This window comes from Callionymus lyra, chromosome 3, assembly GCF_982586985.1.
Source record: "Callionymus lyra chromosome 3, fCalLyr1.hap1.1, whole genome shotgun sequence".
NCBI lineage: Eukaryota > Metazoa > Chordata > Actinopteri > Syngnathiformes > Callionymidae > Callionymus > Callionymus lyra.
In genome coordinates, this window is record NC_141820.1 from 26,532,234 (window position 1) to 26,604,322 (window position 72,089).

Below are 72,089 nucleotides of genomic sequence, written 5' to 3' on the forward strand. Positions count from 1 at the left end.
CTGAATACGAGTAGCACTGTAGCGTTGAGCAGCCGTCTCGTGTCCGTGTGGGCTTTGGCGAACAAAGTTTTCCGTCTCCCGCCTTGGAACACTCACGGGTTGATGGTCCTCTTGTTGGCTTCTCCCAACTTCATCTACAGCAAAATTCTCATACCCCTCCATCTCGTCCTCCAAGGTCAGGATCGCAACTCCTGTTGTTTTTGAGTTCCGAATGAGATAAAAGAGGGCCCGGTTCGGCTAGAAGTCAAGTCTCACCGAAGGCTTGAAATCAAATGAACGCCGTGGCTCAAGTTCAGTTGAAAACAAGGAGCAAGAATTTGCAAAACAAATGCTGACTCTTGTGTTGATTCCTCAGGCTCTTATTATAGTCCCAGGGTCCCTCCTTCCAGAGCTGCACAGGTATTCTTAAGAGAGACGAGTCAGAAAACTCTGTGACTGGAGAGGATGCACCTGCTTGCTTAAAAAAAAAAGAAAAATCATCCACACACCAGCTACCTCTAAAGGCGTGTCAAGCGAGGACGTCACCTAGGAGATTTTCCCAGTGAGAGAGGGTCACCGTGGAAATGATGCAGCAGAGCGTTTGTTCTGAAGAGGCTGTTTGTGCCTGAAAATCCTGAAGGAGTTCTTTCTGCTTTAGAAGCAGTTTAATGGAAGCATTGGGGATAAAGACCCGTCGCCACCGGCATACGACTGAGTGCTACGTCCAGTTGAGTGCTCCATGAAGCCGGCCTCGCTATGTATGGGTTAATCCTACTTTCTACCAGGTCACTGCCACAAAGAGGATTTCACATTGAAGCCGACTTATTATGTCATGACCATGGTGTTTGATTAACAAGCCTTGAAGTGTTTTTAGAAAGTTATCATTCAAAATGATGAGGGGTATGCAGCGTTTTATAACCAGGATCAAGTTGTGTTGTAAGTGGTATACATATATAAAGAGATATCCAATTCTGGGAAAAACCTTTAAAGCCCAACTGTCATATAGTATCTATATTTGCCTGTTTCATTGCGCAATAATTGGTTCATATTCACTCAATTAATATATATTTTATATCTTGGTTTCTGTCTATCCTAATCAAATCAAGTCTAAAATAAATTAATCCAGTTTCTAAAGTAGGTCGTCTAATTCTTAATCCAAATGTATTCAAATCCACCTTCTTGACTTAATGATCCGGAAATACAAGACTGCAGTAATTGGTGGATATTTGTCAATGAGATTCATTCTCTTAGAATACATTTTGCCTTATTTAGCCATCAGATGGACGATTACCGGAGGGCTTCCCCCAACACTAAATCCCTCAGTAGGATCACCGTTTATTTTTGGCATAAAGGGGGTCACTAACAGGTGACGAGCTGTTCCTGACAGTTGCTAAGACTCAAGATGGAAAACCCACTTCAATCCTTCCCTACAAAGTACGTCCTCTCACTGTCTTCTTCAACATAACGGAAACCCCTTCAATCAAAATAAAAGACAGCGACTGTACTGATAATCAGTGTGAGACGTTTGGATGTCACATGGTTAGTCCCTAATCTTTCAATTTTACACGTGCATGTCCTCAGGTTCAACACCAGCCCTCTTGACTCAAATTACCAGGATTAAAGTCATGTGCTCACTGTGGATGCTCATTGATGGCTGAGACCAATTGGAGTCATAAGATGGAACTGAATTTTAAACAAGAGAGATTGTGTGTCCTGAGGTGGAGGAACTAAAAATGTTACTTGAATTTAAGTCTAATTAAGTATACTCTTTACTCCGTTAAAAGTTAAATAAAAGGTAATGCAGCAGAAAACATTTGTTTGTGTCATAATATGAAGGCAATTCTACCTAGCAATTAAAAAATAAATAAATAAACATCTTGGACATATCATTTTAAAGAAATTCCTAAACATCTGACATACATCAGGAGTCCCACTTCCTCCCAATTCTTATTAATATATTATATGTGTATATTATATATAATGTATACATTTTTCTCTCAATTTTACCTACATGTTTGTAGATTGGACATTTACAGAATTGAGACGTTCACACTAAGCTAGCACTGCTATCTGATCTGAGTAAGCAAGGATAGAGTTTCCGTTGAGAGGAGATTGAAAAAGGTTTGAACAATAATCGAGTCAATGCTCTACCTGCACTAAAAAAGCGGAAGTCTGTTGTTGAAAAATGAAACGCTCGTGTCAAGGGCTTCACCACATTTATTCAGAACTGTGTAGCAGCAGAGCTCACGCTTGTTCCGTAACGTCACGCCTCTCTATAATGTCACACCTTCGTTGGGACATCGGGGGTAAAGCTGAATGGGTCGTGTGTGTTTTGGGATATTATCAGGGGCATGTGACTGACATGGAAATTGAAGCACATTTCTATTCAGTCAGTGGCAGCATTACTTATTTTCTTTCTTTTGTTCCACAATAGGACAGTGTTCTTTGTCACAGATTCTCAATCTGGTTTACCAGGTTCAACTATTGACGACCGTTATGTTTCCTCAAAGTGCATATAATTTATTTATAATATTACCTTTTCATAGAAGGTTGTGTTTTTGAGTGTATTGATGTGTTTATGAGTAAAAAATAAAAACAACTCACACAATAAACAGATTATAGTACTAAGGAATGGATGATTACATTTTTGTTGGTGTTCTGGATTATTATCTGGTTCTGAGGATCGCTTAAAGTTCAACTAAAGTGAAACTCCAACTCTCCTGACTCACTCACATGTTGAAGTCTTCCTCTCCAAGATGAAGTAAGTGTCTCATCATGACTACGTTTTGAAATTATTACTAGATAAAGTTCTCTCCCGTCTGAAATCTTGGCGAACAAGAGGTTACGAGAGCGGAGTCCAATACGACACCATAATGTGTTTCAATTCCCTTGCAGGTGGAGACTTCCGAGATTGATGACGTGTGGTGACAACCCTAGATGCTTGACCAATCACAACAGAGTGGTTATGGTAAACATGATTTAATCTCCAGAAAAAAATATTTTTCAGTGGGCGGGGCTTAAGATAATTTTCTAGTATAAATATTTCAATGAAAAGAGAGTTTTGTACAAAAAGACACATACTGATGAGTACAATAGAGTCCAACATCTATTTAATACACACTTAAAAAACAAATTAGTTGTTTAAACTTTAAAGTTGTTAATACTATACCCTGTGAATTTAAACATAGAGTTGACAATACTCTAGGTATGTGTCCTCAGGGACACAGGGAAGTGTAAGCCGTGTATCTGTTCTGAAATAACATTGATTTGAATAAATCATCTTATAATATTTGACTATAAATTTGTGGTAAAATATGATAAGGAACTATGCAGGATTAAATGAATATCATAATATATTGTCGAACATTTTTGTTTCTTTCAAAGTGTATGTAAATTGGTTTGTTCTCTATAACATTTTTTGCACCGTAACCAGGTTAATGTTGGCAATATTTTCACAGACCTGCCCAAAGATAAAACAAAAATAAATAGGCACGACCTGCAAAATCCTTTTAGTGCATGAATACAATTTTTACCATAACACTGAGCCGGCAAGAGCCCCTGGCTGGTTTCTCTACATGATGATCCCATACAGACTTTGTGTTTCACTTTTTTTACAACCATTTTTTTGGAGTAAACTTGAACAATATAGTATTTTGACATGTCAAGAGCCTCAGCCACACTGAAACTGTCCAGTGACATCATAATGTCGGCTTATTCGGGTAAATACACTGTTCTGGTTCTCTTGGATCTGTCCTCAGCCTGTGTTACAGTGGTTCTCATCATACCTTTCTGGGCGCAGTTTCAGTACTTTATTATTTTTGCTGTACTTGATTCCCCTGGGTAAAATCATTCAGAGATTTCCTGATGTTTCTTACCACATATTTGAATAGAATAGAAAAAGTTTATTCATCCCCAGAGGGGAAACACACTTGCTGATGACATCCAGCTCTACTGCTCATTCAATCCAACTGAGCCCCAGAGGCTGAACAGCTTAGTCAGTTGTTTGCTAGAAATAAAACAATGGCTGAGTGAAAACACTTTGCGGTTAAATGTGGACAAAACTGAAACTCTGGTTATTGCGCCTGATGATAAGATTCCAGGGTTGAGTCAGTACTTGGGTGACTTAGGTCAGTCTGTCAAACTCAGCCTGAGAAACCTGGGTGTTGTATTGGACAAAGACATGTCTCTAGTCAAACAATGCAAAAAAAATGACCAGAAACTTTTTCCTTTAACTGAGAAAAATCTCTCAATTTAGGAAAATGTTGTCACAACACAATCTGGAGCTTGTAATCCATGCATTTGTGTCTTCTTGTTAAGACTATTGTAACAGTTCATTTTAATGTCTTAACAAGAAGGAGCTGTCTCGCCTGCAATTAATACAAAACTCTGCAGTGAGAATTCTGACCCGCTCTAGTAGAAGAACTCACATTTGCCCCTTTCCTTAAAACTCTTCATTGGCTGCCAGTTTCTTTCAGTATCAATTTTAAAATTCTGTTTCTTACTTTCAGATCTATTCATGGTCAGGCTCCTCCTTACATCACTAATATGATCCAGCCTTATACCCCAGCTCGGGCTCTGAGGTCTGTGGATCAGAATCTACTGATGGTTTCACGCACACTCTTCTGGACCAGGAGAGAAATCCTTCCAGGCTGTTGCTCCTCAGCTTCGGAATGACCTTCCTCTCCATCTGTGTTTGATGATCTACTGACTCCTTCAAGAAACATCTGAAGACATTTTTATTTGTGCAGGCTTTCCCCTGGGACTCCTGAGTTTGTCTTATGTGTCTTCGCCTTTCAAAGTATATTTGTTAACTGTGTATTGTTTTTGACTGTTAAAGCACTTTGTGACCCTGGTCTTGAAAGGCACTTTACAAATAACCTTAACTAACTTACTTACATGCTAATATGACTTGTTCATATTGTTGTTGTTTTTTTTCTTCAAAATAAAACATCTTTAAGACAATTATAATAGCTACAAAATAAATTCAATATATTTTTTATTTAATAATCTCTTTTTCTACGGCCCCGTGGACCGGTACTGGTTGAGGGTCAACCTTACTAGACTTTTCGTTATTTTTTATTAGAAACAATTTCAAATATAGGGACTACAAAAAATACAACAGAACAGACTAAATAAAAATAGTTAAAAAACGAATTCTCTTTTACGAGTAAAAAAAAAAAATCGATGCACTTCTTGTCTGACGTCACACACGGAACTGTTTCTCCAGCCTCTTCCGGGAAGGTCGTGTCTCCGACGCATTGCTGCCATCCTGAGTCCAAAAGGTAAATCACACCTAACAAATCCTTGTTAATAGACTGTAAGAACAATAATAAATATCCGTTTTGTATCGAAGTACTGTTTTTTATATGCGTTCTAGTCTGTATTCCATATACATTCAAAGACGCTGCAACAGAACTGTTAGCATTAGCAATAGAGCTATTGGCAATAAGAAGTATTTCCTGCATATAACCTTTTGACCTTTGCATGGTGTTGCTATTCTGTTCAAGAAAACATCTGACTACTTTCAAAGTTTCCCACGTGAACATCTCTCAACTGGTTAATTTTGTTCGTGGAATGTTTCTGATTACGTAGAAAGGGAGTTGAAAGTAAAAATCCCAGTGACGAAGACATGGCATTATTCCTGCTAACACTGCAACATGCTTGAACAAGCCACTTCATTCTTACAAAGATGGTGTGATACTGAACGCATCAATGTTTTTTTAAGACGAAACTCTCATCACTTTCAATGAGTGAATATTTATTAGCCTATTCTGTTTTTAGATGCATTGTCTCTTACAACAGGTGTGTCAAACTAAAGGCCTAACTCGGCGCCACCAAGTCGTTTTAAGCCTGCTGGTAGGTTTGCTCAAAATTAGAATTAAGATAAACTAAAGAAGAGAGATTATGGACGTCAAAAATCATACTGAGGCTTTGAATGACTGTGAAAGACAGGTGGTAAATATAAAAATGTGTACGCCCGACGAAGTTTGCTTAAAGAAGTTGGGCCCTTGTGTGATTCAGTTTGACTTGTCTACCTTGATATCAATCAATATGATAATGATAATGCCATTATTCTAAAAGTTGTGTAGTTTTTGGTCATTGAAAAGGCTTAAGAGGAAATTTTTTGTCAGTTTTGTCTTTAGACTAGAAGTACCAAGGCTATACAATATAACTCCTTCATTCAACCTAAAAGTGGTGGTTAAGTTAAGTAAGGGATCGCCAATTTTTTTTGCAACTGCGAGGGCACCATGTGACCCAAAGATCTACCATCATTAATATACCTTAATATTTATTATTATAGCTGATAATTGATATTCCCCCAATAATTACCAATGGGACAACAAGAAAGAAAACACAAGAGTGAACTGTTTGTGACCCCTAAACTAAGTATGACTAGTACAAGACAAGATTGCATTTTCCTGAACTTGAACCATAAATTTGAGCACATTTTTTTAAATTATAACAACAAACGGACATTGGACTTGTTTAAAAGAGACAAAAGAAATACTAAAAAATGGAAAATCAAGCAATAGAACACACACCTACTTTAAGTTTTAATCGTTGTAATAATAATAATTAATAATAGAATTAAAAATGATCAACTAGCATTTATAATGTGTGAAGATTCTGGAATAAGAATTAACAAGAAGAAATCTGTCTATTTTGCCTTGAGCGACTTATCTTGTGATCTTTCAGTCTGGAATTCCCAAGCGGAATTACCAGAGTGACCTCATTTTAAGCATTGGCTAATGTCTGATGACTTACTGTGTTGCCCATTAATATTTCCAACGTATAACTGTGATCCTTAACCATTCCATTACTCAAGCTTCATTTTTATACTCTCACATCTTATAGCTCTTAAATATAAGAAGACAAGGATAGGGAGATTTTACTCACTGAGATAAGCGCTTTAAAGATTAACATTTCTAGACAGCAAATAATGAACACGAGACTGGGATCATTAAAAGTAAGTACATAAGTAAGTAAATGTTATTTAGACAAACACAGTACTTCCAGAAAATCAGAGAAAAGCCTGCACAAATAAAAAGGTCTTAAGATGTTTCTTGAAGGAGTCAAAAGGTGTTTATTTGCTGACCATACGGAGCAGTTGAAAGATGCTCTGATGCTGCTGATATTACCTAGTACTGCTACTGCGCCAACAGGTTTCTCACTGATCCTTAAAGGGCAACTAATGTGTTGATTTATTATACTCATCTGTATGTGTCTGTTTGTACAAAACTCTCAATTTAAATATTTACAGTAGAAAGTGTGCTTATGCCCTGCCCACTGAAAACATCTTGTTCGACGAGATTTCAGACGGGGGAGAACTTTATAAAGTATTAACTTCAAAACTTCCTCATGATGAGAGACTTACTGCATCTTGGAGAGGAAGACTTCAACATTTGAAAAATGTGAGTGATTCTCAAAAGACAATTATATTATGAATTCTAAAAATAAGAATGAATTGGCATTAAAATGTCTTAAATCCAATTTTCTTAAAAATGTGAACACATGACAAGTAAGGTGTTATGTTTGTTTAAAATATAATAAAATGATAAACTATTTGGTAACATTTATTTATTTTTAAATCGTTTGCAGAAGCTACATTTAAATAAAGATTGCCACACAGTCACATTAGCAAACTAACAAGTAAAATGTAAATCCACTGGGAATTTTTCAATTTTGGTTGATTGTCACTTTGGTTCTACAGTCAACTTCAAATGGTATTACAAAGCTTTACAAAATCTTTAATTTAACCCCTATCTTGAAAATTGGAAAAGCGAGAGTATAAAGCTTTTATACCACAATATATAGTGGATAGTTAAGTTTACTAGTTGAGGACAAGATTCGAACTTTGTTTCTTTTCACAGTGCAGTCCAGGGTTAATAGCTGACTTATAATGGTCGTCAGTGTAAGTGCTCTTCTTTGTCAGTGTTGGTTTACACCTAAGACGGGTATTTTTATAAACCAAAATATACAGAAGAAAAATAAAATCGCTTTAACCACTTAATGTTTAAATCCTTTCAGCTACTTTTAGCAGTTGTTTCCAGAAGTAATGTTTTCTTGAGTTCCTTCAGTACATCCAATGGCCATACAGCCTACAGCCATTAACTGAATATATATTTACCATCTAAGATTAACAAAAGTTGTCGACGCAATTTAACGGAAAAAGGGAACATTGTATAAAATCATTAACTATGTTCAATCTACTTAAAATAGGTCAATAAATAAAAATAAGTTAACACACAAAAAAAACGTATGTTACATGATATACTTTATTTAAGTGACACAATAATTTAACAAGTAGAATAAAATATATATTAAATGTAATAAACTTGTATAAATGGTGATATGTCTTGTTTGCAAATGCATCCTAAACCCATACATAAAAGAAGAGTGTTCATCTTCCACTCGTGGATCTAACACCAGCCCCTAATGTGAATAGCTGAGGGCGGTAATGATTTGTGAATTGAAGAAAGTGGAATTTCCAGATCTGTCATTCGTGCATCTCTGATCGCTTATAAACGTCCACAGCAGTGGGTTGTGTCACATCCACGCTCTGAGGCTCAAGACAGCAGCTGTTTAGACTCCTCTGGCTCCACATCTGTGTTCATTTACCGACAGAATATTCAACGTTTATGGTGATAATCGTGTTCGGCTGGACCTCGACGACAGAACCGAGAGAAAGAGACATTCCCGAAGAAGGACGACTTGGACCTCTGGTATGTTGTTCATCATGAAAACACGAAGATATTGATCCAAAAATGTTATTTTTTTTAAATTGTAGAACTAAATCGATGCTAACGCTGTGATAGTTAATGAAGTGTTGCATTCACGGACCGGGAGTTTAACATCATGTTTCATTATGTTTAACCTTAAAAACCATCGCAAAATAATATTTATTGAAAAAAGTTCGTTTTACCTTTTTTTAAAAAAACACTCGTTCTATGTAATCGTACATTTACCCGGCGTCCTTTACGATTTATACAAACCAAAAGTAACTAACATCTAAATGGGACCTTTTAATTTATCCAATGGAAACTTGCAAATGCTTCACTACGAGTTATTGTCATATATAAAATCTTCTAAAGCCGTTCGAAACAAAAACACTTTATTTCCCATGAAATTGCGCAATTTAGCATCGTGGAAATGTAGTGATGTCATTGAACGCAACACTCTGCCGTTTCCGGTCTTTATTTTTTTTAACTGAACTTTATTGAAAACCGATGGTGAAAACAAACTTTCACAGAGAATGAAGCCATTGATGTGAAAACGGAATGGTCACGAAGTTAAAAAAAAAAGGCGGATATGTGCATTAGTATTTAATCATTTATTAGTCTATTAATAAACGTGGTGTACTTGTAGTGGATCATTTATTTTCGTCTCTTAACCTCACTATCAAAAACACCGAGGGTTAGTTGCCCAAAAATATGTGCGTGTGCATGTGACTGGCGACCTGTCCAGGGTGTCCCTCACGTCATACCTAATGTAATTCTTATAAGCTGGTAACAAGTCAAGAGATAGATAGAATAGATAGAATAGATAGAAACTGCAAAACCTAATTTCATCCGCGAGTGAGTGGATTTTTCATAATTCAACTCTTATTCATTTCCTTCTTAAACATATTTGTTTATTTATTGTTTTTTTTTCATCTCATTGCAGGTGCTCGAGTCATGATTCCGGCGGTTCTGAAGCTGTACTTCTTTGGGACGGCGCTGTCTGTCTTTTCTTTCTTCTATTTACTGGTGGACTCAATAGGCGGACACATGTATGTTGAGGACAACGCCTACATGGATATACACAGAGGACTGTCTTCACCAAATCACCAGTGCAAGACATGTGAAGAGAAACACCAAAGATGAAGATCAATTCCACCGCTGAATTATCTCTGTCATGTTGATGGTGTTTTTTTCGGCCATTCAACGGCAGCTGACTGTTAAAGCACTTTTTTATATTGTTTGTTTATAATGTGACATTAAATTATTAAAATCTTTGTATACTGTTTGAATGTTTACAGTTTTGATTATAAGGTTTGTAAGGATATGTTGTTGAGTTGTAGTACACTCACTGCATAATTCAATCACGATAAATATTGAAACCAGAACTTTCAAAAAAAATGCAGGATTGTTTGACACACATCCCACAAAAATAGTATAGGAAAACCCTAGTGTTTGTCCACGCAGCTGTCATTCAATTCCTTTAAAATAAATTCTGCTAGAATCATGCATGTAATAGAACATACTTAATTATATAGAAGAGTTTTAATCTCTATGGAATATATTCATAAACTAAATGAAAAACACTGATACACTCCTACTCTCTGGACCCTGAATTAAATTTACCTTTTTATGAATTTCTTTGAAAAATGTCATTGAATTTTTTGGGTACTGTACACGTATCCCCTAACATTTAAACTATTTCTAATCACTCCATCATTTACATGTATAATGATTCTTTAATGATTATTTTAATTGATTATTGTAGTTTATATCAAGGCGTGGTTTTGGGGCATTTACTTTAAACATAATATTAGATATTATTTATTTATTTATTTATTATTTGATCAATTTAATACGGTAAAATTTTCGTTTTTGGTTGACGTTGTTTTATTCTGAAGGACAAACACTAAAAGGAAACATGATTTGGTGGATTTTTCTAAATTAATGATGAGATTTTGAGGCGAACATTTTGCGTTACAAATATTCTATTTGTTAACATTTTGATATATAAATGTATATATATTGGATGTTTGATCGGCTGTATTTCGACTTTCTCTGTGGGTCAGTGTTGTCTCAAGGTGTGTTTGCAGCTGAAACTGGAGTCCTGGGCGGTGGGGGGTGAGATGCGGGTCCAAACACCTGCTCGGAGGACGCGCCTCCTCACGCAGCACTTTTTTCACTTCCCACAGCAGAAGAAAAGAAACTTCCACCCTGGTCACTTCTGACTCCACATCAACTCTCTGTATTCTCTCACCTTCGGATATGATCTGGAGGCTCGTGGTCTTCACTCCGCTCGTGCTTCTCCTGAGAGGTGCTGAAGCTGGAGGGAGGACCGTGACCTTCCGCCGGACTCTCCAGCATGAGGGTCGAAGCAGAAGAGAGGTCAGCAACTCCAGGGTTTACAGTGGACCCCCGTTCAAGTCCTGCAAGGTCCCACTCACGCCTGAGGAACACAGAGTCCTGGACGACAGCACACACGAGGTGAGGCTCAGCGCAGTGTTGTCTCAATAAAACATTCATTTACAATCTTTTTAAATATTGTTTTCCACTTGTAGACTGGCTTTAACGGGGATGATGGATCTTATGTGATTCTCACATGGGTAGGCGATGAGACTGGAGTAAGTATATGAATGGAACAAACAAGTTAGTAATATTGGTTATAATAATAATATTTATTTGGCATGTTTTTAAGCAACAAAACTGATGCATTTTTAGCATGCAACCAGCCCAACATTAAGTAGTTTTTGTAGAATGACAATAAGAGCTATGAAAACAGTCCACCAAAGGTCAGGCGTCAAATCATATCAAACATTTTTATGGACAGAAGCACTTTATAATGTGACATTGTACGTTTTTATTATATTTTACATTATTTTATGAATAAAACAACTTACATCACAACATAAACATTACTATTCAAGAACTCTTTCTATCCATCTGCTGTCTGGATCAGTAATATTTCTTAATTAAATGTTATATTATTATTATTATTATTTATTTGTCATTCGTGTTATCGTCTCTTATTTTATTTTATGTATTGTATTTTTTTTGGATTTCATTTATATTATTTCATTATTTCATTCTGTAATGCCACAACAACAAAAATATCCTGTTCTGTTTCCAACACTGCCAATAAAAGTATCTGATTCTAAATGCCTGACTAAAATTAATAGTTAACAATTATAACAAACCCACCTTGTACTAATCAGTCACTCCAATATTATTATTCTTTTTATTTCTTTTGAGTGCATACTATCAGAACACTACAGCTTTTACATTAGGTATTGTCAGATACTCTTAAATTCTGAGAGTTTTTTGCAAAATGTGTATTTTTATTCTCTCTTAATGAAGAATGTCAATAAGTTCTGAGGACCAATACTTAAATGATGCTTCTTCTTTCCTAGCAAAGGCCATAGCAAAGAAGAGTACGTTGTCTATTACGGAGTTTGATAGATTGTACGGATATAGGTTCTTGTCTTATGATAGTATTGAAACACGCTGAAGAAAAATAAAACAACTAAAACCCATGGTTCAGGCGTCAAGACATTATAAATCATCACCATTTCGAGCACTGATTGCTTTGCCACTGGACCTGATTCTAAGTAACTGAAAGCAGGCTCACTAATGACTTTTAAATACTCTCTTGCTGCTGACCAACGATATATCCGATATGAAATAAAAATGGAACGTTTGTTGCTCATAACAAGGGATTTTCAACTTTAACGCCTGTTTCTTCAGAAGCATGTCTCCTTGATTCCATTTGATTCACGGTGTATTACATCACAGGTGGTCCTGGTCCTCTCGACAATAAGCGCTCCTATTGAGTCTTTCCTGGCAGGAGGATCCTCAAGACTCTACCGAAGGTAACAAGTCTTTTATATTGAGAGCAGAACCACCTCCTAAACAAGCTTCTTTCTCTCCAGCACTGATTACGCAAAGTCCTTCCATGACATCTCTCAACGCATCAACCACACGTTCATCAAGGAGGAGTTTGGTGTCAGCGTTGGACCAGGGAGTTCAGTGAGTTGCTCCTTTTTTTCATGTAAATTGTCAGAGTACAATACAAATGTGTACCTCAACAGAACGTACAGACTATTGTCAACTATTGTTGACCATTGTGAATATGCTTCTTTGTTTACCCGTCAAGTTGTCGACAGATGGCCTGTTTAGATTGTAGTTCAGAAAATCCCTAAAAGGCCAATAACCTACTTAACAATATCTTACTTCTTCACCCGTTTCACAGTTTGAAAATTGTACACCTAACCCTGGCTCGGTTTCCAAGAAATCTAGTGTGTTCTCATGTAGAAGGAAAACAATAGAGTACAATAGCAGAGCGACATCTTCCGAGTGAGTTGGCCTTGATTTCAAGAAGTCTGGACGTATTTCAAAACATGCATACCATCATCATCATCGTCATCATCATCACAAGGCTCATTATTTTTAACCATTTTCGTCTCTCAAGGCCACACCAGTGTAACATTACATTTAGATAAGACTTTCTACGAATTTCTTGTGTATATATAATACAATTTGAGCAAATACTTCAAACACTAAAATGCAATTTTAAGGCTTTATAGAAGAAGTTATGATGGTTTATAGTCATGTATGGCAACTTATAATAAGATGTATTAAGTATTATAAGTGGTGGACGTCAGGGCCTTCAGTCAAGTGTGACCGCTGCCTTTACATAATAAACAAATTACGTTACATTCTGAAATAATCAAGTTAATACAACGTATGTACAAGATTGTGTTCCAATTTTATTTCCGCTCTTATAGTCCACCGACTATATTACTATTCAAACCTTCTTATAAGTGGAACTATATGGTAAGAAACATCATAAAATCTACTATAAATCCTTATACATGCAATATAATTACTTATGAATGTCTCATTAAAAGTGGTAACCAAATATCTTTAAGCTTTTAGAAATCTAGAGTCACCTCTTAGACTGCTATCAGAGACTCTTGAAATGCGGTTTCAGCATTATTATACACAAGTGTTACAGGGTTGAAGGTGAATCATTAAAGGTCAACTTATGTGAAAACTCCAACTCTACTGACTCTCTCACATGTTTCAAATGTTCAAGTCTTGAAGTTATTACTTTATAAAGTTCTCCCCCGTCTGATATCTCAGCGAACAAGAGGTTACGAGAGCAGAGTCAATTATTATTATTATTATGTAATAATGGCTACTCTCCTCGTGCCAGCTGCAATAACACCCCGCTTTGTTTATACAACGAGTCCCTTGGAGGTGGAGAATCTGGGATTGATGAAATTTGGTGACAAACCTTGATGCTTGACCAATCACAGCAGAGTGGGTGTGGTTATGGTAAATGTGATTTCATCTCCAGAAAAGTGTTTTCAGTGGGCGGGGCTTAAGCACATTTTGTAATGGGCTGGAGGTGGAGACTTCCTGGATTGATGACACAGGGTGACAAACCTTGATGCTTGACCATTCACAGCAGAGTGGGTGTGGTTATTGTAAACAAGATTTCATCTCCAGAAAAAGTGTTGGGCGGGGCTTAAGATAATTTTCTAGTATAAATATTTCAATGAAAAGAGTTTTGTACAAACAGACACATACTGACGAGTACAATAGAGTCCAACATCTATTTAAGACACACTTAAATCAACTCATTAGTTTAAGTGAATCATTATTTGCCTCCACAGGTGATATTGACAGCGGACACCCCGGTGGTCGACCACCCCGGCGGGATTATTTTCACCTCCACGGACGCCGGCGCGACCTTCAAGTACATCCAGCTGCCGTTCCACCTGGAGGAGCCCATAACGTATCACTTCCTCAACCCAAATTATTTGGTCGCTCTCAGCATTGATGTGAGTCACACACTTGTTAACATTCTAAAAAACAACTCTGGCTGTGTCACTCTCTGGCTGACCGATCAAATATCACATGTTTGACTTAATGAACCCTCGCACCGGTGTGACTTAACACACCACACCTTAAGACAAAAGCAAATATCTCATGTTTTCTGACTGGCAGGGCAGTTTGTGGCTCTCTCTGGACTTTGGTGCCAAGTGGACAAAAGTCCATGATGGAGTGCATTCTTTCTCGTGGTGAGAATAAACATCACACGTGTGTCAGCAGGAAGGGTTGGAATTAAATCGAAAAAAAAAACCCCACTTTCATTATTTTTGTCTTTTCATCCAGGGGCGGTGGCATCAACTTGTTCTTCAGTTGCAGTCAAGTGGACACAGGTAAGATGTTTTTAAATGCTTAGATGAAAAACAAACACGTTGATACTCTGGACCGTGAGGCATTTGTAACTAGGCTGCACAAAAATAACAAACATTGTTTGTGTAATATTATTTGTAATAACTTCTAAAACATAAGGCTGCAATCTAGAAGAAAAAGAACAACATAAAGAATACAAAAAAAAGGACATTTTTCATAAAAACAAAATGAATAAAATAACACTGATTAATTCAATAAATATACAACATAAATAAATGATTAAAATAAGTTAATAAATAAATAAAAACAAGTTGGAATAAAGAGAATTACTGGCATTCACTCAAAGTTTAAATTCTGTTTTTCTGATACTGTGCAAATTGTTTATACATTGTGCAAATTAGTACAAATGAGTAAAAAACCTTTGGAGAGAGACTTTGTGTGGCTTTTTATCTTGTATGGTATATCAGGGACATCAAAATATTTAGAAATTGAAATGTCAGGTTTTTTCAAGCATGTATCTCTTTTTTTAAATAACTGAATTAAAAAAAAAGAAGTATATTCCTATAATTTAAAAAAAATACACGTTTTGAATACATATTTCTTAGTCTTTTAAATTCAACATAAAAATGTATTTTTAATAGTGCCATCATTTTTATATTGAATTTACAAAGCAACAAGTGAAAATTATTTTTAGGAATGATTTAGAAAATATTTTTTAGATATCAAGCTCTATGTAACAAAAAACATTTATTTTCTATTTATTTAAATTCAGTTATAAAAACAAACCTTTAAATATCAAATTATTTAATTAAATTATTTAATAAAAATAAATAAAAATGATTAGTATGGGTAGATTGAACATCCATTATGATATTATGAATTCGATTTTATTTTAATGAATGAAATAATGAATATTTTATTCATTAAAATAACATGTGGAGAATAAGTCTAATGTTTAAGAAGCTGTTCCATCAGGACTTTTGTTGTTGTTAATAGTTGAGGCGGATGAAAGAGGAGATCTGCAGCTGAAGAGAACCAACAATCTGGGAAAAACCTTCACCACAATCCACGAGGACATCTACAGTTTTGGATACATCGGAACCTTTCTCTTCTTCTCCGTCATGGAGGATCCGGTGAGAGCTTGCAGATATAAAAAGAAACTTATGGGACGAAAGCCCATTTTTTAAAATGTATATTTTCTAATTGCAACTATGTGGACACATTCAGAGATCTCCTCGTGTCATGTACTTCTCATCAGACCAGGGAGAAACATTCAGTAAAGCTCTTCTGCCCTCAGCCTCCACTGAACAGGTAACATTATGTATTTTTTTACGAGTGTATGGAAGGTATGGTTTACACAACATCTAAAATGTTTATTAAAAATGTGTGTAAATGTCACATTTACATTCACACATCAACAGATTCTAGTTCCTCCAGAAAAAGCTCAACATTACTCTTAAGTTTGACTCAAACTATTTGAGCCACAAAGAAACGTGTTGGATGTTGGAACACGATCAGTGGTGATTCACCTTATTTGACCTCTTTCGAGTTCACCTGGCACACCCACGTGACCTTTTGACACACACTCTCTCACGGCGATTATACTCGGTGTATGCGGGGCATTAAAGGTTTCATCAATTCTTCATGTTTTTTACACGTCTGTGTTTTTTTGGCCAGTTTTACTCCATCCTGGACGGAGACGAGGATATGCTCTTCATGCACGTGGACCTTCCTGGAGGTAAAAGCCTCCTTAATCTTGGGCACGTTTGACACACGCACACACTTAAATACCTCACTCAGCCTCTTTTGTTGTGATGGAAATTGTTAACAGTTAAGTCTGAACTGGTTTCACGAGTTTTCTAAGTTGCTGACGAGACAGTCCGTCATTCAGGCCATTGTTTCTGTTCTCACACGGCTTTTCTTTTTCCTGTTCCTGTATTATCATCTTCTAAATATATATTTAAAACACTGATTGACGATAAGTGCAGCATTGACATAAATACGGGACATTTGAGGGCTTCATGTCTTTATCTGTTTGCACAGCAAAGACCAACACACATATCTAACAATCAGGGCGTAACCCAATAACACACACTCAACCAAATGTAAACCACCACGTGCCCAAAAGCTGGTGTGACTATTTTGAAAAAGTTGTGGGTCAGCATAAATTAGAGGCGTGCTGGTCTCTGATACAAGATGTTCTAGATTACAGATTGGCCATTAAATTTCCCCTAGGGGCCACAATATACACTGTGGCTGTTGTGAGGGGCCGTCAAGCCAAAATCAAGTCAACATTTTAATAATCATAATAATAATCATAATTAATAATAACATGATCAGAAAGCTTTTATTGCCAGTGTCTTAAACACAACATAGGAATTTGTTGTGGTGGCTTTACAGGTGATAGGAATTAAATAATACGGGATAAAGCGTTTGTCAATGAATGGATGAATGAATGAATGAATTAAATAAATAAAAAGAGAATAATAAAATAGAGTACAATAAATGAATATAAAAAAAGATGCATAGAAATAACAACAAAGAAATAATACAAAAATAAAAATCAATTAAAATTAAAATGCATAAAAATAAAAATAAAGAAATAAAAAATAAATCAATGAAAAATAGGAGGCATCAAAAATAAAAACAAAGAAATATTAAAGAAAAGAAAAATGAAAATGAAGAGGCATAAAAATAAAAACAAAGAAATAATAATAATAATATATGACGTGATGAAATAAATATACATAAATATGAAAATATTTATATATCAATATAAATATGATAAAAAAAACACCAAAGCATTAAAAAACAGAATAAACCTAATCATGTCAAAAAGATATTCATTAAACAAAATTAACATAAGTAGGAAAAAAAAAAAAAAAGAAACATGGCATACTAAATATATTTATAAATCTTTTATAAAAAAACGAATATATAACCACTTGCTTTTCTACATATAATCTCAACATTCACTCCAGTGATTGAAATTGAATTATCGATGAGGTCATGAAAATATTCACCAAAAGGACAAAGAAAAAAAAGTACCCTGACCCTCACTTTGCCAATGTCGAATCATGTATCAGGTATTATTGTTGATGATAGTTTAATACTTTTCCCTGCTTTCTCTCCAGACACCTACTTCGGGACCATGTTCACCTCCGATGACAGGGGGATCCTGTTCTCTAAATCACTCGAGCGCCATCTATTCGACGGTCAGAGGAAAAGTGATTTTACCAATGTAACTTCTCTCAGGGGCGTGTACCTCACAAACAAGTTGGACAAAGGTAGTCTCGCTCGATCAGAGCTTTGAAACACTTGAAGAATGTTTACATTGTCTTCTTCAGATGGTCGTATCCGGACGGTCATCTCCTATAACAGAGGAGGAACTTGGAACCGACTCAACAAACCGGACAACGTTGAGTGCGGAGTGGAAGTGAAACACGTAAGAGTCTAGAAAAGTAATGTTTAATGTTTCTACTGTAGCCGGTGACACACGTTTGTTTCTTCAGTGCCAACTTCACATCCATGGCGAGCACAGTCGCAACAATCACATCGTGCCCATGCTCCCCCTGACGGAACCAACTGCGGTCGGCCTGGTCGTCGCCCACGGTGGGTCATGACGTGTTCGAGCCTGAGGTCATGGATTTGAGCATTTTTGGTCTCTTTCTTTTTTTTCTACCTGACAGGCAGCGTTGGCGACTCTCTGTCATCCTCGCAGCATCCAGATGTGTTTGTGTCGTCAGACGGGGGGTACACATGGAGGGCCACTCTCAGAGGTCCGCATCATTACAGCATCCTGGACTCTGGGGGTCTCATTGTGGCTGTGGAAGCTCAGAGGGAAGGACAAGTCAAGACCATCAAGTACGAAACCCAATCAAATCAAAGCAGGGAAACACTTATATGACCGACTCAAATATTTAGACATATTTCTCTGGTGCAAATCCCAATCAAATTCATTACTTTTATGTTGATCTGGTTGTTTTTTTTTACTGCGGACATGACTTTTTCCTTATCGATGTGTAAAGTCATAGGTGCACCTTATTTAAGAAATAATGCTTACATGTATTAAAAACCCTTTTTTTTGTCATAAAACTTCTCAATTTGTATAATAAATGTTTGCTCTTTAATTGAAGATTTTAATAGAAAACATTCACGACATAAGAGGGAGACAGAGTGATAAGTTTCACTGTGGAATGACTGACCTTATGTTGACTAGCTAAGCTAGCAAGTGAAGCATTCAGTTCAACATTTCGGTTGTGTCTTTGTAATGGCCAGAAAATATTGTCCCCCAAAAAAATCTCGGCATTGTAAATTTAAATATTGTCATGTTATGTTGATGGGTTTTTTCAACCAATATTTTACTTTTAAATTCCAATATTATTTTCGGTATCAATATGATTTTTTTTAAGGAATATTTTCTTTCCAATAGAAATTTAAGATGGCACTTTTAAAACCTGTAAGAACATGTAAACTTAACAGAAATGTTGGTTATAATTACTTATCATTACGAAATAATAATTTAAAAAAACAACTTTAAAACATATCTATCCTTATATGAAAACCTATAATGAAAGATTAACTGCATAATATTATTGATAAAATGTATTAAAATAAAATTCAAAATAAATGTAAAAATGTTAAGTGCTAGTTGTTAATCATTAACTTTTATGAACTTGCATGAAAATGAACATTTCCTTGTTATAATTAGTGTATATTTATATTTCCTATGACACTGAAAGATGTATTAGGTCCACCCAAACACTACTTAAGTTTTGATTAAAGACACTTTGGAACTAAAGATGCTCCACACACAAAAGGCACCAGTCTTTTTTATGACACATGTATGTGTGGCCAGGTTCTCCACAGACGAAGGGCAGTGCTGGAAGTCATATAACTTCACGGAGCAGCCGTTCTTCTTCGCGGGTCTATCGTCTGAACCGGGCACGAAAGCGCTGAACGTTAGTGTTTGGGGCTTCAGGCCAGAGGACGACGGTCAGCCCATGTGGGTCGCTGTCACCGTGGACTTCCAAAGTCTCATTACAAGAGAGTGTGAGTATGGAGCTTTCATTCATTTCCTTATTTTCAAAAGCGTTTTAGGTCCAAAGTATGGAGGAATCTCATATTTTCATAATCAGCTGAAATGAAAGCTTTATTTTGTGTTGTGTTTTAGGCAGTGACCAGGATTACGAGGAGTGGCTGGCTCATTCCACACAAGGAAAGGGCTCAGAGGAGCATGGCTGTGTTCTCGGGGTGAAGGAGACCTACAGGAGGCTGAGGAAGCAGTCGGTGTGCAGGAATGGTCGAGGCTACGCGGTGGTGAAGAGGAGAAGCTCTTGTCTCTGCACCAGACAAGACTTTCTGTGGTTCGACTCACCCCACGTTTAAGATCAAACTCATTTCTAAGTTTCCTTTCGACCCACAGCGACTACGGCTACTACCCCCATGTGAACACGTCCGAGTGTGTGCGGCAGAGCACCGGGAACAAAACCCTCGAGGCCTGCCTAGAAGGAGAAGAAGATGAGCTGCTGACGACAGGGTAACCGACACAACTCTGTTCCAGAACCAGCATTTGAACCGGTTCCACTGTGTTCAAGGTACCGTAAGGTTCCCAGCGACCAGTGCGAGGGAGGATTCTCTCCTCAGCTCGCTGTTCAGACCGTGATACATCCATGTGGAGTCCAACCTAGTCCAGATCCCACTTCTGGGTCAGAAGCTTCTGTTACACACTTTGACACACCGGTGAGCAGATTGTTTTTTTTTACATCCATTGTTCATTTTACAGATGTTTGGATTTGTTTTTTTTAATTTCTTTATGGACAATTACTTGAAAGAACACACGGGGTCCATTATGTACTCAGACTGTTGTGAGGGGCCGTCAAGCCAAAATGTAGGAACAAGGAGCCAAACTATGATTGAAAAACAAATAGTTTAAATTATAAGAAAAAAAAAAGATAGAATAAACATAGGTTTACCAATAAAATATTTTAAAACCTTTCATAGAAAGAATAAAACAGATATAAAAGAAACAGTTTTTATTTAAATATGATGGGAAAATGTACTCTTATTATATTAATGTGCAAGAAAAAAATCGAACTAATAACTAAGGAAGTTTTTAGCTGTCACTGAAACATTTCCTGGTTTAAATACATTTCCTTGGCGTGTAAAAATGATACAACGTGACTCCTTTGAAGGACTGTCAGCCCAAGCAGAATAGATAGTCATAATATTGTTGATAGATTCTAACAAAAAAACCTTGAATTACATTAGAAGAATAGAAAGAAATAAAGTACAATTCTACCATTATGCTCAAAGTAGGTTATTTACATATATATTTTAAAGTTTTGTACACATGTTAATACCAAAACGGGTATTATTAAAAAACACGGAAGATGATTGCAGGCTAACCATTAAAATACAATGCTTAATACACAACTTAAATATATATATATTTTTTAATAAGTCATTATATCACTTATTATAGTTCTGGCATCGCGAGGGTTGCATAAATACAGGGAGGGGCTGCATTTGACCCCCTGGCTTAAAACCTTGTTCGTATATCAACCATCAGTTTCACAAACTACACATTTACTCCTGATTCTTAATCACTTCAGAGCAGATCGTAACAGATTCAACAAAGTAAAACGGGGAGATACCCGAGACAGAAATGTTGCTCAATTACAGAGTCACCCCTTGAACCTCTTTGTCCAAATAAGAGCAGCTTGTCCCCGCTTTGTCTTCCGAAGGATGTTTACAACAGTGTCCTAACTAAATTAAAGGAAACTGCGACTGATCGACAAAAGCTGCTGTTAGACTTCTGACACAAATTCGGGGAAAAAATATTACATAACAAGTTCCTCAAATCACGACATGGGCTTCCTGTGATTCAAAGGAGTGATTACAATCCTAGTCCTGATCTTCTGGGCATTGAGTTGTTTTGGACCGAAACATCTTAATGATGGAAAGAAATGCTGTCATTAAGAGGAAACCAGTTAGCATTGTGTTTGAGGAACTAATATTAATGTGAGGAAGCAGGTTTTCACCTGTTGGGCCGACAGGTGCCATGGAGGTCATAGACAGACGGATGGATGGATGGATGGATGGATGGATAGATTGTTGTTTTAACTATTGCATCCTATTCCATCATGCCAGTCAGAATAAAGGTCAGAATATAAATATATATTGTATATTTCTATAGTTACAGAATTGCTAAATGAGCCATGAAGGCAGCCATTATATTTTACTTTTATACCCCTTAAGACTAAATTGACTACCTCTGTAAAGTGCAAAATGCATGTAAAGGTAGTATAATGTATTACAATGTAAAGCGTAGAGTAATGGTTTAGTGTCAATAATTCATTTGAAAATAATGAGTACTAAAGAATCCATTACATTTCTGAAGTCACTTGCTCAACACTGGTGATATAGTGAAGCACTCAGAGTTCTTTTAGAGGTCCATTGACGACACCACTCCTTCAGTATGAAAAGATAAGACCTGTTTGGAAAGCATGTTTCTCATTATTGAAAATACCTCGGAAATGTAGTCTGTATGAGATTCATTCTTAGTGTACACGTTGACCTGCTATTTAAGAATTTTATTCACAGTTCCACGCCAAAGTGATGCAACATTTTGAAAGTGTGTACGTCTTTCAGAGGGAGCGGCTGGTGTTGATCCTCGTGTGTGCGGGAGCAGGAGCTGTCGTCCTCGTCGCCATCATCTCCTCTGTCCTGGCTGTGAGGAAAGTGATGCATCGAAACAGGTGCCTCTGACACACGAGCTTCCACAGAGCATGAGCTGTAAACTGGCACTGACTGGCAGCTGTTCCCGTCTCTAGGATACCTGCTTATCGCTTCTCAAACCTGCAGCTCCAGGAGGACCATCCCAGCGCCTCGGCCGATCATGAGAGTGGCAACGGCACTGCCTGTCTGATGAGCATATCCTGACCACTCTTCTGTTGGGATCTGGTTATTTGATATCACCCACATTTCCTGCTTTTGTAGTGACATTTGTTATTTATTCATCATTTCCCGCCCCCAGTTTTATCCGATCTTCAATTTGTACAGTGTTTTTATTTAATTTGATAGTGTCGTACAATGTATTTTACTAAATGTGAAAATGAAAACTAATTTTGCAGGGAAAGAAAAATGAATAATCAATGTTGTTTTTGTTCAATGATATTTTTTAATGGCAGATGCTGCAACAGTAACAATCCAGGCTGGTATTTTTTTTTCAAGAACACAAAACAAGAATAAACGAAACATTTAATGTTATGACACACATTTATAAGGAGGAGAGCTTTTTCCATAATGGTTGCTCCAAAAACTACATCAAAAGATCTCAAATATGCATTTCAAACCGCTTGAATAAAATCTCAATCCTGGATTTTTTTTTTTATTAAGAGGATAATTTTGTGAGTATTATTTTGTGATTCACAATAAAATACTTCAAGATGACAATTATATTTCCTTCCGAGTAAAACAATTTGAGAACATTATTTAGGTCTATTTATATTTTAAGTTATATATATATTTGAATTAAAATCCCCCTTCAATCGTCATTTTAATCGCTTGTTTATCTTTTCATGGGGTGTTTCTGTGCGACTCAATCGTAGATGGACACTAGGAGGTGCTGTGGGGGAATTACGACGCTGTCACTCTCAAATTAAGCAACAAAGAAAACAATACAAAGATCAGCTATTATGTTACGTCTCACTTCTTTATATCGTGTCTTTGTTACGTTTTAACGCGAGTCGCAGAGATAAAAACTACTGAAAGACAGTTAAGCGTTTAAGTGACGTTTTTATTGTTGTTAAAAGTTATCGAAGTGTTACTGAAAGAAAGGAAAGTAAACGCGTTTCTCGCTCGGAGTAACACGTCGTGTCACTCAAACGAGCTCCACCGTCAGGACTACAGTCGCCTCGACTTCTTCTTCTTCGCTGTAACTTTGACGCTCGCACAGGTAAGTCAGCTGTTCTGTCGCAACGCTTGTCTCCAAACTCTTTATTTTATTATAGTTTAATGTCAACAATCGTTGTCGCGTTGTTGTTTTTCTTTTCCAGGGACGAAGAAAGTTCCATCACTGCCTTTGACAAACTCATGCCGATTTGCTAAAGTTTTTCAACTAGTTAGCCTACAAGTATCTCAATAAATACTATTGTTTTTAAATTGTTTAAACGCGATTTCCGTTTTGTTCTGTAGCGGCAAAGGCGTTTATAAACTGAGGGATGTTGTTAGCATGTGGACAGATGTTAGCAACAAGCTGTCAAGCGACGAGACCGCATGAGTTCACTTCCTGTCTCATCTTCTGCTGAAACTAAATGTTTTGTTTTTTATCTTTTAGTTTGGCTTCACGGTCCACAGCGCGCCAAGATGTTCAGGACACTTGGTAAGAAGAAATTAAATAGTTCAAAGAGAAAGTATATTGTGTTATAAATGGTAATAAACAAACGTAAATAAACAATTTCCCGAAAGAGACCTCCAGAGGGATCAATAAAGTTTATCTAGCCATCCTTCCATCCTTCCATCCATCCATCCATCCATCCATCCATCCATCCATCCATCCATCCATCCATCCATCCATCCATCCATCCATCCATCCATCCATCCATCCATCCATCCATCCATCCATCCATCCATCCATCCATCGTGTATATTACGTGAGAGGAATTGCATCTTATTCCAATAACATAAGTGAAGGATTCAAGTTTAAGTTCTTTTATTTGTCGAAATATTCATGTATTATTTATATATAAATAACAAATATTCATGCATATAAACAAGATAAACGTATAGTAACGTCGATAACGCTTCACAATCATTACTTTATTTCTTATCTTCATTTTTACGGTTATTGACTAGGTATTTTTATTATTTCATTTTTTGGTTTTCCTTTAGTACTTATAAAGTACTGTAAAGTAAAGTTTTTTATTACATTCCTCCAATTCTGTAAGTGTTGTGCAATGAAAGATTAATCTTCTAGTAGTGTGTTTTGTCTTCTAATAATGTTCATTTTTATTGATAGGTTTATCACAATTTAAATTATTATTGAGTTTATTTAACATTTCTGCTTTTACTATCATTGCATTATCATGAGTTTATTCATTATTATTATTATTAATTATTGATTTTGATATTATATTGAATACGTGTACTGCAATTCCTAATATAACGTGTACGTTTATTTAATCTTTTTCTTGTGAACTGCTCAAAATTTGACTTAAATATCTCAATGTGGGAACTGGGAAGAATACCAATAAATCAATTCAATTCTATGACCGTCAGATGATAGATACATAATTAAAGTTTAGTAAGCTAGTTTCTAAAGTTAAATGTAGCATATTGTGTTCTGTTTGTAACTTAGTAACAATTTCAGCATATCTTAAAAGTCAAGATTCTGAAGCATCTTGAATATATGTAATTAAAGTGTCTCCGACCGGGCAGTTCTTTCCCAGGTCCTTGAGACACAGATGTCTGTGAGGAGGGGGATACAAAAGTCCTCCACTCTTGTCTAGTCTTAAACCAAACAAAGCACAAGTTGCGTGTACTTTCTCACAGTCTCCACACATGGTAAAGACACAACTATTTAAATAGCTAAGTGGAATTTTAGTGGATGGATGGATGGATGGATGGATGGATAGCAAGTTCGTTCATTCCGTCATCACACATCTGACAGAAAAACAAAGTGCACACAAATCAATAAGAACAAAATTGTTTGCGGGATACAAAGGATACATTTTGTGTTGCATCGCTCAGCTTTTCTCTTTGTTGATGACAGAGTGCAGGATGGATGGATAAACTTCATTAATCCCTCTGGAGATCTCCTTCGGGAAATTAGGTTCCAGTTCACAGCAAGTTTCATAGAAACATAACAAGAACAAAGTGCAAACAAAACAAAAAAAGTGTATAGTATAGTATAAAGAACATAGATCAAAAATAAAGAACGTAGGAAAAAAGAAAAAGGATATAAAGATTAACACAGAATAGAATAACATCATACTTCCACTCCACTCCTGCCCCCAAATTCAGAATTATAGCATCTAATTCGATACATATACATGCAGTACTGTGCAGTTTTAGGCAGGTGTGAAAAAATGCTGTAAACTAAGAATGCTTTCAAAAATATATTTCGTTTTACAAAATGCAAAGTGAGTGAACAAAAGAGAACATCTAAATCTAATATGTGTTGTTACTACCCTTTGCCTTCAAACCAGCATCAATTCTTATGGGTACATTTGCAAAAATTCAGGGGTTTTGTAGGATTCTAGTGTTATTAAGTGTATGATCAACCAATGATACCAAACATGTGCTAATGATCATCTATTTCACAATAAGTTAAACACAGTCATAAAGCGAAAAGTGTAGGAGCTTAAAACTGGGTGAGGAACAGCCGGAACAAACTCTGCTACCAAGCTGAGGTTGTGGACGACAGTTTCATGTCAAAGGTCGTACACCATGACTGAGCACAGCAACAATACACAAGGTAGTTCTACTGCATCAGCAAGGTTTCTCCCGGACAAAGATTTCCAACAGACTTTGGATTCAAGATGTTCAAGGTCTTTTGAAGAAGCACAAAGAAACAACGTTGAGGATCGTAAACGCAGTGGTCGGCCGAGGAAACTTAGTGCAGCAGATGAAAGACACATAAAGCTTATTTCCCTTCGAAATAGGAAGATGTCCAGTCGTGCCATCACCTTAGAAACCAGTGGGACCAGGTACACCCATCTACTGTCCGGAGAAGTCTGGCCAGAAGTGGTCTACATGGAAGAGTTGCAGCTAAAAAGCCATTCCTACGACATGGAAAGCGACTCAACTAAGCACGAAAGAAAATGGCAGCAGGTGCTCTGGACTGATCAAAATTGTAAATATTTGGCTGCAGCAGAAGGCAGTTTGTTCGCCAAAGGGCTGGAGAGCAGTACAATAATGAGTGTCTACAGGCAACAGTGAAACATGGTGGAGGTTCCTTGCAACCTTGGGGCTGCATTTCTGCAAATGGAGTTGGATATTTTGTGAGAATTAATGGTATCAATGCTGAGAAATACAGGCAGATACTTATCCATCATGCAATACCATCAGGGAGGCGTATGATTGGCCCAGAATGTATTCTGCAGCAGGACAACGACCCCATCATACAGACAATGTCATTAAGAAATATCTTCAGCGTAAAGAAGAAGAAGTCCTGGAAGTGATGGTATGGCCCCCACAGAGCCCTGATCTCTACATCATGGAGTCTGTCTGGGATTACATGAGGAGACAGAAGGGTTTGAGAAACATCTACAGAAGATCTGTGGTTAGTTCTCCAAGATGTTTGGAACAAACTACTAGCCGAGTTCCTTCAAATACTGTGCAAGTGTATCTATAAGAATTGATTCTGTTTTGAAGGCAAAGGATGGTCACACCAAATATTGATTTGATTGACATTTCTCTTCTGTTCATTCACTGCATTTTGTGAATTGATAAAAATAAACTATTAACACTTCCATTTTTTGAGGTTTACAGCATTTTTTCACACTGTATATTATAATATATTACCATTATAGTACTTGCATGGTTACATAAAGTGTATGAAATTATATTAAAGTCACTAGATTGCATAAGTCATTTAGTAACCCTAAGCTAACGGAACAATGACATCCTGCGAGATCTCGGTGATGACTGAGGACGAGAGGATACAGTTGACTTCAGCAGGTTTTAAAACTGATGTTTGGATATATTTTGTTTTAAAAAAATAAATGAAAGCAGTTACGACTTCGTCAAGAGTCATGTGGTCTGTAAATGGTGTAACACCAGAGTCAAGTACTAGACAATACTACAATACTGCAAATATATCCCGGTTCCTACAGTATCACAATATATAATATCGTTATGCATCGTGATGCGTATCGTATCATCTGATTTTTGCACACCTCTCATTTTTTGCAATGATTAACAAATATATAATATCTGTGGATCATGTCAGTCATTTATAGTAATATTAATGTTTATTTTTCACCAATTTATTTTCCAGGTATGTTTAAAATCGCGGCTGTGGTATTTTTGTTCTTCCTGGCCGTGTTTCTGGCGTTTCAAATGTTTGAGATCAACGTGGACTTCAAAATCGGTGGTGGAATGGGTAAGGACCAGGACTCATCACTTCATTGAGGTCATTTTTGTTTGACCACACCCCTTTTTTCTCTTTGTGTTTGCAGCCAAAACCGAAGAAGAAAACGGTAAGAAAGCTTCGATGAATGCCTGACTCTACTGTGTTCTTTCTGATAGTCTGATGATAGTTTCCCTTGGTTTGAGTGAGTTTGTATTTGGTCTCCTTTGTGCGTCGCAGTGTCGCTCGTGGCCCGAAACAAGTGTGATCTGTCCAAAGCGTGTCCTGACGGTCACTTCCCTTTCAAGATCGCCAGCGGAGCGGCGAGCGTAGTCGGGCCTCGCATGTGCCTGGAGGACAAACTGTAAGATCGTCCTTCGAAGACGTGCTTTTAGTGCGTTTTGATATTCTGCCCGTGAACCTAAAACTTGTGTTGACATTGTGCGTTTCAGACTGATGAGCAGCGTGAAGAATAACGTGGGGAGAGGCATAAACATCGCCCTGGTTGATGGTGAATATCCTCACGTTAATCATTGATGTAGTGATATATAGTTCAACACTGTTGTGTGTCGCTGGTTGATTGCGATGATTGTCGACCGCAGGTAAAAGTGGTGAGCTGAACCAGACCAACAGCTTCGATATGTGGGGCGGAGGTGAGTTGAAGATGCTCGACAAAAGTTTGTTTTTAAGTCGAAGGATTCAGTTTCTGAACGGAGACGACATGTGAAGACATTCATCATATGTTTTGTTCATTTCTGTCCTATCGTGACACAACAGATTAAAAACTAATTATTAATAAATGGAGGTTGATTCATGTATAAGGAAAATTGATAAACTTCATATTCTATTAATTCATAATGTATATAAATATATATATATATTTGTAACTTAATGTCTAATTTTAATCTTGAATCACCTCACGCTTATTGTTTTGATGTATTTATTGTCTAGAGATTAAAGACACTGAGATTAATCAGTAATTGTTGATCTAATAAATGTATTTTTAATCCATGTTTTGCTGTAAAGAGCAACCTGAGTTTATTGAGTCCCAAGTGTTTTCCATGCTTAGGGCTGAATACTGCTACACACACACGCACACACACATGTGCAAACAATATATACACACACAAATAAACCACACACACATAAACCACACACATCAACGACACACATATAAACCGCACACTCCCGCACTTTAACAACACACATTAACAACAAACATAAACCAAACACAAAAACACAACACACACATTAACGACACACACAACCCACTCAAATAAAGCGCACACATAAACCCCTACAAACACATAAACCGCACACACACAAACCCAACACACACATTAACGAAACACATAATACACACCCACACAAATAAATCAAACACATGAACCACACACAAACACACATAAATCCCACACATATAAACAACACACACATAAAGCACCCACACTCATCAACTACAAGATTAAAAATCAGGTTAATGTGTTGTTGTAATAAAATGACATCATGGTCTGTTCTGGAGATTAAACACAAGTGTCCTCCTGCAGACGTTAAACCTTTGATCAAGTTCCTGAAAGAGATCGAAGACGGAACCATCGTGATGATGGCGTCGTTCGACGACCCTGCAACAAAGTAGGTCCCGGTCCCCCGCAGTCAACAACACATGTTCCCGACCGTTGGTCTGACACACGGAATCATCATCTGTGGATCCACAGACTCAACGACGAGGCCAGGAAGCTCATCGCGGATCTGGGGAGCACGGCCATCAACACTTTAGGTTTCCGGGACAATTGGATCTTCGTGGGAGGAAAAGGAATTAAGACCAAAAGCCCTTTCGAGCAGGTAATGGAGCTTGAGTTTGTAGGGTTCGTTCAGGGAATCGGCAGCTTTTCTGACGCTCCTGTGGGAATATGTGTAAAAGTGTTAGTTCTTGAAAGTCTCTTCTCGAGTTAAATACAAGTGTGTGTTCCTGCGGCGTGTTGTGTGTCGTCAATGATGCTCAGAGTTCCAATCCCTTGTGTTTCCAGTACATTAAAAACAGCGCGGACACAAACAAATTCGACGGCTGGCCCGAGGTCCTGGAGATGGAAGGATGCGTCCCTCGAAGACAGGACTGACACGCAGAGAATGACTTTTTTTTTTAAGCGAAAACTGTCTACAAACTACAATCATCAACACTCCAGAAGGAAATCCACTCGTTCGTCTGTTTTTTTTAGCAGATGAAAAGGTATTTGGTCTTTTTGATTTTCCAGCTGTACATTTCTACTTGAGTTCCCGAAAATAATGCCATCGAGCGCTTTCTACTGTCGGCAAACACACAAGACTCACTGTGAAATTTGTAAATACTTGTTTGGACAGAGAAGGGTTTTGGTGAAGTTGATGTTATTTAATAATGAATGCCATTTTAAAACTAATATAATTTCTTAAAATAAAAGGAACTTGTCACCAAAGAGAGTTGTGTGTGTGTGTGTGTGTATATTTAAACACTATAATAAATATAGTGTCATGCAGTTTTGAACTAGTTTTAAATGTAAACATTTACTTTTACTTTTGTGTGTTTTGGTGACGCTTTTCCGCACCTTTTTCTGAACGTTTATTTGTGTCAAATATACAGGTTTTAATCGTCTCTCTTGTCCACCGTTAGAATGTGTAATTGTTTTAGGAATTATTTTATTAGTGAGAATTAAATCATATATTTTAAACAATTTAATCAATTTAATTTCATGGGGACTCTTCTGTATGTAACGCGTGTTTTCACGGGCAGGGGGCGCTATAGCCTTACTAATCTGACCTCTAAACATTTGTCTCTCACAACATTCCGCTCGAACAGGCAGAATTTAAAACGTCTTCTTGTTCAGTTTTTTTTATGAAACATCATGACTTGAGTCCGCATCATATAAACGGGTTATTAAGGTCGACGTTCGACGTAACCATGGCAACTGTTTGTATCTGCAGGAGTCAATATCTCTACGATGATGTCACTGCTCGTTCCTCTCACCTGCGGTCAAGTGGGCGGTTTTTTGCGTCAAGACGTTTTGAAAGTGAGATTTAAGAGATAAAATGTTGTGTTTTGATGGATTTATCGTGAACTACGAGTTTATGATTAAGCAAACATAAAGTTCCACAATAATTATTGTAGTTGGATTATTTAAAATTAACAAGAAATGTTCTGTTATTCACCTTAATTTAGTGTTAAGACTGAGATGACTCCTAAAATCCGTTACTAGAAGTCTCGACACACATTTACAAATTATTGAAACAAGTTGACAAACTCTTGAAACAGATAAGCAAACTTTTTTAAATGGCAAACTTTTAAAACAAAATGACAAACTTGGGAAAAAGACAAACTTTTTAAACACAATAGTCTTAAAATAAATGAACAAAATATTGAATCAGATTCATAAACTATTTAAACAAGTTCACAATCTATTGAAGCACATGTTTAGTCTTAAAACACATTTACACACTATTGAAACACATTTACAAATTATTGAAACACATTTATAAACTATTGAAACACATTTACAAAGTATTGAAACACATTTATAAACTATTGAAACACATTTACAAAGTATTGAAACACATTTATAAACTATTGAAACACATTTACAAATTATTGAAACACATTTATAAACTATTGAAACACATTTACAAAGTATTGAAACACATTTATAAACTATTGAAACACATTTACAAATTATTGAAACACATTTACAAAGTATTGAAACACATTTACAAACTATTGAAACACATTTATAAACTATTGAAACACATTTACAAAGTATTGAAACACATTTATAAACTATTGAAACACATTTACAAATTATTGAAACACATTTATAAACTATTGAAACACATTTACAAAGTATTGAAACACATTTATAAACTATTGAAACACATTTACAAAGTATTGAAACACATTTATAAACTATTGAAACACATTTACAAATTATTGAAACACATTTACAAACTATTTAAACACATTTATAAATTTTTGAAAACACATTCACAAATTATTGAAACAAGTTCACAATCTATTGAAGCACATTTTCATCCTTAAAACAAAATTACCCACTATTGAAACACATTTACAAACTTTTGAAACACATTGACAAACTATTGAAACACATTTGTAAACTTTTGAAATACATTTACAAACTATTGAAACACATTCACAAATTATTTAAGCAAATATAATAACTATTGATATAAAATAACAAATGATTTAAACAAATGTACAAACTATTGAAACACATTTACAAATTATTGAAAAAAAACTGCAAAGTACTGAAACGAAATTAAAAACTATTGACTCAAGTTTACAAAATACTGAAACAGATTTACAAACTCTTAATACAAATGTATAAATTATTTATTCTCAATGTATTTAATCTCTGGACAGCACTACACAAAATATTCTTGTTAAAATGAGAGAAAATGACACTGTAATGTAAAAAGTAATCAAGAAAGGTTTTCACGTGTTGGCAGCTGGTTCTGAATTCAACTTGCCAGAGTTTGAAAAAAAAAAGAAGCTACTTTCCACCTTTTTATTCTCAGATTTAATTACAGAAGTCCGTAGCAAGAAAAAACCCTTTTGAAAAAAACATCTTCCTCAGATATGATTAAAAAAAATCCTGTTTACAGCAACAAGACACTCTTTGGATCAGCAAGTTCTGAGTGAATCAACCAAACAAAGAGTCTTGCTCCACTTTCACCCCCTTCTTGACCAGCTGACCTCTGACCTCTGCACCAAAACGAGCCTCTATGCTTCTGCTGCCGACTGACTCTTCTTGTGAATCATCTCAAAATGTACTGTTTACTGCACGCACACCTGTCACGACACTCCCCTTTAACCTTCGACCCTCACGTCTTGACCCAAACAAACTGGAGCTGAGCTCCACAGACGACAACATGAGGCCCTTTGTTTAGTTTTTTTTAAAGGTAAAAGCTGCTGCTGAGTAACTATAGCAATGCTCAGAAGAAAAAAGCAGCTTAAGCTCTGGTGCATTTTATATTTGTTGTTGAAATATCTCTCACCTTAGTTGGATTAATGAGAGAATAAATTAATTAAATTAAGAGAAGGTGAGAAAAATAATACTTTCCACATCCTTCAATTGTGAAGATATATATTTAAAAGGATTAAAACTGTAAATTGAAAGTGTTTTTAATAAATCTATACTTTTTTAGTAGAAAAGTTAATAAGCATGCAAAACTTTTTTTTATTTTTATTATTATTATCAAATAAAATACAATTTCTTTCATGTTCTGACAAAGAAACTGTTTCTTTATGTGACTCAAAGTCAAGGAGCCAAGGTTTCAAGCTGGCAGTAGTTACTAGTTATTTAAATATCAACAAATCAAAAGTTTTTTTCTGAATAAATCATATATTATTATTATAATTATAAATATCACCAATGTCTATTGGCAGGAATTTTGCAATACTACACGTATCAAGATACAGGGGCAACAATACAATATATTGTTCTTATTTTATTTTATTATTTTTTTTATGAAAAATTGCTGTATTGCTGCGGCTAATTGAAAAAACAACAACAATTTCCCGAAGGAGACCTCCTGAGGGATCAATACAGTTCTACCTAACTTAACCTAACCTATTGTGATACTGTAGTAACAAGGATATATTTGTAGTATTGTCGAGTACTTTACTCTGGTGTTGCAGTATTTACAGACCACATGACTCTTGACGAAGTCGTAACTGCTTTCATTTGTTTTGAAACAGAAATACGTCGGAAAATCAGCTTGAAAAGCAGCTGGAGTCGACCGTATCCTCTCGTCCTCAGTCATCGTCAATATCACGTGGGATTTCCGGATTTTGATTTTCCGAAATTTCTAATTATTTGATCTTAAACACACTTCATTGAAATATAGACTATAGAAAATATGATAAAACATTATGATTTGAAAATGACAAAACAATAAAAATCAATACATATCAATAATATCAATGGGTATATAGCGAAACCCCCATTTTAATATATATTATATAAATGAATCATTGTTATTTTTTTTTACATGATCTCAGATGATCGTATATATCTTTGAATTCCTGCTTTAATGAATATTATTTTTTGGTTGTTTTCTTAGCCTCCACACACGCCATCGATTTCCATCTTCCCAAGTCGCCCTTTTTTTTTTTAAGTTTTCTTCAGTCTGCGACCCCTCCCATAATCTGCCTCTGATCTGATAACTTGAACCCCCTCCGCTCCCACCGCACCCCCAACCCTCCCCGCCCCGGGGTTTACTTACAGCTTCTCATGTTAACCCCTCAGACTGAGTTTCCCTCCTCACCCCCCCCCCCGACTCACTTCTCTCCGCCTGCCTCCCCCTCTCGTCTCCACTAACAAACCTCCCCGTCCTTGCCCTGGTCCTCACCAGCCGTAATCACACACTCTCTCACACACACACACACTAAGAGAGAGACACACACACACACTCGCACAGACAGCTGTGTTTACACTGTGTGGCTCTGTGAGAACTTCCTGCTGACCTCAGCACTCGCTCACAGGCCCAGACATGATCGATATTTGATCATACGAGTCTTCGTCCGTGTGAGTCGACCAACACAAAGAAAAAAAGCTCAGAAGCTAAACATTTGTCGTACAGCTGAAGTTAATGTTTCATTTTCTTTTAGTTTGTTTTCTGTTCTTCCTCTGAGAAGGATTATTTTCTTACACTTTCACGCAGTTTAAAAAACTTTTTTCCTTTTTAAAATAGTCACAAGCATCGTGTTAACATTAGCGCTAACAGACACATTAACACAATGATCCTATTCACAATTTACATTAAGTTACATGTCGAGATTGTTCTTGAGTAAATGTGTCGTAAATTAAACACATCCACTCGTGGCAACAAGATTTTCATTTATATTTTTAGTTTTCAGTCCAGACAGTTTTTTTTTTCAAGAATCCCAGGTGAAGAAACGAGTCCGGCCAACAGGGAGAAGCCCTCGACATAACAGGAAGTCGGAGACAATAGTAAAACAGGAAGTTGAAGAACAAACTAAACAAATGGTAGAAAATTCATGTCAACCTTACTTTGTTTATACTTATCAGACTTATCTTTGTTCTGGTTTATTGAATGTGTCCAAAATATACACATTTAATTAAAAACAATTCCCGAAGGAGACCTCCAGAGAGATCAATAAAGTTTATCTATCAATCTATTATCAAGGGTTGCCAGATCAAGTCGACCTCCACCTAAATAAACTTCCTCTCTTCTCCCCTGATATCTTGCCAACATTCTTCGTCTACTTCCAGTCTTGATCTGTCGGTTATTAGAACAAGAACTGCTGCAACAACAAATCACAAGTACGTTGTAAATGTACGAAAACACAAAATTACAGTTTGGATGGAAATGAGCTGCTTGGAAGAGGTCTGTGCTCTCTTTCGTATTTTGTACGTATAATATCTGTTAGTTTCAAAATCAATAAGTCTCCAAAATGTTAAGAATTGTATCAGACTATTATTTGGGATAAGTGTTCATTTCATGACATTTTTGATACTGTAGGGTATTTTAAGATGATGAACACTTGACAGTAAAACTGTGTTTTTTATCTATTGTATTTAGAATCTCGGGGTCTTATTTTCAAATGGTCTGTTTGAGGGTTGCCGGGTCAATTATAGGATCTCTTAAATGTCCAAAGCCTGCCCTGGGGACCATTTTATAGGAAGTCTTATGCATAGTCTCACCTAAAACCTATCATTAGTGGGTCAACACCATTGTCTCCCACGAATCTGAATATTTCAAGAAAAACGTTTGTAACTGACAACGATGTTTGCAATCTTTCTTTTCGCAAACGTTCTCACTACATTACTATTGTTTTACTGAAGCATGTGTAGACAAACTGTTGTGTACTTGACTCCATTCTTAACTTACGATGTATGCGATACAGTACGTGGCCTCGATTTATGATTGATGCTATCGCCTTTAAGAATTGCCGTTCGTACTTATGTATAGATAGTGGTAAACTTTTCTAATACTATGTAAACTTATCATACGAACTGCCTTCTGGATGCAGTTGAGGAATCACTCAGTTGTGCTTCGGTGAACCGAACAAGCATTGTTTCATTTCTAAAATTTTCATTTTTATTTTATGTCATGTACAAAATATAAGAGTATTTTTTTTTTCTTAATGCGTAACTATGTAAATCACCTAAATATGACGTAAATTTTGGGTACGAACTGGCTCCTAAACATGGTTCAGGAACAATTCAGCTGTGCATTGTTGTTCCAAAAAAACCAACACAGTTTCATTTCTTAACAATATTTCTTTAATTTTTGCCTGAAATAAGGACACTTTGGACAGTTTGAGTATTTTTTCCTTAATTTGTGACAACGTAAAATACCCAAAGCTGACTTAAATTTTGCATATTAACTAGCTTTGCGATTATGGCACTTGTATTCGAAAAGTATTTGTATTTCTAAATATGTGGATCTTGGATATAATTGAGGAACAACTCAGCTGGGTGTTTTTGTAACAAAGAAGATAAAGTAGTTTAGAAATATTGCATAATTATTAATTAATCAAAGTTTTGCAAACTGATAAGCAACAGGACATTTGTATCGTACTGTTATGTATTTTTTAATGTAATGTAAGTCCGAGTGAACTGATCTTTAAACACATTTTGTTGAATCCGACTGTGTTATAGTTTGACCCTCTGAACCGTTGGATATAAATCATGATTTAAACGTCCTGTAAATGCGTCCCTCAGTGCAAACACTAAGCTCTCGGTGTCCTGTGGTCCACTTAGGAGGCGGCCCAGACTGAAAGTGAAGTCTAGACCGTCTCATCGCATCATGAATAAGTCATTGTGAGTGTTTTCATGCTTGTGTGTTTACATGCCACCAAATCCCTTTCGCTGTACTCTTGACCTTCTCTCAGGTTTTAAGTGGATCGATAGAAAATTCATGAACAAAGTTTTACGCTCACGCCAGACTCTCTTTGAGAGGCTGAAGTTCAGAGTAGACGTTTTAACTTCCAAAACATCCAAAGAGGTTTCTGGTGCTCGGGCGGGGGGGGGGGCGAGGAAACCAACTGCTACGTTTCCTTTCTGAAGGTTTTTTAAAACAAGTCAAACACAGACCAGAGTCTACTGTCAACAGTGTTCAGGAAAAGATACATTCAGACCAAACGTACCTCTGGCAAAAACAAGTTTATTCAAGTGTACTTTATTTATTTTAAACTATAAGTGAAGTAGTAACTTTTGACCCTTAGCAAAAAGCAGAATATTTCAGTATGCTCAACTATGGTCTAAAACAAATGTACTCATAGTGAACTTGAATATTCTGCTTTTTGTTAAGGGATGTCAAAGTACCATCCAGTACACTACTTCAATTATAGCTTAAAATATATACTCATAGAAGTACACTGGAATATTCAGCTTTTTGCTAAGGGATGTCAAAAGTAAACTTTAGTGTGCTATAATTATTTTATACCTAAATTAAAGTAGTATACTTAAAGTTTACTCTTACTTAAGTATACTTTATAAAATGTACTTCAAGTACAGTTAACTACTTTTTTTCTGTATTATTGTGGTGATCAAGAAGAAAACTGCAAAGGACAAATGGGAGTGGCTTTTAGGTTGCAGAAAACAGAATTTTAGTGTTTTTATTTGATACGTGGTTTATTGAAGTATACTGCATCAAACCAAAATACATGAGGGTTGTGTATTTTCAGGAATCTGGTGACACAATGGATATCATCATACAAGGGTCAACAACACTACTTGTTTATACATATTTGTAGTATTGTTGAGTACTTTCCTGGTGTTTCAGAATTTACAGACCACATGACTCTTGATGAAGTCGTAACTGCTTTCATTTGTTTTGAAACCAAAATATGTCCAAACATCAGCTTTAAAAGCTGCTGCAGTCAACTGTATCCTCTTGTCCCCAGTCATCACCAGGAACTGGCAAGATTTAGCTTCAGAGAACAAAGTACATGCCATCTAGTCGGCAGACGTTTAATTGCGAAACAAGAATTAAAGAAAATTTAAAACTATATAATTTTATACAATTTATTGAAATATAAACAATAAAGAATAAAACTAAAATAAGGTTTTTACAATACTGTTGAAGTTCATAACAGTATCGTGAACATTTTTAAATGCGATATATATCAGTGAATCGATATTTTCTCACACCCCTAAAAAACCTACTAGAAGTATACATCTAGTACATTGGTAGTATAGATAACTTGAGTATACTTTTGTAAACCACAGACTCCAGTGTAATCCTAGTACCCTGGATCATTTTAAGTTTACAGAAGTGTATGCTAAGTATACCCATCTCTATATATTACCCATCTATTTGAAGAAGGATCAGTTGAGATACTTTAAATACATGTTTAATGACTAATACTTGATAAAATATACTTTTAATCACTCTTTTTGCTATAGGTAAACAGTACTCCCTTTTCTTTTTGTTCTGGCCAAACTTAACAAAAATACCAAACTTAAACATCGAACCTTTAGCTCCACAAGGAGAAATAAAAACAGGGTTTTCAGCAACTCAAGAGTTCAAAGAGGAAAATAGAACTATTTTCAAAACATCCTGCTCAATGTAAAACTCTTGCGTGCAGGCCAGACGAGCTGTTGTTTGTACAGAACCGTCAATGAAAAACATGGTACATGAAGTGAGTGAGTGTGCGCGGGCGCAGCCAGCAAATGTCCTCGTGTTATTTTACCATTTGTGTTCATGGCAGGTGCCGGTATTTCACAGCTAGGCGCTCTTGTACAAGCGCGACACTGTCTTCTGGGTGTTTTCGCTTCCATAAAAAGGAAGCAGGTGTGTCGGTTTAACCCTGAGCTACACACTCTCACACACCCATATAGAACCGTAGGCGGAGTGTGACGCACTCCCAGGTGAGTGCAAAAATAACTCCACAGATTTGTTATTTCACACAGATTCAGATGTGTGAAATTGGATCAGCGGTTATAATGTAATAATCCGAGGGATGTGGAGAATGAATGGTTTTATTCATGGGGCAGGTTTTAGTACATGAACGCAAACTAGCTTAAGAACACATAGTGTGACGAATGGTTCAAATATGATTCTTGAAAATGACTTTATTGACTTGATATTTCACTCATTTTCTACTCACCCTCATGTCAACTGAGTTTCAGGATTATTTTCAGAGTAATCTATTTCTTTCTAGAGTAATAGACAAACACGTTTGTTAATTTTAATGTAGTGACTTGAGCTCAGTTGTGTTTGTCAGTCTACTGTCTAAACTGGAAGCTTCCCCCTTAGTACTTCCTGTTGGTGTAGTATGTTCTTCTTTAAGATTCTGCTACAAACGAACTTAAAATATACAGATTTATTTAATTTTTTTAGAGGCTTCAATAAAAGATGAAAGTGCAGACGAGCAGTATGGAGGTATTTGGATTTTTAAAGTGTCTTTTTGGGCGAAGATGAAGACAAAGAAAACAGAGCTTCAAACCTTTTTGTCTATAACTCTAAAAAGTAACAGATTACTCTGAAAATATTCCAAACCGTTGGTTGACATGAGGGTGAGTAGAAAATGAAATTTGTTCTACAGACACAGATGCAAAAGTTTTGCCCTGAAAGAAGTTGATGTCTTTATAATTCTGCTGTAAATATTTACAAACCACAAAACTAATGAAAACATCTGACTCTAAAAATAAATATTATAATGTAAATATTTATTTTGTTTTGCATAAACTTTAATGGAAGTGTTTCCATTTTCAAAGGAAAGGTAACCAGGAAGGAAGGCAGGAATCAGGCTCATGAGTTATGTATGCTGGACTTTGCAACTGTTTTGGTAAAATCAGTCGAAAATACTCAAATTAGCATGTTGGAATTAGCATTCCAGCATTCCTGTTGTGGTATGTTAGCAACCAGAAAGCAATTGATCAATTGAAACAAACACAAATCCTTTTTTGGAAATTGTTAAAGGATGTCAATTGTTTTTTTTCAAACTAAATATTAGTGTTTAACAACATGTGCGTCATCGCTAACAAATCAATACACATTTCACGGCGAAGAATGAAAGATGGGTTGTTCAACTTTGAGAGGTGAGGCAGCGATATCTGCTGATAACAGGTCAACTGCACAATTTGTTTTTCTCAAGATGTGTGTCGAGGGGTGTGGATCCTTCCGTTCATGGAACTGTATATGTCTAAAGCTTAAACACAATATCTTGCCCCTTTTACTGCTTGTTTGAAAGGAATTGGAAAGTAATGTAACATTTAAAACGATCATATACATATTTTAAAATGGTTGACTAAAGCTTTTATAAAATGCATTTATTTGAAAAACATTAAATATAGAAAATATATATGGTATACGAATTGATCGATTGATGGATGGATAAACTATCTATCCAGAGGTTTTTAAAAAAAAAAAAAAGGTTCTTGTCATTATGTACAGAAAAACAAAATGTTGATTTATAACAAAGAAAAACGTATTTTTACTGTCATAAATAAAGCTCAGGGTTAAAATCTCTACTTGAAAAACATCAAAATACATCAATTAATCTGCTACCAATTGTAAATACATGCTAACTAGAAAAGCACTTATGGAGTACGGACCTCCCCCAAACAGCTCATTTGAACCCAAATTGACCTCATATTTCATTGATACATAGCATCCAGAATATATGAAAGTGGGACGGAAAAATCAACTCAGTAGAATCAGAGAAGTCAGTCTGGGATACAGTGTGGACGGCAGATTCTTCAGGAACCAGATGGTAATCTGTAACACCACCTAAGTCGAATCATCTGTTGCTCTTGCCACGTTTCCCCAAAATGTAATTAAAACATGTGTGTGCCTCAGAGATGTCATCTGAACAAGAGCTTCTTTGTCGATCAAAAGCACCCCGGACTTATGTGGTTTGATGATTAGCGACAGGCTACATTCTTCTCTACCATCATTCTGCTGATCTTACACCCATAGTCCAAATTTAAACTTTCACGAACACACTAGGTCTGATCTCTTTTTCACAACGTCCCCGGCGCTCGTGCACAAATGGCCGTCTGCGACACACGAGCCTCATGGAAACTTAACACCATTTGGCCCGAAGCTGTCCAAATGTGACGGGTCGCGCCTCAAAGGGAACCACAAGAGATTGTTCATTAGTTCTGTTCACGACGACAGCGCCCGCCTCACGAGAGCAACATCGGTTTTCATTCTGTGGAGCTGAGAATTAAAGTTAGACAAATATCAAGAAACTTTGACTCGTGGGCTTAAAATGAACTGCTTTTATGAAGCCTGTAATTTTCCGCATCCATTGTACTTCGTGCGAGTGGCTGATTGATGGGTGTAACAATGGCTTCCAGTTTTCCTGACACCTGAGGGACAAAAGGTTACTTCAGGCAATTGTTCAGATTGCAAATGGGTTTCGATTGTTTTTCACCAACAATGAGCACAAACTCGTTGAGAATCCATTCACTGATGATCACATGTCTCCTGCAGGCGTTTAAAGGTAGACCTTCTTCATATCAAAGACTAAACCCAAACCAGAACCACCTTTTTCAGTACAGAATCAAGAACCCACCTCAAAAGAACTGTGTGTTACAGTCAGACGCTTATTCAGACCATCACCCACAAGAAGAGTCACTACTTGATCCATACAGACTCAAAGACCTCAAAGACCAGGACTCGGATCAAGACCTCTATCCCAACAAGAAGAACAACTATACTAATGGTCTCAAGATACTGACACACACACACAGAACCTGAACCTTACCAAGACCTGATCCTGAACTGAGACCAACATCTAATTTGGACAATCCCTGAGTTGACTCCAGTCACACAGTCTTTATCCAGACCCACACAAAGTACCTGGCTTTTGGAGCACCTAGACCCCAAATCAGACACTGGACCCTAGAAAGATGGAGCAGAACCAAGACCAAAAACACCCCTGAGATTTATCCCCAAAATATAAATGATCCCAGGATAATTAAACCAGATCTAAATGAATGGTATCATCACTCAGGTTCACAAGTTCTTTTCTAAACCCCATACGTGTTTATGTTTGGTCTCCGGGATCGTGTTCCACTAATATGCAGTTTCAGTCTCAGGGGTACATATGGCCGATACACACAATGTAACATATACTCACAGACGCACACACACCTATACACACGTCTCACTGACTAAACAAAGACCAGATTGGTTTCTTCACTGACAGAGACGAAGCTCTGTCGACCTCTGTAAATCATCTGCCTATAATGAACTCAGATTAAAGATTACACGGGGGATCTGAGGTGATGGTGGGTGGTGCGTCACTGCTCTGAAGTTTCAATATTTACCCCGGTTAATCAGAATACAGGAGGAGCTGGCATAGCTAATGCTAACATTAGTCATAGTTAATAACAACTCTGAACGGTAGCTTACATTGATTGTAATTCCAAAATTAAACTAAACAGATTTGTGTGACAACTAATACATTCTGTGATCCAACATTTAAGCAGGCAAAGCCATAGAATGACCCTTTGTTAGTGATGGTGTGATGAAGTTTCATAAAACAATGTCATTATTTTCAGAATCCACCAGATGGCGGTCTCTGCACTATTTTTCTTTGTTTTGAACAACTATTCTAATGTAACATCACATCATTTTTAAAGTGTTGGCGCCACCTACTGACCTCTAAACAACATGACACTGCTCCATGAAGCTTCATCAGACCATCACTACCCTTTGTTTATGAGTTTACAAATATATATTTTTCAATCTTCAACGAAGAATGCTGGTTCCAAGATGTGTTTTTGATTTAAATTGATCGATATCAATAATGCTATAAAACTTAAATCTCAAGCACATTCCATTGGCCCCAGATCCTTTGTAGCATGGGACTTCACAACCAGTTTACCAAAATGAGCATCAACACGTTACTAAAACTGAAGCCACCTTAAGACCAAGACCAAGCAGTTAATGATTGAAATTCTAGATTTTCCCGCTCAGGGGTCTTACACTCACACGGCTGGGGGGCCACCAGAGGTAAGTTCGAATTGTTCAGGGGTATTGTTTAGGAATAGTGGGGCTGCAATCAGCATGTATTGAAGGTTCTTTTGGGGGGGGCGGGGTCTTGATCAGGTCAAAGGAAAGGAGGCACAAGAGGGATAGAAGACCCCCTGAGAACATGTCATATTTTAATAAAATTTTAAACTATATGTATTAAGTAATGGAGTTTTCTAGAATTTTAGCTTCTTTTGCGAATTGTAAGGCGGTGCAAAAGGGGGGCAGAAGAACCCAATGACAACCCCTTCTTTAAATGGTAGCTTATCATCTGAACAATCGTCCTCATGTCTCATTCCGATACTCAATTCAGTGTGACGTGTACATGTGGCGATGACAAATTGGAACTGAAACCAGTGACGTTTATTTGACAAATTCACTGGACTTTGGACAGTGAAAGCAGGGATTCTTTTTTTTTATTGCCTCACTAAGAGGAGCCTGGAATCAAACCAGTGACTTTTACAGGGCACTCTCTCCTGGCTATGGGCAGAGACTGGATCAGTCTGATCATTCTTGGTACTTATTGAAAAACGGCAACTCCTGAATGACAATAAAATCCAGCACAACATGTGCACAGCTCAAGGGCACTCTAGCCATCCATGATGTTCTATTAGAGCAATATGAAGGAGCTTCACAGATACTCCCTGAAACACTGGATTTATATTTAGTTGATGTGTTGAAAGAGGTGTTTGTCAGGTTTCAACATCTACCTTCATCATACTCACCTGATCTCAATCATTGTCAGCACAGGTGAAGGACATCATCATCATCATCATCATCTTGGCACCTGTGTTTAAGGTACAATGAAATGAACTGCTGTGCTGTGTCTCAAATCGCATACTAATCTTAGTATGCTAGAAGTTAGTATGCATCAGTTTAGTATGAATACTAACTAGTACGCAAATTCTCCGCAGATAGTATGTCTCAAATCAAACCCTGAAGCTACACACTAACCGGAAATCACATGACAGCTTCTTCTTCTACTTCTATTTAACGATGTTTCAACCAGCTGTCTGAACGCTATCGCCGACACCTGCTGGCAGCACGTATTGCAACTTTGGAAAAAGAAATAAAGAAAAAATATGAGAATCTAAATAATCGCGAGATATTTAAGCTGGTATCAGCAGCGAAGACGTGTTTATCCTCCTACTGCTGCTGAAAATACACATTTAAGTATATGCATATATATGTATTTATATATGACGTAACTTCCGTTTAAAACGTCACTAAAATGGCGGCTGTTTAGTGTGGTTAGTGTCCATCGAACCATGCTAGTTTTGTGGGCGTGTTAGTACGCCAATTTAGTATGCATGGCGCACTAAATTTCGCATACTAAGAATTGAGACACACTAACGTACTAAAAATACTAACTTTTAGTACGCTAGTATGCGATTTGAGACACAGCACTGGATTGTTTCTCTTCTCCCTCTCGTACCCAGTCACTCGACATCCTGTCATGAAGCTCTTCTGCCTCTCTTCTCGCCTCTCACACAGTTCCAACATTTGTTTATAAAAAAAACATCTTGCCTCCTTCTTCAATTTGTGTTTCGTCTCGGTTCCTTGACATGGTGATTGGAAACTCATATGAATAAAATTCACTTCAGTTTTGAACTAATTCCCTCTTGAAGTCAGCTGTTTTAAATAATAGTAATTTTTTCATTTTTCATTTTTTTCTTCTCCAAATGTGACCCAAAACATCAGTATTTTTTTAGTTGACTAGTATGACAAATAGTCTGTAGGTAAGATTTTCTGAAATAGTGGTACCACGCCACCAGTCTGCGGCCCTGTACGGGTCCGAGGGGCATTTGAAACTGGGCTGCACATAAAGAAAAAATAACATCATTAAGTTCTGTCTGAAATGTGTTTTATAGAAAGAAAAAAGACCAGACTTTCTTTAGCTTGTGATGCCAAGATGCTCATTTTGGTCTTGTTTCCTCCAAAAGTAAGATTTTAAACTATTAATAAGTAAAAAACATGCAGAGAAACTATTTTTGGGTTTCCTGCTGATTCAGCGTTATGTTGAAATGTATGTTTGATGCACTTGACGGTCCCACTGTTTTATTTTTGTGTTTTTTATCTGGAGGTCAGTCTGTGACAATAAACTCAATAGGTAAAAAGTGATATTAATCATTTATGGTGCTACAAAAGTTCAACACCCTTGTTCTATAAACAACTTTCTAACCAATACCTATCAAAACAAAGCTTCTTTTCCTACTTGAACTTAAGATCCGTCTCTTGTGGATTTGAACCATTTTACTGTCTTTTCATAACAAAGTTATCTCAAGACACCTTACAGTTTAGGTAAGACTATTACTACAAAAGACAATATCATGCTCAAGGGACAAACCAATTCACAACACAGTGTCTTTCTTGTGTCGTTAAGTCGTTCTCACTGCTTTGCCCACCAGCACTTCAATAATCTAATATATTTCAAACCATTGAACTCTTGTCTGATCGACATTTTTCTTATTAAGTCAATCACCGGAGGGGTATAGATCTAACGGGCTCGTTCTATTTGTCTTCTTAGGTTGACACAAGCCCTCTGTCAAATATATTTGACTGTAAAAGTTCACCTTTGACCTCAGCCGTTGGATGTAAACGAGGCCCTCCCCTTGTATAAATGTCCGTCTTGTGTTCTTGATCGTTTTGTTTTTAACAAACATGGCGAGAAAATGTTCCATCTGCAAACAAAAAAAGAAATACAATCTTGTTCATGCTGGAGGAATGTACTTATTTAAGTGACAAAACAAATGTATAAATTATTATATATCATATATTTTCATTGATGAGGAAAACAAGGAGGAAGAAGAAATTTTCTTTCAAAAAGAAATATTTTTATTGATTAAAAATGCTGAAATATTTTATGTAACTCTCCCGAAGCATACACAGACACAAGTGGTTCTCGAGCGACTGCTTTACTTGCAGTTTGATCTCCAAGTCCACCGTGAAAACTTAGAAGAACAGTCAAGAAAATAATAATGTTCATATAACAGAAACGGCTACATGCACAGCGTGTAAAATGATACAAAATAACAAATAAAACTAATACCTCGTTGGCTGCATGCGACTCGAAGGGATCTTCACCTTCTTAAGTTGTTTTCTCGTTCTTTACTTAACTTTCTTACACACTTTTTACATGTGCTCTTCTAGCTGCGGCAAGTTGTCTTCTTCTAGCGATGTCTGTTTAATCACGTGAGAACTCACAAGATCTAGAGAAACGGAAACTTTAAAAAGGTTAGAGCAAAAACAAACTGTACATATTAAACATAAGAAATACAAAACAAAGGATTTTATACCAAAACATTAGAACCACAGTTAGATATTATTAACCTAAACTTAAAATATGTTTAAATTGAAACATAAATCTCCATTTTTCTTTGAAGCAGCACTATCTCACATTTTGACCTTTTTAAAAAAACAGTGATGATTATTCAAGTTATTATTTTATTGCTGCTTTCGACAAAGTACCTTCACCTTGACGACCTCCCTCGTCCAAACTGTTTCATGGAAATGGGTTGTGCGAGAGAGTTTGCATTAATTTCCATAATGGCTAAATTACTTAATAATAATAAATTAATTTTATTTTTTTTAGTTTCCAGGAAAATAAAATGGGAAACTGACACAATAGCTTGTCTCTCACATACCTGTGGACTGATCTGTGACAATTTTTTTCAGGGGGGTTGCAATTGCACCATTCTAACACAGGGGGGAGCAATAAATAAATGGTTCAATCTGTCATTCTTTCTTTTTTCAGAAGGAAAAAAAATACATTAAATTTTGTCCCTGTCCGTCAGATTCCCAAAGTGTGGAACCTTCTATGTAAAATGCTTTTAGAGTAAAGTTGGATTCAGTCTTACCCTGTTCTGAGCTCCATCTACGACGCCCTTGCGGACGCACATCAACCTCCAACTGTTATGGCTGCTGCGACATGTTTGACAGGTTCGTACCTGCACCTGCTAATGCGTCTCTGTGTACAATTATCCCCCATTATCCTCACGACTGTCTGCAAAACATCTCTTCATAATTTTCGAGTCCACTTGACGGATCGTGGTGATTCACTTTTTGTGTTAAATTTAGCAGACAGCTGAACCCATTATCATGTCCTGACATTTTCTTCGACTTCAACTGCAAGAATAAATTGTTCCCTGGCTTCAGGAGAAAACTCTTAAATCATTTTAAAGGAAAATTGCCGTCATGTTTGAACATTGTCTTGTGTAATTGCCCGCATAATCATCAGAGTTCCTTTAATCTGGTTTTCTCTCTTGGCTGATAGTTTTTCATCACTGGTCATTATTTTAGGCTGTTTGAAAGTTTTCCAAGTTTTCCAAAAGCCTGTTAAATTTAAAGATTAATTTGTTTAGACATCAATCACTATGACATTGTATTGGGGTGTGTTTATTTGCAAGAATCTGGCGATACGATATACATCACGATACAGGTGCAACAATACAATTTATGGTGGTACTCGAGTAACAAGTATATATTTGTAGTATTATCAAGTACTTGACTCTGGTGTTGAAGAATTTATAGACCACATGACTCTTGGTGATGTAACTGTTTTCATTTGTTTTGAAACCTGACGGTATCCTCTCGTCCTCAGTCGTAATCAGGATTTCATTGTTCCTATAGCTGGGAGGACGTAAGGATTATGGATGAATGCTGAATTGCAACACAAAAATGAACAAATGCAATAAATATCTGCTAGTTAATTGTAAATGGAAAAAAACATAAAACTTTTTAAAACAGAATAACCATTCATACCCCAATCTGTAGCCACAAAATCGCACAATCCTTTCTCAGTATTGTCCCTCTATAATACTTTTTCAAAATAAAATGGTTAAATATTGTAGGTATTTTAGATAACCATTTGGATCCAAAACTTTTTTGAAGGTTTTTATGCTATTTGATTGAGTAAAGCCTGCAGTGCAAGATGCCTCTTGTTAGCGAACAGCTGCTATTGATTTAATTGCTCAAAAAAATATTTAAAATATTTTTATAAGGTACAATTTCATACAGATAAATACACAGATCAACAAGAAAAACACGTAATTCAACGATTTTGACAACTCATCTGTTTGTTGAATCCTTATCCACCAGGTGCAACATTTGATCTTCCTCTACATCTTGGAGCAGCACAGCTTTGAATGCACTTGGATTGAAATAAAAAGCCTTTTTGTTCTTTCAACAACTTGGAAGACATTCAATTAAATGGCTTTTTTTTTCTTCAGTGGTTTTTATCTTCCTCACCTTATTCCCAACTTCTTTTCCCCTTTAATAGAATGGCTCCGGCATCTTCTCATTCATTAAGTGCCGAGCACAACTATCTACTTGTAATGAGGAAACAGTTTCTTTTTCAATCTTCCATTTCCAGCTCCATCGGCGCCTCGTTTCCCTCCAGCCTCCCTTCACGTCTTGATGCTGTTCACTTTCTTGTCGTTTAAGATAATAGCACAGATGTCAAACTAATAAAAATCTTATTTCATGATTTATAAACTTGACTTGGATTTTTGTCTCCTAATAAATTTAAGAACTCCAGCTGCTATAGAACGATAATATGTCGTCATGGCTACGGATGACAGTAGTTCTGACAGAAATGGTAGCAACCAGACTGAAGACTCACACAGCCTTATTTGGAGTTAATTTTTCCTGATATTTTTTTTTATCTTGAATAGAAACAATCAACATTTTTTTTAAATATAGTATACCTAATACGTTATAATATATTTTAGCTTGAGCTCTAAACTTGGTCTGTTATAACTGACAAAATAGAGCATATTTATTTTATTTTAAAAAGAAAGAAATATGAATTTAATTCAAGTTTTTCTTTCCTTCGTTGAGCACTGTTTTCGGTATTATTTACGCACCGGCACCATTTCTGGCCCCTTGGTATCGGATAAACCCTTCAAACATGATTCTCATGATTAAAAAGGCGATCAATGGCCTCATTTTTTATATTAACCCGTTGAATTATACACATATCCATCCTCTAGTTCACTTCATTAGAATAAAGGGTGTTAGAAAACATTCATATAACTACACGAACAATATATTTTTTGATGATACTGTACACTGTATTTATATTTAATTTTTTCATTATAGTTATTTTAACGTTAACATTTTAATGAAGTGTGTTTTTTTTAATCTACGATTAACATTGTAATATTCAGTGTTTTTTCATTTTTGTGTTGCGATTACATCTCCGGCTGCTAGATGGCGACGGTCATCACGTCCTCCTCAGCTAAAGGAACAATGAAATCCAGCGAAATCCAGGCGATGACTGAGGACGAGAGGATACAGTCTACTCTAGCAGCTTTTAAATTTATCTGTATATTTAGATTTCAAAAACACAAGTCAAGAGTCATGAGGTCTGTAAATTCGGCGACATCAGAGTCAGGTACTCGTCAACACTACACATATATCCTTGTTACTACAGTATAACAATGTATCGTATTGTTTCCCCGGTATTGTGATATGTATAGTTTGGCTAGAGTCTTGCCAATACACAAAACTAAATCAAGTACATATTTTTAGGGTTGATAGAAATTATACATTTCTATTTGGGTTCACTGATTTCCTTCCTTTGTTCAAAAAATCACTCAAAAATGATCTGATGAGTGTGTTGTCAAGCTTTCCAGTGAGTCCCTCACATATTGCCCTTTATAGCTGGGATAGACAACATCAAATCCAGAAGCTCTTTTGTGTAGAAGTGTAACATGCTGAACGACACGCACACAATTTGAATCTGACGCATGATTGCCATCGAAACAACATCCTCACGTCTTATGTCTTCTGTTCTACATTCAACCCTCACAGGATGACGACATCGCTGCGAGGAGACGACGTGTAAATTGTGTTACAGTGTGAAATCTGCTTGGTTTTCTCAGATCGAAGAGGCGTTCAGTCCCTGCGATGCTTGTCACGTCCTAATGAGGAGGAGATGATCACAGCAGTCGTTTCCGACACGAGTGAGGAAAGCAGCTCCGAGTACTTTGCGATATATATACGTTTACATTTGCATGCGTTGAAATTGTCGTGCAGTGGATTAGACGCACAACCATGTTGGCAGATAAAAGGATTTCATGAGAAAATGATTCACTATTAATGAGGATTTATTTCATGACACGGACAGGTTTTGACACGAAACGTAAACAAATCCAATATATATTAAATTAATATTAAAAAAAAAAGTTCTATTTGTGAAAAGAACTAAATATATTTAATACGTATTCAAAAACTGCGCAACGCACACACCAAGGCCGCCTGGTTTACATTTCTGACACTAAGAGGTCCTTGAGGGGCCACTTAAGACCGATCCCAAGTATGAGAGGACGCTCGCTTATCAGGCTTTTTTCCAGTAGTAAAAAACAAACTTGGCCTAGTTGTTCTATCTCCAGGGTGATCGTCTGCGTGTTTGCAGGAGTCGCAGGGATGTCGGCTTAAAGGAAACATTAATGGGATTAAAGAGCTGCAAGAAATTGGGAAAGTTCAACGTTAAATAAACGTTTCTATATGATACATGTTTGTATATCAGGGATAAATATTTTGGATAAAGATGATTGAAAATAAAAGTTAAAAAATAAATTGATTTGGAAAACAAGAAGAGGATAAGTGTGACTGATGATCAAGAAAAGTTTACAGTGGAAGAGGCTGACTTGCTGATGAGGAATTCCGAAGACAAAGGTATGCATGTGATTTTAAGGGTTGAAACAATGAATTAAAATAACAAAGGTTAAAGCCTTGGAAAGAAAGACAGCTGAGATATGAAGGAGAGGATTATGAAGAGTTTTTGGTTAAGGTGGGCTGTCAAGATTCCTCAAATACCTACATTTACTATTGTTTATATTTCACGCCTGATTAGTGGTTTACTTGCTGATACACGATAGATCGGTGGGTGTGTTTTGAATGGCAGATTGTCTCCCCTACTGAGATGCTGCTTGGCTGCTACCCTCTATGTCCCCGATTGATTGATTGCTTTCTACTGTAATTTTGCAAAAAAAATTTGGCCAATTTCAAGTTATTAAGTCATAATTTGTTGATTCTGAGATTCAGACTTCAAGATGTTTTAATTTAAAAAAAAAATGTAGTTCTCTCAAAAGATTAAAAAATGATTAATTGTGATTAATTATCATTATTTCATGTATGTATTCTATAAAATAAACTTGGTTGTCTTCAGATCAAGAACCGTAGCGTTGCAATTTAATGGAAAATAACATACAATTAAACGTTTGGTAACTAAATGTTACGTGTCACGTGTTTGTGTGAATGGTTGTTCGTCTTTGTGTGCCCTGCTCCTGTCCAGGGTGTCCCCTCTCCTTCTTCCCCCGAAGAAACTGAGAATGGTTCCAGCCCCCCTGCAACCACTATAAAGGGAATAAGCGCCAAAAAGAAAATGAATGAAAAGTTACAAAAGAAGTCTGAAGGTACCTTTGGCTACTCTTTAGTTACGATTGTGATCTTTAATTTGAATTTGCATTTGTGATTAGTCTTCTGGTAGAAGAACACGTTCAATCCTCTTCTCAACTTTATGAAGGTATTTAAAACACCTAAAATAAATGAAAAGGTGAAATAGTTTTACATTGTCAGCATCTCTAGCTACACTTTTAAATAAAACATTGTTTCTAGGCGACAGATAATGTTACATTCACCGTCGGAAAAAATGCAGGAATTTATAAACAACACTGATTGGTGGTTTGGCCTGCAGGATCCCTGATGAAAGTATGCTCAGCTATAATGTGGTATAATAGGCTGGAAGTGCTTTGATATTGGTCTTGTTTTTTTGGTTTTGTGTCGGTACTCAACCTTTCGCCAATGCGAGGGCCAACACTTCAACGTTTTCCACATCGTGTTTTTCACTTTGAGAAAACGTGCCCTTTTGCAAGAGCAGGGGCGTCAAACTCAAAAAATACCAAAAGGACCAAAAATGAATAAAAAGAGTATTAGTTGTGGGTAGATCAAAGCCACATTCAGGAAACAAAATATATAAAAAATGTCCTAATAATATATCAGTATCTAATAGGGCCGTGTATTGGCAATAATCTTATACGATACGATATGTATCACGATACTTGTGTGACGATACCATATATTGCGATACTGTAGACAGACACAATTGAACTATGAACAATAAAAACATTGCGACACTGTTATATCGATATTTTTTTACACCACTAGTATCTAATTTTATTTCATTTTTTATTCACATCAACCTTTTTTGGAGGATTTTACAATTTAATAGTGAACTTTTATAGCTAATACAAGATAGTCTGTCCATGGAATGGACGTTCTAAGGAACTAGATTTGGTTGAATTCAAATTAGAATTTGATAACGCGGTACTGAAGCTCATGCGTGTCGCATAGAATAACTTGTAGCAGGATGTAGTTTACATGTGTGCTCTGTACAGTTGCACTTAGACACGCTGCCTACAACACGGTGCCAGAAGTTAAAGAATTTTAAGTCGTATTATGCAGTTAATTGCTTTACATTTGTTGTGTTAGATATTTTATGAATCTGTGTTAATGTTGATATCTTCTTTGCTGAACTTATTCTTACCATTTCATCACAGCGTGGAGCCGAAAATGCGACACACACCCTGGTTTAATGAGCCTAAGGGGGTAAAACACCCACTGATGGCGACCACCCATGATGACGCCCCCAGCCCAACTCGTCACCACATTTCCATAGTTGTGCTAAGTATCCCGGGATGACCCTAGAATGCAAAATAATTCAATTCTGTTTACAGCTTAAAGGTGATGGCTGTCAATCACAGAGACCGTATTGTAATCCTGTTTTTAGGCAGAATATGGGTCAACAATAGACTCAGCAATGTGGCTCAATGCTCAAGTTCTCCGTTAGTTGAATCCATCCATGGGAAGATCATACATTATATTGTCGACATCATAAATTCCAGAGTCATCATTTGGAAGAGATACAACTTCTTCTTTTAAATGTATTTTTTATTTTAAAACACACTTTTATAAATTGGCTTTTATGTGATTTCTTCCTTTCACTTTTAAATGGATTCCTTTAACTCTGTTTTAGTTATTTCTTGCATTGCAATTAAATTTATTTGAATACCTCTCAGAATCTTTCTTTTTAGAAATCATCTTGTTGTTATATACTATTTTTAATTGTAGTAAGATAATAAATAAAAAATATTATTATTATTATTACCTTTTTAAACTTCATTGATTTTCTATTAGAGAGATCGAGGAAGCTGCACAAAAATGAAGACTTAAAAAATAATAATTCTTCTTTTTTAAGTCTTTATTTTTGCGAAGAGTATTCTCCAGGTCAGCTGTGCTGTTATCACTACAATGTGGATCAGCTGATGTCTGATTTACAACCTTCTAAACTTTTATTTAAGCCTCCTGGATTATTCCCAGCTGTAAAGAGTGAACTGCTTTGACCTGCCTTCTGATCACAGCTCCATGATCGCTAGGATCTTTTAATAGCTCTGTCTGGCTTCTTTAACTGTTGGGAAATATCTGGATACAGGCACTTGTTGGATACACACGTTGACAGTGGAATTCAGTTCATGTAATATCAAAAGAAGGTAGTACTGTGTGTACCAACATTAAATATTTGATTGAACCTGATGATTGTGTACTGTTAAGGACAGCAGGATCAATGTTTTGTCCGGAATACCATCGAAATAAGACCTTGCCCTCTGCAATATGCATATATGCAGTTCACATAAGGTCATGATAATACAATAAATCTTGTCATTTACAAATGTTCTTGATGGCTATCTAACATTTTAGATGTTATTACTAGTTCAACTTTACACATAGCTTGTAAAATACATTTGTTTAAAGACCTTTTTCTCATCTTTTCTTACACTTCTATAGAATATTTATATTTAAATGAATTTATTTTAAGACATGATACCACTTCTCTTAGCATTTGATACATGTCATATTAAATTGTAAAATATATTTTTAAAAATGATTTACAATCTTGAATGACATGGATTAAACCCTGAAAGGGTATACATAATATTAAGACTGAAGCTTATTTTAGAATGTCCTTATTTATTTATTTTGTATTACATTTTCCGATTATATTTAAATTATTTTTCATCCATTACTTCCTTTGGCTTGACAGTAACAGTATATAAGGTCTGTAGTCCAAAACTAAAATTTTATGTGGCCTGCAAGAACTGTTAATACCTTTAGTAAATTTAATTTAAAAGTTATTTAAAGGGCAGCTAATAAAAAACTTTTGAACTTATTACTTCATAAAGTTTTCCCCCATCTGAAATCTCGGTAAACCTCAAATCTCTTTGAAGCTCGTGAAAGACTCGTCTCGGAGTTAGTATAACTTTCTTAACAAAGTCCAGCTTTTCTTGAAAAGTCCGTCTTGAAAATGGCTTTGCAAGTATATCCGCGACCAGATCAAGCTCTTTAGCCATTGTGTGTTTAAAAACAAACAGCGAAATAAACCCAAATCAACGTGTTTAGCTCCATGTGACGAGTCTCAGTGCTATCCAATCAGAGGACATGAATGTGTCACGTGTTCAACGCGTTCAGCGTCTTGGCATCAGAAGGGTAGCTGCCAATACGCTGTTGCAGATGTCACCAACTCGAATCTGATTGGTTAATACCCTCCTTCGGCTGCCGTTTATTTCAATGTACAAGGGCCACCTCTGAAAATTCTGAAGGCCTCGGGTAGATTTCTTCTGAACAACACGTGACAACTTAAATATGATTGGATGAAAGTTCTAACATGAACGTACAATCATGGAAGAAGTGCAAGCAAGAGGAAAGCTATGAAATGAAGAGAAAAGGGTATGAGGAATAATTTAATACATATTTATGAAAAATAAACAATAAAAAAAATCATGTTCAGGCCAGCAGAGAAGGCTGGCCCACCACTGCCATCACAGTGCCAGAGGAAGTCTGGCTTTACTGCTCCGGTATGTTTACAGTCAACATGTTTCAGCATCGAAGGCTGATTTTGGCCGGATACAAATCAACATAGGCAAATGTCTGGGAGGACTGTTGGTGCTTATCAGACAAAGATACACCCACTTCAGCTTCGCACACACCCAAACAGACAAACATGCACTTAAGGCCGAGCGCTATCCTCGTGCTCGCAGTAAAGAGGGAGTAGTTTGGAGATAAGAACGTTCTCTTGAAGACAGGTTTAAGGTAACACAGACATCTGTGTGTGTTATCCCAACAAGAGTCTCGGTCCTGCAGCTGTTAAGTCGCAAACTGTGCCCCAGAGGACGAGAAGACACACCAGATATTATCTCCTCGGATCCTCATGTGACTTGATTTGCATACCCACCGTGTTGGGAGGAAGACCACAGCCGGGAGATTGTTACTGTTTGCCTTCTCATTGAGTTCAATCATTCACTTTTCAAGGCGTTTTTTTTCCGTCAGAGTACAAAGAGTTGGAGAAAGCACTTACAGGCTTGTTAACCAGTACTTTGAGTGATGGTACATCATGCTTAGATAAGGAGTTTCACGTCCTCGAATGTCCTCGAATGTCCTCGAATGTACGGCTGCGTGAGATATGTTGACGTAGCATAGAATAGATTCTTTAGAGGTTTAACTGAGGTGAGCAGCAGGGAGTCCAAAGACTCTTGGCATGAATCCACTCAATCAAATGTTAAATGTTGATCAGAGAACAGAAATGCAAGCTGATGCCAAGACCCAGAAGAAACTACTTTATATACTTGAGCGCGATCAATTCAGCCACTTGAGTTTTGTCCACTCGATGCTTTCCTTAAACAAAAACAATCAAAAAATGTAGCAGTAGGTTCTTCTTTGTGTCAACTCTAGTGTTAATTGTGTAGTTTAATGTTCAATTTCTGCCCCTACATATTAGGTTAAGATATTCTTATTCATTGTATTGCAGTATTATAATCCTCCCTCGCTACTCCTATGCCTTTAGTATTGAGCTAATTTTGTTTTAAACATTAGAGAATCCAGCAGAGATAACCATGCCTCTATAGGGTTGATTGTGTAATTATCATTATTTTAAAACACAATCCGAGTCATGGGCCAAAATAAAACAGAAGACAAAGAAAACATCTCTTGCTATAACAGTGGTCAGTATCAAATGCATTAATTATACTTTTGACTCATAAAAGAGAGAAACTATTTCAGATGCTTTATTCGACGTTTAATGGACTTCTATATTACTTTAAAAACATGTAGAAATATGTTTCTTTAAATTCGTATGAATTTTTGTTTGAGTGCGTGGTGGTACTGGTGGTAGATTACTTTTGTTAATTCGCCATTTTGGTTTGTGGTTTCTATGATTTTCAATTTTTACATACGTCAACGTTTCATTTTTAAATCCGAGTAACTGAAAGTCAGGTATGTTTTATTTTAACCCTTGTGTTATATCTGGGTCAAGATGACCCGAAGGCTCAAAAACGAATGTGTTTGAGGTATCCCTAACCTGGCTTCCAGAAATACATGGAATAATTATTAAATCTATATCTATAAAAGTCACTTGAGTCAGCTTTTTTCTCTCACGGGTCATACAGGTCTTACAGAGCTCTACTTGGACTCAAAGTAACTCTGTGTCTGGACAGAGCTGGATTTTTTCGATGTATATATTGTATATATAAGGGCTGTTAGAAAACACTGATATAGCGTAACATTGAGATATTTTTTCCCACAATATGTATCGATATTCGACATCACTGTATCTTTTTTTCATTTTTCAATTTTGGCTTGAAAATCATATTTTATGTGTTACCATAGCTTTTTATGGTTTAAAGATCAATAAAATGTTTGTTTTTTTATTACAAAGAGGATACATTCGGCTCCAGCAGCTTTTAAAGCAGATGTTTGGACATATGTATTTGATATCTATGGTATTTATTCTTGGCAATACACACTCCTAATATATATTTATATAAATATATGATTTCATTCATAATCCACCACTGATTCCCCTATCGTGGTCATAGTGACATATTTGAGTTATGGTTAGAAACCTGTCTTAAACAAGGATAATTGTACGTTAGGTTGGTGATGTTACAGAAGCTTTAGATAATCCGTAGATCCCTCTTTGGTTTGTGGGAGTTCCTGTGGTCCAACGTGACGTAAATCAGCTTTTGTTTTTCACTGGAATGAAGCGTCACTTGTGACCACACCAACATTTACAAGTGTTAGTTCCTTTATCTGTTTTTTTTGTCCTTCCTTCCCAGACTCGTGTAGAATCACCAACTATCAGTGGATACGCTTTTTCCCACATGCCCACGCTGTTCCACATCTTTGCCGGGCTTGTTTTTTTGCACACTGGCTGCTGTTCTGCAGATATAAGAGGAGCATTGACGCTGTAAAACAGAGGCAGTCTGCTTTGTGTGGGCCAGTCACGATGGCTGATAACAAACTGGCCATTATTGCCTCGGGACAGATGCAGCCTGTGGTCTAGTGTGTTTGCTGGAAAGTGATAGAAGGCTGCAATTGTGGGGCACAGTCGTCAAATGGCCATTGTTCTTTTTTTTTTCTTTCCTGTGAGTGATGTAGGTCAATGGAGTTCCCCCGCCACGCCAGACTCACTGGACTTTCTGACCTCCTGCTTTGTGAGAAGTTCCTTTCTAAAAAAAAGCAGCGGGCAGCCGTCCAGGAGGGCATTGATGCGTTCCACTCTCGGTACGATTGACCTCGCTCAAGTCAGGCGCCATTCCTGAAAGCTTCCCCTCGTGAGACTCTGAATGATTCCTCACGATAGCAGCCAATTAAACATTTATTTCAATCTCATGTAGACGAACACTGAGTGCAGTGTAAAATAAACCTGGTAGAAGACTGATCACGAGTGAAGATTACTTCACTAATGAAAACAAGTTTTAAACGTCAAAGAAAAACATCTTTATCTCACTAATATGTGGAGACAATTCACTGTATTGCCTTCACAAAGTATGGCCTAGGGGCCACAACCGGCCCTCTTGAGTCTTGAGAAATGATTTTATCGTTACTTTGTATTATTTCAATATTAATTTCTATTTCAACTGTATTTTCCCCCGAATATTCTATTGGACATGTGACGATGACAAATGAGATCACAGTGTATAAAACACACTATTTACAAAGAGAAGAAAATAATAAATAAATAATAAAAAGCTACAAAAATAAATAAAAGTAAACAATCAACTATAAATTCAACTTATTTTGCTAGTTTGCGGACTTTTTCACCCCAATTGTCTTGAGGATTTTTCTGTTCCTTAAAACTAAATTAAAAGAAAAATAAAACATTTTATCAAGGCAACACAATTCGTCCATAGTTGTATTATAAATTACATTAAGAGTACAGTAACGATAAAATACACATGTAGCTTATTACCTCAGCCAAAGAGAGCAGAGGGTTGTTTGATGACAGCATAACTCAAGATGTTCATCACATTTTGACATGACAAATGTGTGTTGTTTTGTATTTCCATGTTGATTTTGCAAGGTTGTGAAGGATTGTCCGTCACTTGTATGGCCTCTCATCGCTTCCGCTCACATGCCCAGACAATAATCGACAGCAATAAAAGAAACTTCTATGACGCACATCAACGAGTCAGACTTCCTTTCATGCTGTAATCACCGTGAAGACCCGAGACTCTCTACGCAACTGGAGCTAAAAACGACAACAAAAACAACAACAACAAGAACAGACCTTCTGTGTGTTTGTGTGTGTGTGTGTGTATAAGTATATGACGCTTCATGTGACACTTGGAGGTCACCGGGTCTGTTCCCGGTCCTCCGAGAAGATAACCTTTCCCGGCTTCCTGCAGAATGTGTCACGCTTCATTAAGACTAATAACACGAGGGAGCGTCGTTTAGAAGCAAACACAAGCCTGACTATTTCCAGTCTCCTCGCCCGCGACACACACACACTCATGAATACATGAATGCGATCGAAAACATGCACACACAGGCTGATTGATGCGTTTCTGCCGCGGCCGCTATGAGCCATAAATCAGCGCCGTGGATCTAGATAAGCAAGGTTAGACATGTAAACAGTACAAACTATATCTGGCTCCACTGAACGCTAATGAAATAAGACAGAGCTGTTTTTAAAGGTGATGATGAGTTCAGTTTAGCGCACATATGATGTACTAACAACAATGAATCAAAACACTATCATGTTGGGGAAGTCACACAGTTAATAGAAGGAGAATGTATTATATTGTGACTGCCAGTAGATGCAGTATGAGTCATTTCATAAAGATGTAATTTAAGTTGAATGTCATAATAAATAGTAATTATATCTAATGTAAGAATATATCTATATATTTTATTGAGTATTGTTTTGATTGTTAAAGCGCTTTGTGACCCTGGTCTGGAAAAGCGCTCTATAAATATGAATTACTTATTTACTTACTTAATAAATATTAACTAGATAAGTTAATTGTTATGTTCTTTCATTTTAAAAAGTTACTACCTTGGCGGAACTATTGTTCACGGTTGTTTCTGGGAAGGGGGGGAGGCTTTTTTGATGTGCACACAGACAGACAGAAACTGTGTTTTTATCATGATACTGCTGGTGATGCGAAGCTTCTAAAGTCTTTTTTGTACGTTAATTCTCTTCATGGCGCTGTGGAGTTCTTTTGATTCCCTCTATGTGGCCAATAAGGTGAACTGATTATTTTATTTTATAATCTCTGTAATTATTAGATGAATGTGTTTGTTTATATCTCCTTTATTTCTTTTTGAATATAGTTTTCGCGGCTAAATAAACGCCCGCATTCACAGAGCAATTGAGTTCTTTATCTCGAAGACGAGGGACGTCACAGTGAAAACTCACACTCATCTCACAAATATTATGTATAATATAATAAAAGATACGTTTTACCAAACTTTCATGAATGTGTTTATCAATGATATTTTTTTAATTAGTGTTTTAGTTCTCTAGCTGGTGGTCTCTTTTCCAAGGTCATTTTTCATGCCTTTATATGACAAAATGAATTATTTATACTGACGTCATCGTAGCTTTATCAACTAATGCAAGAAGATGGGACAGAATTAATGCTGGTCACTATCTTGTCTTTTCTCTCACTTTATCCTCCCTCTTCCTGAGTCTGGTTCTGCTCGAGGTTTCTGCCTTCTAAAAATACATTTTTCTGTCACACTGTTCGTTGTAGATTCCCTGGGATCTGTTTTTCTTTTCTACGATTATAGTCTTACTTAAACTGTAAAGTGTCTTGAGATCACTTTTTTTTATGATTTGACACTTGATGAATGATATAATGTTCAAATGTATGAAAATAAAAGAAAAAACTATGTTTTTTAAACAATACTAAATGCCCCTGAACCACAAAATGAGACAAAATGTCCTTTTAAAAAAAGAAGAAACAATAAAGGTTCTCCACATTGACTGTGATGCTTTCAATAGCGTCGGAAAAATAAAATCTTTGGATAAAAAATCAGCTAAACTAACTAATAAACCTCAGAAAAAAATGTGGGGTACTTTATGTATTTTTTACACTAATCTTCTCAAGAAAAAATGGGAATTTGGGGGGGATTGGAAAGTTATTTGATCATGACACACAACAACTTTATAAAAATGTGAATTCATGCCTTTCTTATCCTGAAAATCCCTGCAATGTTTTAATTTTAAATGTTACTTAAAACTGTTTCTTTAAGTGACATCACAGACAGCTGGTGACATCACTCCAACCCTTGCACTATCCAAGGTCTGGCAAACAAGTTCCCACACGATTAAAAACATGATTTATTTGCTCTCTGTGAGACATAGACAGATAGGATCCGTTCTTTTAAAACAATGTCAGAGCTTTGACGTGTATTCAGATGTGGTGTAAGATGAAGGAGAAAACAACACGATTAATCGTCAGGACATTTAATCAAAGAGGTTCGCCGGAAGATTAAACTGGATAAAATATGAGTCATTAAACGATAAGATGTTAGATAATAAAGAACAGGATACGACAGGATTGAAAGTGTCTACATGTGTTAATGACACAGACATACAGAACTACATCATGCTGGACTCAATGTGACAAGACAGAACAAAATATTGCTGGAAACAAAATGTAAATTTAAGAAAGTTTGTGACACAAACATGACTTGATAAACATGTAATTGAAATTTCTGACCCAGGAAAAAAAAAGCAAGTTAACAAGAATTGTATTGATATTTTTTGACAAGGAATTGTATAACAAAATCCCAAATCAAACATTAGTTTTGACACGTTTACGACTGAAGTCCAACATCAACGGTCGACAGTGAGTTAAAAAGTAACAGTTGTTTCTTTACCTTTGCAGATAAAAACACATCCTGGTGTTTTTCTTTTGGAGACTGAAACAGGGAGAAGGAAAACTATTGATTAATTCAAATTATTATGAATTATTATTTTATGCTCTGGGCCTCTAAGTTTGACACATGTGACCTAAATGTTTGAATCAACTACAGCAGGGTTGGGAAGTTTAATTTCCGTAGGAAGAATGTTGAAAAAAATAAGCTTTAGAATCAGAAACAGATTTATTCGCCAAGTATCTATTGACAATATACACAGAATCTTTCTTCTGACGCCTTTAGAAAATAGCATTTTGTTTCACATAGAATAAAAAATGATAATAAAATGAAAAAGACAGATGAAATAGAATAATGTACAAAGATAGTGTAAGAACAGATAAAACTATGAAATTATAAAACATGTGTTTAAATGATTATTTTTATTGTATTGACATTTTATATAAATATTAAACCATTAAGGAATTATAAAAAAAAAGTCAACTTAACTGAAATATATATTTTTTCAACATGTTGTGTGACCAGAAATGAACAAAAAGAAAAAGTCCTGAAACAAGAACTTTAGTTACAACATGTTATTTTTAGATTTTTTTTCCATCTCACCCTTTTTGACCTCGTGGATAAAAACAGAACGTGGCCCCGGGGACACACTTTACCAAGTTCTGAGCTAAAGTAACAGAAGCAGCTCTTCTCACAGAGAGACTCCGGGAGTTGAGTTTAAAAAGAAAAGTTTGTTTTTTCATTTACAGTGAAATAAAAACAGGGTTATTTTCCCCTCACACATTCACCCAGGATGCTGGGTCTTCTTCACCAGTCGAGTGAACCAAGAGTGTAAGCGATGCTCCACACCCTCGGTCCAGATGACGAATGTGTTCATAAAGATCCTGTTTCACAATCTCTCTCCTCACTGAACAATCACACAGGGGAGAACAGTCGCTCACAAACAATGACCTCACACGGATTCATTTCTCCTCCTGACCTCCGGCCTGCTCTGATGGGGTTATCTCTTATTTATAAGACTCTCGTCGCCCACCAGAGACTCACCAGAAGCCTCTGAGATGACACTGGCAGCCTTTTTTCTTTTGTTTCAACTTTTCTACATTTTTCCTCGTAATTCACTTAACCTTTCACCCTCAGGAGGTCCCGCTGTAAGTGATTGGCTTCTGTCGATTTCTCCGAACAGCTCGAGATGCTCCATCAGTGTATTGACTTGGCAGAAGCTTCTTTATTAGAGGAGTGGCCGCACACAGATGTATCCGTCACGCGTTCACCCGAGAGGCTCCTGCGGTGAATGATGCTAATAAATCCGGCGCAAATCACATCAAAAGAGCCGGCGAGCTCCAATCGATCGGAGCCATGACATCATCCCACTCAGGGTTTCTCTCAGGCGCCCCGAGCTTTAACAACGGAGAGATCCTGTGTCAGAGTTTGGTTTCTTGACGGTAATTTACCTGTTTGCTTGATTCTCGCTCTCTACCTGGCGGGGGATTGAACGTTGAGACGTTATTTCCGAGATACGTTTCCACATTAGAGAGACGGTCTATGAGGAAATCGCATTAAGAGAGAAACGATGTATGTGGAAAATGTGTTCGTCTCGTCTTATTGGTTCTGAAGATGGATGAGCTTGAGCGAAGCTTTTGACGATTATATATATTTTATATTAAAATTTAAGATTATGAGGAGGATTGTCACATCATAACATTGTTGCATTTTTAAACTAGGCCACTGATTTAATAATATCCTTTTTTTTGAAAAGTAATGGACAGATCTCAATAAAGTTTTCAGACAATGTTAAAGCTAGTACAAGGACAAAATAGTGGCTTTCTTGCTCGGGTTCTACTGGGTTGTGCAGGTGACCCTTCATGACAGTGCTGCCACCTGCTGTCCTATTTAGTTAAAATGGATGGAATCAATCAATTACATTTCAAATACTAAAAAAGGTATACGATTGTATAGATAAAATGACAGTACAAGGGTAAATGTACTCTTTCTTACCTTCACTATTAATTGCTAAATTAGTCAACAAAGCAAAACAACGCTAAATGCTAAGATGCTAATTATGGGACAAGATTACATTATGAGGATGTCGGCAATTTATACAGATGAATGAACATTTTTACACTTAAATAACTATCAAACTGTATCGTGAAAATAATAAGTAAATAAAAATCAATAGTATTGAGTACAATTTAATGAAATGAGCTGCTTGACAGAGGTCTGCTATATCTTCGTGCTTTCTGGATCATTATTTTATAATGTAAGATCACATATTATAATTGTAATTATTTAATTTTTTTTACCTCATACATACTTTCCTCTTTTTCTTTAATTATTCTTTTATTTTGTCTTTTTTTAAAATAATTATTAATTTCCATATGTTGATGTTTGATTTCATATTTATTCCTCAGGTCCAAACAAGAGTAAACTTGTACCAACCTGTTGAAAATGCTTTTGTATTAGATTTTAAAAATAAATAAAAAAAATGCTGGCTTTAACATGATGGCCGTCATATGTGCGTCTGTTTTTCTGCAGCGTTTTTTTTTCACCTCTCTGTGACTGGGTGACTCATTCTCTGTGGTCATGTGATCGTCTCCTCTCTCTCTTCAGAGGCGACGGACGAGATCCACCAGCACAACATCTAAGCCTCCCCAGGAACACTCGCCACCTCGGGGCTGTTGATGCTTGTATTGTCTTCCAGAAACAAAGAGCTGTTTAATCTTAGCGGGCGTGACTTCCACCGAGGTCTTGAGGTATCAGCTGTTTTTGAAAACAACGACCGAGTCACTGTTTTCATCGGGATCGCTGCGAGGTCGTGCTGACATTCGGTTCCCACTGATGGGAAACGTTCAAGTGTGTCTGGAGAACAAACATCTGGGTAATGCCGAAGGTGAACACATTTTTACCAGGAACAATTTCCAAAACCCAGAATAAGAATAATTTTTTGTCACCAAACCTTTATTAAGTTCAATCTTGAAATGATGCACTCAGTACATGTTTTTAACTTTAAATTGTTTTACAGTAATAATCCTCATTTATCTCTATCCCGCAGTTTTTCATACCAGCCTAAAACGCTTAAAGGCTTTTTATTCTGCAGCACAATTTTCAAGTATAAGCAGTTCAACTATTGTGTTTACAATTAACGTGAAATATTCACAGCGTTCGTTCATTTTTGAGTTGCAATTAAACTAACGGCCGCTAGATGGCAGCAGTAGTTACGTCTACTGCAGCTCAATGAACAATGAAAGATCCCGGTGATGACTGAGGACAAGAGGATACAGTCGACTCCTGCAGCTTTTAAAGCTGATGTTTAGTATTTTTTTAAGAACAAATGAAAGTAGTTAACTCTTCTTCAAAAGTCATATGGTCAGTAAATTCCGCAACACTCGACAAGTACGCGACAATACTCAAAATACTGTATATCCTTGTTCATATAGTGTTTTGATTCATTGTACCAATGCCCCTGTATCGTGATATATTATATCACCAGACTTTCGCCATTACAATGTTTTTGGTCCGTTAAAAGCATCCCTAGGCCGTAATGGTTTATGGAATAAACGGAATAATAGAAATTATAAACATACTGAAATACTTGCTGGGGTTAGCTTAGACGATGAAAGTGCTAGCTGTACCATCTTGTAAGGTATGGGGTTGTTAATAACAAAACACTTGATCAAAGCGATAATCTGAACAGAGATTTATACCTAAATTGGGGAAATATTTTTGAAAAATCTGTATGTTTCTTACAGAGTTCCCACATCATCATCTCCTGATTAATCATTGTTAAAAACACTACAAGTGCCGTCTGTTCCATGATTACATTTCACAAGTCACGTCCTCAATTTCAATGGTGACACTGATCAGGAGATTTCCATCTAAAACCAAATGAATGGATTTAGCCAGTGATCCTCGTTCAGGGTCTTGAGTCCACATCATCAGGATACATAAACAAAAGGTATCATCCGATCGATCCTCTCTGTCAGATCTGTCCGACATCGGTCCCGTGACTCACCCACACATCAATGTTTTGTTCCTCTGAGGTGGTTATTAATCGCCCGTCTTTTGAAATGTGTGACATTTTAATTTCAGCTGGATCAAGGACTCTGGGAATATATGAAAATAAACTGTGACAGGAGATGTGGCTCCAGTTATTACCCAGAATTCTGAAGTGATGTTAGCAGTATTAGCGGTGTTGGATTTTCTAAAGATTCCCTCTTTGTCTCACTCGCTGTCTGAACTGTTACAGAACTGGTAACCAGGAGATTTTCTCCTCATCCTTCAGTCCCCGAAACGCTGTCCTTTATACCGATTCAGATTTCACTCAAACTAGGTCAACACCCCTCACTCTCTCTCTCCCTTAATGTCTCTCTACCTCGCAGTGGCTTCCTGGCACGATCCTCCATGTAATCCATATCTCACGCAGAATGGGGGGATGGATGAGACTCTTTCTTTCTTTCATCTGATTCCCCTTCAAGTTCATCTCGGCGTCATGCAAATCCTTTCTTTCTGTGGAAAACCTGTAAAGATCTGACCTTTGTGTGAACACAATCTGACAACGTGACTCAAATCTATTGTTGTGTTTCCTAGGGGGGCACATGTAGCCCTCCCCTCGTGTTATTCCAGACTGGAACATGTTTGTTTTCGTCTTCTTCTTCTCCATTTATTTATCTTTCTTATTGTTTAACTTACTTCCCTTATCTTACACGGAATATTTAAAAATATGGATCATTTAATTTAAGATTTTATAACTTATTGTTTTTTGTTTAAAATGCTGAAAGAAAAACATGAATTCCTTTACTTTTGGGGTTTTTATTTTATAATAATCAAATACGTCCAATTCCAATGAAATTAAATACACATTTATTACATTTAACATATAAACATTTCCATAATTTGGGCTACTTTAGTTAATTGTAAGGGGGCGGCAGATGACCCACGATGAAAATCCAAATACGCCCAATTTTAATGACATATATACTTCATTTAAAACATATTATTAATCAATGATACATCATTTAACTAATAAATAATTTCAGCGTCTTTGAGCAAAAATGCTTATAATCTACAACAGATTTTGTGTTATTTGGATTTTAAATTACTTTTTATACCTGGGTTAAAGCAGGGTATTTTAGCTATTTAAAAATATATATATGATAATAGCATTTTATTTTAATACTTTAATACATTTTTCTAAGGTTTCTCCATTTATATACTTATTTTATTGTAATAAAAAATCATTATGAATCTTTTTTTTGGTAATAATTGTTAGAAATACACTGGAGGTGGTATAGTGGTGAGCACTTCCGGTTCATTGAAAGATCCAACATCCAAACACATACAGAGTTTAATGTGTTCTCTAAATTGTCCGTAGGTATCAGTGGTTGTTGGGTGACCTGTCCCGGCGGTCTCAAGCTCTAAGTGGATACGTAGGTATATATTGTGGCTAAAAAATGAAGGTTGCACTAAGTCAATGTTCTCACTGTGAGGTTTACCAAACCCTCCATCACCTGATCCGGTAGTAGCCAGGTGTGAGTTAGCGTCCTCATTTTGTGGGTACATGTTGTCAGCACAGTGGCTTCTGCATGCGTCACATGGATTGGTCAACAGTGCTATAATGTAGGCACAGAAAACCTGCGTCTGTTCTCAGTATTTAATGTCAAGTATATAATGAGTCATATTCACCTCCTGTGTCATTTCTGTCTTAATATCTTCAAATAAAAGCCTTTTTTTTAGACTTATTTAGGTGAATCAAATGTCCAATAAGACATTTGTAACATAAACTAAGGCACAAACAGTGGCTTAGATTTCAGTTTTGCAGTGTGATAACGCATTACATGAATATGTGATAACACATATTAGTCATGACCTGGAGCAGCATCTCGTACAAGCTGTCAGGTGGACAAATATGGAAATACTGTGTATTTGAAGAGGTTCTGATTCCGTAACACTGGAGTGGTACAGTCATTTAGACCAGTGGTCTCAAACCTTTTTTTGCATTGCAAATTGCGATCGTTGACTGGTGTGAAAGAATGTAATTTGAACTGCTGACCAAAAGCAACACTTTAACATGGATGAAACCATAATGCTATTTGTCCTTGGACTGGTTTCTCTGCAACAAGATAGTACCATATGGAATTGGTTTATAACCCCTTTTCACTAGTTAACAGGTTATTTTTGACTTAAAAGTCTTGATGTGTCCAGAATCACATGTTTCTGTAATACTTCTCAAAACTAAAAAAAAGGAATTATCAATACAACAGAAATTATATGAATTGTCTTTTTCTCGTGTGCAGTCTGGTAATAAATGCCTGATATACTGGTAGCGGGTCGGTGGTTATGGGACCACTGACTTAAAAGTCGTGAAACAGTTTCTTGTCGTAGTCTGCACAACATTCTCAAAATGGGACAATGAGCAGAAAAGTACGTCCTTGAATAGAAAGCTTTGTCAAGGTTCTACAGAGTTTAGCGCAGCAACATTTGCAGACAATAATTCAAACAAAAAACATTACCTACGATAAGGAGGATTTTTCTTCGGTTCTTGGTGCATTATTATCTAGATCAGGGGTTCCCAAACTTCACCATGTCAAGGCCCTCCAAACACCATTAGCCTATGGCCGGGGACCGATCTATTTGGAGCATTTGTTAATCATTTTTGGCCATCCATTTTTGCTTTTGTCTATGCTAGCTATACCTCAGCAGCTTTCTGTACTATTGGCCTTTCTCCCTGTCAGAAACCCTTTCTATTTTGTGCCAACTAGCTATGAGCCATTTGATAACAGGCTTAACCTTTCGAGGTTGACTCAGAATGTAACATCTTTTCAAAGGTGGTGTGTTTAGGTACAATTAGAAACTTTGAAGGGCAAGGTTTGCATGTCGTATGCGCAGGGAAAATGGTTAAAATATATAATATCATATTACATAAAATCTATGCACCCTCTGGCAGCCCTCCTGTTGGATGTGGACCCCACTTTAAGAAAACACTTATCTAGATTACACCAACATGAATCATATATAATAAATAAACTGGTGTATTTATGGAGTACAATCACCACACACAGAGGTTTAAACTATCAAGGAGGTTTTCAGAGATTGTACTGTATCACATAAAATGACCTAAAAAAGATGGATCTATCTGAAGGTCTAAAAATTCAATAGTTGTGGGAAACAAAATTACAGAGCAGAGAAATCTTCGCGGCTCATTTCACACAATCAAAGAGCTTCTGAAGTTGAAGTACAGGAATGCCAATGTCCAGCCAATTATCGTCCACTCGAGTGATTTTTTTTTTTTTGCTCCACTTTGATCCTCCAGTAATCGTGGAATATTCTTAATTCACGTCAGTTCGTGCACGCATGCAACCACCCACTCGTTCCTGACTCAAGGTAGCGCTCGTGCTTGTAAGCGCTCATAAATACAGAGGGCTTAGTTCTGGCTGGACACCCGGACAAGTAAGCCCTTTCTTGTGGGGCGATGGCAGATTTAGTCTAGACTGAGGTCCGACCCACGAGGCAGGTGTGTTTGCCGTACATCTGAGACTGTTGCTGAATTCATGCTGGATTTTTTTTTTGTAGATTCATGTGTTCATTATGGTCCTTAACGCCAACAAGGAGATGGCTATATTAGCGGTGTGTGAGCTAGTATTCCTGACATGTTTTTGAGTTCTGTTTTTGTCACATTTGAGTAGAAAGATGTTTTTTGTTCATTCTGTTACAAACAGGAAGAAGGGAAACCTGACATGCTCATGTTCACGCTCTTTGTACACTTTTTTTTTTTTCGTTTCAAACACTCTTTCAAAGTAGCAGAAGAGCTGTGAATACCTCCCACAGAGAAGGAAATTGAGCCATAATTCGTCCGTGTACAGATTAATGTTTCTTTCAGGAAATGTTGACCATGGTAGGGATAATTATCACCTTCTGGATCCAGGATTTTTGAATTTTAACCACTTTTTCTTTTTTGCTTCTATAGCACTATGACGTGTTCTTACATGAAGAAAAGAAAAAAAAGGGAAATCAAACACAATAAGATTTTAATTTTACTTTAGTATCTTACCAAGTTGAGAACTTTAGAATCGAAAAACTATCCATCTCAAGGGTGTCCAACAGTTTATCAAGAATGAACTTCAAAAGCAGGAAAATGGAAATTCTATTGTGGGCGAAAGAGATCTTATTGGCATATATGTCTTCTTTTATTATATTTGTTCATTTCCTTAAACCATCATCGCTCCTGCAGCAGCTGAGAAAATTTTAAAACGTCAACACTTCCTAACTGATTTTTTCATCTGACGTGTTGACAAACACAAACGGTTGTTTCAGGAAAAACCTGAACTACATCTCTAAAAAAAGAAAAAGGATAGAGTGCAACATGTGAATGCATGTTTGTAGCTAATAACAATACAAACATAAATGTTTAATTATGTATTTTGAGTAATAAACTTGTTTGGTATTGGATTCTTAAATAGGGTCGAAAAATATAATTTTAATCGTACTTTCTGTTATGTTTTCACTTTTATTTTGTTCTTTCCTTTCCCATTTCCTCGGTCAACTAATGGCTCACAGCTGGACTTCGTCGGAAGTCAAGTTACCTACTTAAACCACCCGAGTCCAGACTTGTGGTTCCAGGTCAAAGATATTCCTGTGCCAGTTTGGAGTCTTTGTTCTTGTTCCCTTCCTTGTATTATTCCTGTTGGATTTTTTGTGTGCTTTAGTCTGTTCTTTATTAGCCAGCGTCTTGACCGCCGTGTTTTATTTTCTGTTTCCTGTTTTTATTCCCCAGTTTGATGGACATTTCGATTTCCTTTGTTTAGTTTTCGTGGATGGTATTGCTTGGACTTGTAACTTGTTGGACCGGTTTAAAGTCAACATTATTTTCACGGACCAACTTTCAGATAAAAGCGACAGAAATATTAAGGGCATTACTGCGAAGAACTTTAATGGCATGAAAAAATACATCTTACCGTAACGCGAATCGGCTAAATCTCTGGACGGGTTTCTCTGCAACAAGATGGTCTCATATACAGTTTGTGTTTTAGATAATTTGTTAATTTAGAGGTTTATTTTTTGAGTTAACGTGTATGACACAAGCATCTTGACATGTCAAGAGTCACTGGCTAATGTTACTTCAGAGAAAATACAATCCATTTAAAGAACTAAAAAAAACACCTTTTAAGTCATTAATGATCAACTTGAAAGAAATCATACCAATTATTTTTTTTCTTTCTTAGGCCCCGGTAACACATTCCTTTCGGAATAGTATCGGTCCCTGGACGCAAGGTTGGGGATCTCTGGTCTATACTACAATGTCTTGTACAATGTGTTCTTTTTTTATTATTATTTTTCTTTTCTTTTTGAAGACATTTGATCATCCAAAGAGGAAGACATTCTTAAAATATATTTACTTTGTGACCTGCTTTCGAAAATAACTTTCTCTGTAACACCTGCTTCTTCCTCACCTCAGCATGTCTCCTCTAGTACCCAGTTTGTGGTCGCACTCACCTAAAGCTTCTACAAATGTGTGAAACGACTTGTAAAAGGATCCAAGGCTGCAACAGTTACACTTCCTACACCTCCTCCCTTCCTAACCTTGATGGACATCTCAATTTCAGCGTCAGCATTTCATCTCACGTTTTACCCCACAATGCTCCCTGTTACCTCTCTTTCATTTCCACACACACACACACACACACACACACACACACACACACACACACACACACACACACACACACACACACACACACACACACACACACACACACACACACACACACACACACACACACGAGACAAAAGGCTGCACCGGTCAATTCGCTGCGTGCTGCCCACCTCTTCTGATGGATGCAGAGGCAGGAGGCGGGTCGCCTGTCAGAACATCGGTCGGGATCCTCGCGGATGCTCGGCCCAGTGGGACGGTGAGTGGGAGGCGTGCCTGTCATATTCTATTGATTCTGAACAGGCTTTCGCCGACAACTCCAGATTAGTCGCCGGAGAAACCATGTGGACAGAATACCAGATGACTGCTGAGGATTTAGCAAAGCGACCCATTTTTTTAAATTTTGTTCTTGTTTTAGAGCAGATCAGAAACTGCTACATGGGCCAGTATATTAACAATATAGATAGGTGGCGTTTTTTTCCAAATTAAAATGGATATAAAATAGATTAAAATAGCTTTTTCAGTGTTTTAGAAAGATCCGATGGAGAGATACTTCTGAATTGATGTGAGGAATGTAAGATTTATTTAACAAGTTTGTTCTAATAAAAGTGTGTGTGTGTAGCTTTGTGTACGTATGTGTGGTTACGAGATCGGGTGATACAATCATTTCAGGTGATAATTGGGTCGATGATGAAACCAACACATAGAAACCTGCTGCTGCATGAAGCATAACATGTCCTGTCACAACACCCTGACTCACACGCACACCCCTGTGCACACTCATGCACACACACACATTCAGTGGTGCAAGCACATACACACTCACTTTCCCATTTCAGGGAAGAGAATGTGTCATAACCACAGACAAGTAAATCCAAACGCTTTTCTTTATCAATAACCATTTATGTTTTCAACAGATCCTGACATGCTGTTCAATGTTGCTGCTTTATGAGATGAAACTTTAGGAGTATAGTAATAAAAAAGTGATTAATGTAGTGGGAAAGAAAAATCCTATTTTGTTAACTCTCATAAACTATAAGAAACTACATTGTGTCCCCTTTATTACCATTTAAATGTATTTAAACATTTTATTTTTTGTAAAAGCACAGTCAAAGTTGCAATCATTGTAAAGTAATTTCATGAACTGAATTACACAAATATTTCACATTTTATTTTATTTTTAATGAGTTTTGCAGTTAAATATTTTGTTAAAAACCAACTTATGCAAGACCACATATATAGAATTCAACTT

At 36.6% G+C, this 72,089-nt stretch overlaps 2 protein-coding genes and 1 long non-coding RNA gene across 4 annotated transcripts; all 3 read left to right on the forward strand.

Moving 5' to 3' along the window:
* The first annotated feature begins 7,343 nt into the window (after positions 1-7,343).
* LOC148084038 (uncharacterized) lies at positions 7,344-9,984 on the forward strand. 2 transcript variants are annotated; one of them, XR_015710700.1, is made up of 3 exons: positions 7,344-7,391; positions 8,515-8,702; positions 9,643-9,984. It is a non-coding gene; the product is annotated as an uncharacterized LOC148084038 (long non-coding RNA). The 2 variants fall into 2 exon arrangements; XR_015710699.1 differs by lacking the exon at positions 7,344-7,391 and having other exon boundaries at positions 7,427-8,702.
* A 920-nt stretch (positions 9,985-10,904) lies between these two features.
* On the forward strand, positions 10,905-23,354 carry LOC148084039 (sortilin). The gene is made up of 20 exons (XM_087787295.1): positions 10,905-11,180; positions 11,255-11,317; positions 12,486-12,562; positions 12,623-12,719; positions 14,372-14,539; positions 14,706-14,779; positions 14,874-14,920; positions 15,894-16,030; positions 16,125-16,208; positions 16,575-16,635; positions 18,032-18,184; positions 18,245-18,342; positions 18,410-18,509; positions 18,587-18,761; positions 19,756-19,949; positions 20,071-20,263; positions 20,323-20,436; positions 20,495-20,639; positions 22,551-22,657; positions 22,733-23,354. Exons 1-20 carry the CDS (start codon positions 10,962-10,964, stop codon positions 22,839-22,841), a joined length of 2,415 nt encoding a protein of 804 aa, XP_087643421.1. The 5' UTR covers positions 10,905-10,961; the 3' UTR covers positions 22,842-23,354.
* A 367-nt stretch (positions 23,355-23,721) lies between these two features.
* fam3c (FAM3 metabolism regulating signaling molecule C) lies at positions 23,722-30,422 on the forward strand. Its single transcript, XM_087785866.1, has 10 exons — positions 23,722-23,856; positions 24,238-24,282; positions 27,901-28,005; positions 28,082-28,102; positions 28,213-28,336; positions 28,425-28,483; positions 28,575-28,625; positions 29,520-29,604; positions 29,688-29,814; positions 30,000-30,422. Exons 2-10 carry the CDS (start codon positions 24,267-24,269, stop codon positions 30,087-30,089), a joined length of 678 nt encoding a protein of 225 aa, XP_087641992.1. The 5' UTR covers positions 23,722-23,856; positions 24,238-24,266; the 3' UTR covers positions 30,090-30,422.
* Positions 30,423-72,089: the final 41,667 nt, after the last annotated feature.

Excerpts from the sequence above, each read along its gene's own strand:
- LOC148084039 (XM_087787295.1), top strand. The coding sequence starts at position 10,962 with ATGATCTGGAGGCTCGTGGTCTTCACTCCGCTCGTGCTTCTCCTGAGA. Across the intron at positions 12,563-12,622 it reads TCCTCAAGACTCTACCGAAG|CACTGATTACGCAAAGTCCT; the intron begins GTAACAAGTCTT and ends CTTTCTCTCCAG. Across the intron at positions 14,540-14,705 it reads TGGTCGCTCTCAGCATTGAT|GGCAGTTTGTGGCTCTCTCT; the intron begins GTGAGTCACACA and ends TCTGACTGGCAG.
- fam3c (XM_087785866.1), top strand. Across the intron at positions 28,006-28,081 it reads CAAAATCGGTGGTGGAATGG|CCAAAACCGAAGAAGAAAAC; the intron begins GTAAGGACCAGG and ends TTGTGTTTGCAG. Across the intron at positions 28,337-28,424 it reads ATGTGCCTGGAGGACAAACT|ACTGATGAGCAGCGTGAAGA; the intron begins GTAAGATCGTCC and ends TGTGCGTTTCAG.